The sequence below is a fragment of the Xenia sp. Carnegie-2017 genome, unplaced genomic scaffold (assembly GCF_021976095.1).
Source record: "Xenia sp. Carnegie-2017 unplaced genomic scaffold, XeniaSp_v1 HiC_scaffold_24, whole genome shotgun sequence".
Classification (NCBI taxonomy): Eukaryota; Metazoa; Cnidaria; class Anthozoa; order Malacalcyonacea; family Xeniidae; genus Xenia; species Xenia sp. Carnegie-2017.
Genome location: NW_025813487.1, coordinates 1,484,884 through 1,556,972, shown reverse-complemented (window position 1 = coordinate 1,556,972; position 72,089 = coordinate 1,484,884). Strand labels below are relative to the sequence as shown.

The following is a 72,089-nucleotide window of genomic DNA, read 5'->3' as shown; positions in this document are numbered from 1 at the left end:
AAATAAACCAATTGTTTTACCTATTAGCTACAACCATAAAACATGGCAGACAGGTTATACTTTGTAAAACTCCTTCGCAACTTTGTTTTGGGTTGTATTGCTGACCTCGAAAGAAGTCCAGATCGGGATTTTTGCGTTTTTCGTATTGACTTCCTTTACCATACTACGTTGCGATTTGCTGAAGTGTTTGAGCTTGAAGAGGCTGTTCTGCAGTTAATCTCAAGGGCAAAAGAACTTTTTAATGTCGATGTTAATCATGATATTAATCCATCTTCTTCATTGAACTGCCCTCAAGTTTTCAATGGCACACCAGGGCAACCAATGTATGAAGTAAACGAAGATATTCTGCGTTATTTTTTGGATAAGCGTTTTACAGTGAAAGATACGACAAATCTTCTGGGAGTCAGCAAAAGAACCATTGAAAGGATGAACGAGTTTGGTTTATCAGTTTCTAATTGTTATTCTGACGTTAACGATTTAGATCTCGAGTTGGTCATAAGAAACCTAACGAACGAGTTTCCCAATCTTGGCTAAAACGTATGTCAGGATTATTGTTAGCAATAGGTTTGCGAATTTAGCAGGACAGGATTCGTGAAATGATGCGAAGAGTTCATCCACAGTGTACATTGTTTCGTGCTTTGTCTCTTAGAGCAGTGCACAGACGTAAATATCATGTTACTAGCCCCTTGTCACTTTGGTATGTTGATGGCAATCACAAATTGATTAGGTGGGGTACTAAAAAATACCTATTTTAGGGCGTTAATAAATCTTAGTTTTGCATACAAATGTGCTAGTAGTTTCATATTTTTAGATGGAGATTTGTGACTCATGCAGGAATAGATGGCTATTCACGTTTGCTGGTATTTATTCGCTGTAGCACAAACAATCGAGCTGATACTGTTCTAAATCTATTTCTATCTGCTGTATCTCAATATGGACTGCCATCCAGAGTAAGAACTGATAAAGGAGGTGAAAATGTTGGTATTGCTCAATTTATGTTAAACCACCATTTGCGAGGACCCGGTCGTGGCAGTCATATTACCGGAAGAAGTGTGCACAACCACCGGATTGAGCGCTTTTGGCGAGATCTTTTTGTTGGTTGTACAAATATTTTTTATCATTTATTCTATCATATGGAAAGTAATGGAATATTGGATCCATCAAATGAAAAGCATGTGTTTGCATTCATTATGTGTTTTGTCCAATTATTAACAGAAATTTGGAAATTTTCCAGGAAGATTACAATAGATCTCTCATTAGAACAGAAAGAAATCTATCACCTGAACAGCTATGGATTCTCAAATGACCATATACAGAAGGTATTTTTATGCAATAACTCATGGCTTTACTTTTAGACTACGCTTTACATTATAATCATCAGACTGGATCCAAAGCTTTATTGATGTATGTTAAAGTCAAAATCTAATTTAATGTTCCAGTTCACTAAGGTAAACCAAGAATTTCCACCACCTTTACACAAAATTACGCAAGTCATGAAACAGATCAGCAGCAAGTAAGTGATTGTTCCAGTAACCAACATTCCATTGAATGAAATAGATCTTGATGAGCTGCAAAGAACCATTAATCCTTTAAGGCCTTCTAATCATAATGGTGCTGACATATACATTGAGGTGCTTCAGTTTGTAAATACCAGACTGCACCAGGAAGACAAGTGACATTGTGAACTCACAAAACAAGAAAAGCTACTTGACCTATTGTTTGTTGGTGTCAATTCAGATAATACCAAAGAAGATACGTATGGCAAGGAAGGCTATAAATTTTATATTATGTTGATTATTCAAACATTTTAGCAGAAAACATTTTTTAGCACATAAATGCTGATGCACTGCCAGAACAAAATTTAATGAAGCTTTAACATATTCACTTTAAGTCTTTAACTATAAAAATGATATCCAAAACAGAGAATAAAAATATTTCAATTTTGTGCATCATCCATATTAGCTGCAACAAGCTATGTTATGGCTGAAAGAGATGCATAAACTGTTTCAAGATCAAATATTGGTAAATCCTCTTGAACCAAATTGCAAAGCTCTATCCAGTTTAGCTTTCAGTTCATCAAAGTTTTCATAACATAGAAGAACTAACAAATGAAAACAAGTTCTACTTTCTGGAGGCAGATTACGATCTTTTGTTCTGTCAACTTTGAGATGCAGGATCGCACTATTTGCAGGCAATAAATCACACCCAGTCCAAAAAGACAACAGATCTTTAAGACTTCCCCCTAGGAATGGACAGGTATTAAAGTATTAATATAACTAATACCTCAAACAGTCAAACATTTAAGTTTTATTGGGGGAAACAAAGGTCAAATTTAAAGCAAGAAAATATTACTGACATTGATATTGTTGAAACAGATAAAGTTGCTGCTGCTCCAACATATAATATATAATCAGTTGTGGTGCAAATCAGTGTGCGAATTAACGGTGTGCAATGTGCTTTGCACATCGCTTTAGCTAAAATGAAAACAATTGCACGTCACTTTTTCAAACGATGTGCAAAAATCAGCGGTTTTAACGAAAAGCACTGTCGTAAGTCATATGAATTTGTTCACGTTTAAAAATATTAAATTAGCAAATAGCACTATATAATAATTAACGTAATATCGATTAGCTTATGCCTCTAAATAAACACTTTTGTCAAAAAAATTGCACATCGTTTTTTCTGAACTAATTCGCACAATGTGCAAATATTAAAAAGCAAACCATATTCACACATAAACACATACATAGAATGACCACAACCACTTACAACCTTCCCTGTATCTTTCTACAAAAACACTTACCACTAGTTGTCCCATCAATTAGATCAATGTATTGTTTCAAAAACAACATCAGTTAATTACAACGAAGGCCTTCTTCTTCTTTAAATTCAATAATTCTTTTTAAGTCGTCTTCATTAATAAGAGAAGCAGTTGATTGTGGAAAAAGTTATGGTTGAACAACATCTTTGTGTTTCTTCAGGAAATCAACCAATCCAAACTCATTCATTCCATCAGCTAGATCTTGCAACTCTGATTTTCTATGGGTAATGACACCATGTAACATGATTTGCTGGGCAATAACATGACAATTTGCACCAGAGAATGATGTATCTAAAATCGAAGCTTCAGCTCTATACTGAGTTTAAACATCTTTGAATGCAGTTCCAGGAGCTTCGTCTTTGCCAAGGCTGTTCAACTATGTCATAAAACACATGATTAGCTAAAAAAAATACTGAAAAGGAATGCTCAGGTGCAATAAAACTTTTCAAACCTCATTCAATGCAATCCTCAGGTCAATGTCAGGTATATCCACAACTTCTATTAAAGGAATCTCATCTTTGTCACATGATGGAAGTCCGTCGCGAAGCGAGGATGACGTCAGTAGCGCCTCATATGGGGTGTGGCGTACTGATTCCTGAGCATGTAGTATGGAAGTCCTGCGCTGCCCAAACTCCAAGACTCCCCTCTCGGCCTAGACGATGTAGTCCAAAGGAACACATAGTGCTACAGTTTGGAATCGCTTTGGCTGCAGGAGCTGCCAGAAAGATGACAGGGTATGTCAGCAGACTTCCTTAGGGGCCCCACTTCGGATTTCTGTCAGGTTTACTCCTTAGCCTTTTCTTCTCCCGAAGATGCCCACAAGGCAGTGGGACCATTTATCCATGGGTGGAGCACACTTGGTCGTTGGGTCATTCCTTTGGACCCTCCTCCCTGGCCGTTGGCTGCCTGTCGCTGCTCGTCAGAACAGTGGTGCAGTGTAAACACCACCCCCTCACATGGTTTAGCCCGCCTGCTGAGACGTTGTACCGGGGCATGGCGCTTGGAGCCACATGTGAGAGATTTAGGGATGAGTGGGGACCAGTGATGCCCGTCCACCCAATCAGGTAGAGTGCAGCAGCCAGATACCAAAGGTACTAGCCCTCCTCAGAGCCAATATGCCCCAAATAATCAACAACTACTTTAGAAATTCCAAATAGTGGTGATCCAGCATGTAGGAAAGAATGTGCAATCATTCTTCTAATGCACTTATAGAAGCCTGTACTTCTCAAAAGTGAGTTGGCTACAGGAACATTATGGTCATTTTCTCATTCAAAAACAAGAGTTTTGGGCCTTTCTTCAGCATACAGTGGAAAACCATCAAGAATCATTTTCATTATTAGGACCACTGCCAACTGAAGTTTCGTTTTTAAGCTTTCACTGAACCGAGCACACAACTTACTACTGTGATTCTTGTAAATTCACAAAATGTCATTGGGAAAGTCACTTGCCATGAGGTTGACATAAACTCGAAATACTGGACTGTCACTGACAATTGTAGCATCTCGATACTCTTCAATGACTGTCTTCTTTTGTTCTTAAATAGAAAACCCGTGAAATGATTATTGTAGCAATACAACTCAGCAAGTATTTGCTAGACTAAGCTTACCAATATCACAACTTCTACACCTAAGTACAGCAAGCAAAAATTACAAAAAGCATGTTCAACTTTGTTCATATTGAGACCAAATTGTGCTGCAGGAGCATATTGCCAGTTAAAGCAACAAGCTAAAAGTCATGCATGAAGCAAAGCATCATTTTTAACCAATCAAGAAAACTATATCAAATCATTTATAACTCGATTCTTTTGAAAATAATTAAGATAAATGATGCAATTATGATGCATTTATGAGTGTTTAGCAGCATGTATGTACCTATTAATTTCTTCTTACCTTCTTGCAGAAGAACTGCTGTTGCATTTTGAAGATTTTCTGAATCTGAGTCTGCGCTATCAACAGCACCATAATTAGGCATCTCTCCTTTAAGTAATATTCCTTTGCCTTTAAAATTTGAAGTTACATGTATAAACACATTAATTCATTCATTATCTGGAGGTTTTTATTAAAAAAATGAAAAATAAAATATTTGTCTTTTCACACCACCATTCAGCCTCAATGGAGTCAATGCTACGACCAAAATATATTGATAATCCCATACATGGAACTTAATATAATGATATAAGTACTTACTGTGATCCAACAATGATGAAACTGCCACTTCAATGTCTCCCTCACAAAATCTTACAGCTTCTTCTATGGCTATATTATGAAGGTCAGGAAACATTTCATGCATTTCAGACATTAATGGAGTTCCAGAAAAACTTGCCTCATAAAAAATTATTCATGAATATTATCTGAGATACAAAACTTTCAATTTTCAAAATAAGTAGGTGAACAAAAAACAGTATGGTATTTTCACAGTAAATGTGTAATAGGAATTAAGGCAAGCTTATAGCATACATTGATCTTCAGCATCTCCTGCAGGAGCATGATCATCTGTTTCCAAGGATGAGGAATCTAGATCAGCTTGAACTAGTCTAATATATGCAATTGCCCGCCCTAGGCCAGAACTATCACGAAGAAAGTGGACAGAATATCCAATATTTTGTGGAGGGGTAATAAGATACAAATCTTTGGGTGATAAACCACTCCCTAATATCTCAAAACCACCGCCTGATACCAGCCGGGGATAGATCTCTTCTAATTTTGCCTTCACTTTGGCTACACTTGAATCTTTATGGAAAGAAATACGTCTACGTCCAAGACCAGCTTTTTGTAATTTAATTTTTTCAAATCCAGTAGGCACACAATCTTGCTCATGGTTTGTAACACCGACCTTGTTGTCCCCACGAATTAGATCGACCACGTTTTGCTGGTGGATGAGAAAACATTTTTCCATTGTTAGCTCGACTATAAGGTGCAAACAACCGCCTAAACTCCTGCTCTCTTATCGAACAAGATGATCTTGATGTGGAAGCTTGAGATGACGAAGCCTGATGTTGTTCTTGCAATGTGCTGTCTAGTGTTGACGATTGCTCGTACTTTACAAGAAGGGGGGAGTGCAACACGGCACATCATTTCCATCATTTAAACATATAAAAATCACTACTCACTCTTTCATCGTTCAAACGAAGAATTCTGGTAAACATAAACAATAGTAAACTCGTCCAAGCATCCCTGTGACCAACTGACTGTAATTCAAGAAACTGCCTCAAAGCTTCATCGCAGATCCTAAAAAGAAAGAAAAAGAAAAATCAAATCAAGCCCTCGAGGAAAAGTTTAAATGGTTTCTAAAAGTGGGGATGTACATGGTTTATTGATCTTGCTAATCCCAAGCAGTACCTCAACACCTTTTCCACGACGCCTTCCCATGATTCCTTTCTCGCAACATCATCGTACATGCGAAAGAGGATTCTCAACAGGCAGGCAAAACTGGACGTCTCGTTTCAATAAATTGGTCTTCGACTGTCCTTTGAAACCTTCAAATGATCAAAGAAATTATACTGAGAAGTGTATAATGAATGAAGCAAGGGAAAAGTTTACTTTTGTGTCCTCAATCTTTATTTATCAGAAAAAAACCATGCGTGCAGTATAACCATAAAAGCAAATGTTTTTTACTTTCACAAGACTTGGTCTAATGACCTTAGAATTTCCCACCTGTTTTATGTAGATTCAACATTCAGAAAAGGGGGGGAGGACAGTTTAAGCTCATAGGACCAAATCTGGTAAAGAAACTTGGTCACGCTGCATGTGGGTGTCTAGGTATACGGACATTCACAGCTTTTGAAGTGGGTGCCCTAATAGGAAGGACAGCCACAAATTTGCCTTTTTGCTTGAACGTTTTGAATGTGATGTTTTTACTCGTGTATTAATTTTCAATTCAAATAGAAACTGTACAAAAATGTGTCGCTCGTGTCAAATGCTACAATATATTAATGAAGCGTTTACCAGCTTTCCAAAGCGCCGTCCTCAGCTCGTTCTTACAATTGAAGCTTTTAGCAAACTTATACGAGTTCTCCAGCACTTCGCAAAACAAAAAGAGCTGGTTAGAGGTAAGATGTGGAAACATTCCGTCGTGTTTTCGTTTAGCGGTTCGTCGAGGAGTGTTGAGACCCTGAAATAATGAAAAACAAAGTCACCAATCATCATGAGACATGTACGATTATTGAAAGTAAACAACTCTGACTACAGTGTATCGTTGTTACTTATAACAATGTCAAGACATGAAATTGTATGAAAGTTGAGCTCTGGGTAAATAAACATCAAAAACCAAGATGCAAAACTCTCAAAGAGCGCATTTGATTCGATTATAGTTGACAATCACTTCCTGGAAAAATACGGTTGTAGCTACATATGGTATTCAAATGGCTATTTTTTAACTAAATAGTCCGACTTTCATTGTGTATATAATAGTGTAATCAACACGATAGCACTCCGGTGATCACATAGTTCAGTTTTATCATTTCTTTTGGTATTTCGTGAAGAAAAGTAAAATTCGTAAAATTTGCAATTTGGCTATTTTTACACCAAAGCCGGAGATTTTGTGAATCAGTTTGACCAATCAGGTGAAAGAGGATTTACTACACAATTGTAGGTGATTTAGAGAATCAGTTTGACCAATCAGGTGAAAGAGGATTTACTACACCATTGTAGGTGATTTACAGAATCAGTTTGACCAATCAGGTGAAAGAGGATCTTACAAGCCTGTATACAACACATAAGGAACTTTAAGGAATTCAACCCAAGGAAATCGTTTATTCTATAAAGTCTCTTGAAGATAGTTATTGAAATTTTTACGTTTCTAAAGAAGGAGGAACCAGTTGTGAACTCGATATATAGGGATGTTCACATATTCATGTTTTGCTGTATTAACTTCCAGTGAAATCAATTGTTCTCTACAGATTTAGAAATGCATATATGACTTTGTGACCAACCCATCCCTACAACCACAGAATAATAATTATACAGAAGAGCCACTCAAGTGTGCACTGCGTCCTCATGGCCGCTATTATTCCAGCAAGATATATTTAGGGTTTTTCATTTCTTTCCAACCACTACAATTACATGACGTCATTTCTTCGTAATGAAATTTAAAATATTTCAATATAAGAAATGACATCGGTTCATTTCAGTGTTTGGAAACAAGTGAAAAGCCCTAAATATCTTGTGGGATAATGGCAGTCGATATGCGCGGCACAATATGCTTGAGGATAAAAACATCAAAGGTTCCGACACAAGTGACCTTTCTGTATATTACATATTCTGTGCTTCAGCTAAGAACTTTGTTATGCCACCAAGGGCAACTTTAATATAACAACATCACAACCAAGCCATTTATCTCAGTATTGCCTACAACGACTGTAATTACAACTGACATGTAATTCAGCCATAGTATCTTCATCTTCTCGCTTGCTGGTGCTTGGGAAAAAGACGACATTGTCGATCATTTGGGTGAATGAGGAATGAAGGTGGATAGACATGAACACATGAAATGAATATTATTCAATGTGGAACTGGATAGTCGTGTATATAAGTTGACTTTTTGCGATATAATGTGTGTTTATGGCAATCATAGACAATAAGACCACAATAATGACATATTATAAACTACGTGTTTTGAACCGTGGTCGATTACGGGAGAATAATGGACCGGCAAAATTGTTTCTTAGCCAATCAAAGCGCGCCATTTAGCCGGAAGTGACGCTTGCCATATAATAAAAGCACAATAAAGACAGTTTTCTAACCTCCTGCCAATCTATCTGTCTGTCTGGTAGTTTCATGTTGTCGAAAATTCGAAACACAACTTGAAACACATCACGCCACCAATGTTGGAGAAACGTGTTCCCGTATGTTTTCATGATTTCAAACATCACGGTTAGGTCTCAAGTTGATGGATGGAAAATAGCTCACATTAAAATTATACAATACATACTAATCTATACAGTACATACAACTCAATATTTCCACCATACCTTGTTCTGACATCTAGTTTACAGCGGTTGATGATACACGAAAGCTCAAAAAGGACTGGAAACCAGCCTTTCACCCAGATTCTGTCCTGCTCTGATATCCCAGCATCCTCTACTCCGTAGTCTTTAAACATCTGTTTGTAAAAGAAAAGAAAACAGACGCCATTGGAAAATGCTACACGAAAAAGCGATTGAAATAGATGATTTGGATTTGATTTGATCCAAAGTGGTTAGCTTTGATGTGATTTTGCAAAATTTAAATCATTTCAAAGGTGAAAAGAAAGTAGATTTCAATCGACGTACCACAGGATTTTTGGAAACAAATTTGGCGCAATTTCGTATCAGTCTTATTTCTTCCATACTCGTGTCCGGGAAACTTGCGTTGCATGCGAATTCCGAGAGACATTTGACGGCATCTTGAAAAGAGTCGATGGTCGCGGAGAAATATTTCTCAAAAATCGTGGCTGAAAGAAAAAATGTGGGATGTGAAATTTATACACTGATAATCTTGTGGGATAAATGAATCGGTCAAAGCTTTGATTTACAAGTGCCGTTGAAACAGTAGAAAAATAGGGCTAGAAAAGTTCAAAAAACTCTGCCTTTTGACTCGTAATTTGAATCAACGAAAAAATGTTTCATACATTTATTTCATTTCTTCATTAACTCTCGTTTAATTTTCATTCATGCATCATGAGGCGAACAGCCATCGACTTTATGGTAAATAAAAGTTTACCTCGAAAACTTATACGAATATGGCTGAATTACCATGGAAAAGAACGAACACATAAAATTCTTGTTGCAAAATAAACGAAGTTCTCCGTCACATCCGAGAAACACATTTACTTAAATGATATTCAAATTCAATTTCAATTTAATTTAATAATATTTTACAGAGGTCTAAGTAGTCCAAGATTGGAAACGGATTCACCATCATTTCTTCAAACATATGCAACCATTTTTATTTTAAAATTTTAAAATTTGCACAGATACAAGAACCTTACCCAAGAGCACAACAGACAGGTCGGCGGTAAGATTAGAAGAAAAACCTCCTTCCTTAAACTACAAACCTGTTGTTTGAAAAGCGAGTTCCATGATTCTTTCATCATGATCGGACGCAGCCAAATGAAAAACGGAGAAAACATTTTTCCAACCAGATTTAATGTTTGCGGCTTGCAAATGCACCATTTGTGTGACACATCGTACGACCATATCACGAATTGTGGAAGAACTAAAATGTGAAAAGTCCAGTTGTTGATTCAAGCAAATCGTAGACTGAAAATTGCAGTCCTTGTTGCCAAGTTCATAAAGATATCGAAGAAAGAATTTTAATCAAATAATTGGAATTATAACAGACAAAACAGAGCGATTGATTGGAAGACTTACTTCGTAAAATTCTTCGTAAAATTTTCAACTTGGAAAAGAATCTGCAAAGTCTGCCACAAATTTTGTTTCTTTGAGAGAAGGATTTTCAAGCTGCAAGAAACTTTACATTTTCTGAGAGAATTCACTCCTGCATAAATTTACCTGTTTTTCTTCACTATGTATTCAAAGGGTCGGAGAAAATCCTTTTGAAATCGGAAATTTGGCAATTCCCCCTTTTCCAAGAAATTCATGGATAATTGTCGCTAAGAGTCGACACAGAAGAACGCAACTTCTTCATTAGGGTTACAACCACACTAAAATGGCACATAAATTATCTAAGATGGAGAAGTACTACAGTAGGTGGAACATTGGAGATGAAAGCATTGATTATCTTGTTTTTATACTTGAGCTATGAAAGAAACTAGAACTGTGTTTTGAAAAAACATCATAGTTCAAAGTCGATCTGGTAGTTTAGTTGGTAGAGCATTGGAGAGACAATGATTATCTTGTTACTATACCTGAGTACATCACAACAACGTGATGTTATTATCTATGATATTAAGATATGAAAGAAACTAGAACTGTGTTTAAAAATATCATCATAGTTCACAGTTGATCTGATAGTTTAGTTGGTAGAGCATTGAAGACAACGATCATCTTGTTACTATACCTGAGTACATCATAACAACGTGATGTTATTATCCATAATATCAAGATACAATCTTGGTCGTTAATAATTGCTAACCTTGTTAAAATGATCTCCCAACACAGTCCATATTCGTGACCATTGCAGCCGAATACGACCCATATTGTAATAAGCAATCTCTACGATCTTCTGCAGACTAAACATACGTATCATTGTAGGATTGGAAAGCTCAACTTCCGAGACTTGACGTAAACCTTCCACGAAATCGACTTAGGAGAAAAACGAAAACATTTTGAGATTTGGGTACAGGAGATAACGATACTTGGGATTTGAGAACTGGGGATTTAGACACTGGGGATTTGGGTACTAGAAATTTGGGTACTTGGGATAAAGGATGGTCAAGTTAGATGTATAAAAATCTTATGTAAGATGCAGTTTAATGCAAACCTACCGATAGCATCACCATCCAGTTTCACTGATCCCGTGAAAACTCTAAACGTAATAAAACACAATGAAGAAGTTGAGATGAAGATATTCTGCTGAGAGAACATAACGTATGGACAGTGCACGAGTTCTTCAAAATTATATTTTCATGTTTATGTTCAAGGTTCTCTCGTTCACTTAAGCCTGAAGATGACTTCCACTAAGGATGTCAAAACGTCAGTCAACAATAACAATAACAGTCATTCTCAGGACTCTGCTAACATGGACAATGAACATGTCTACATAGAGAATCATCCATCGTCATTTCTTGCTGTTACAAGCCCCACTACAGCTTAAAGACAATTTTAAAGAATCCTGGGACGGGGGCAGGGGGGTTGTGAAGCCAGAACGCTAAATGGGAGGGGTGAATATTCATATATTTAGTTTTGCTTGACTGATTTGGTTTAAAAGATATTTTCATTTGAAAAGAAATTAGTTGGTCACAGCGGAATATATGACCATATATATGAATAAACACCTCTCCCCCTGCATTAACGTTCTAGCATCGCCCCTGGGGTGGGAGATAGGTCACAAAACACAATCCACATAGCTATCATTAAAGTAAACGTTCCCTGTCAACTGCAACGACAACACTTCGTGCAGCGGTCTCCCCAAAGGCTTCCTGTAAGCCAGCCGCTTTTTTCGAGTCAGCGGCAACAGATATCCGACCTTCATAGAAATACAAACAAAGAAAAGCACCCAACGTTAGTATTTGACATTTTTCTATGAGCTTCATAACAATGTTATAAGCAACCTGAGGTTATATCATAAAATGTCTTGTTGTTTGTGGTGAATGCTGTGGGTGAATTAGTAACACCGCTGGACGCCGTGTGAAGGTATCGCGTTTTCACACCAGTAACGATAAGTTGAGCCAATTCAAGTTGGGAAATGCATTTCAGTATCTAGAATGAAAACAATGACTTTAGGAAAACGTAAAAAGACGCGCCGAGGGGAACGAGCATTTGAGCAACGAAAACGAGTCTCCAACAAGACGAACATAAACATTAAATACATACGTAGAAAATATCTTCAAATAAAAAATATCTTGAGAAAAAACTTTATTTTCTTATGCATATATATTACAGATGTACATTTGTGATACGATTCTCTTATGAAGGGTATGGAATACGGTCAACAAAGCACTTGGAAAAATGAAAGTTAAAGACTGTAGCAATATCGTGAAGTTTCCACTACAGACAAGACCTAGACTTTTTCCTTTGATGAAAAAAAACAATCGATCATATTTTCAGTCGTAGACACCAATCATAATATATAGCAAGATGATTCTCTCTACCTCGAGCCAAGACTTCCCGATGTAATTACCATCCGTTTGAGCGATGGTAAGAAGTGTCTTCATCGTCTCGATGTTCTTTGTTTTCATTTCATGAATATGCGTGCCACTGGTCGCAGTAAGTAAAGTGAACCTGGATAGCGCTTGTACGAAAGCATCTCTTTCCAACTACAATGTGAAAAGAGTTATTAGGAATATCGAAAAATGAACTTAATGGTAAAGAATCTCCATTCATATTCCCTAACATCATTATAACTAACTGTAATAATTGAAAAACTTTTAAGAAAAGATTATTTCACATTCACATGCATCCTGATATATCCATATATGTACACAAACAGACAATTAATTCAAAGGTAAACAAACATCTGTTTTTATTGTATACATATGAGTATCATCTAAACCTTGAACATATAACACGCAAAGAACACGACGTGTATGTAACTACGTAAATATATTTATAAATTTCAACAATTCAACATTTAACATATTTTTGAATATATATTTATGTCCGGGAAAGGATCACCAGGGGATGAAAAGTATTCTAAGAGACATTAATGTCGTTATTTCGTACCCAAATATAGAAAAATGAACAGAATGTTGTGTGTTTATCAACTTACAGGCATGCTGAATATGCAAGATATTCGTATTGCACAGCGGATTCCATCAAGACAAAATGAAGCAACAGAAGGATCGTCGTTGTCTTGTAGATTGACGCTGAACGCGGCAAGAAACGGACTCCATGCAACCTTAAACACACAAAACAAAATGGTCAACAATGGAGACTGGAGCCGGTTGTAAGAAGCAGATTTAGCTTAAGTAGTGGATTATTTAAATAGAAAATCCAGTCAAACCATTCATTGGTCAGTTAAAATATTAGATTATCAAACAGATTTACTCTTCGCCATCGCAAACATTCATTACATAAAATCTAAGTCTTTTCTTTGACAAGATTAAGATGAATGTCATCATGTTTTGAAATCTACGCCCCCCGTATTTGGCACTGTCCGTATAAGTTGACACCACAATTAACGCTTCGTTAATCAATCCTTACATACACCATAAACATTAACCTCCAGACTCCACTCCCCGTACCTTGAACATTGTCTTCACGTGACCAATCTGTGTCGCCGTGACAAAATCCGTCTGAATATGACTCACGTCTTCCATTTGTGTTTTGGCGTTTTCCGCCATCTGCTCCATTTCCATAGAATACAACATACGACGATGTTTCTCACTTTGTAAATCTGTAAAGTGGAAGCACAATAAAAAATCTCTTTACTTTCATGAAAATGCATTGGAGCTCTCTTAAGACCAACACCGAACATCACAATATCCAATATAAGCCCCTTTCCTACACCCATCTCAAGACCAACACCTCCATCTCAAGACCTTCACCTTCATCTCAGACTAGGACTCTACACTTCGCAGTCAAGACCTTTACCTAGCATCTGTACAATTTTTTCAGTTAAGCCTTGATTCTCGTATTAATGTTCCAATACATACATGTAGCATCGTATCTACTGTTCACTTTTGGTGTATGTTTCATCTTGATTTCATTCTGTGCAATATCATCATAAATTGCTTCAAGATATTCAGATGGAAGATCTTTACTGTCATTTATACCACGATTCATTTGAATGTACTGTTCTTTCGTTATCTTCCGTTTAACCTGAAAAAAAATTTCACGTGATTACGATGTCGCATCTAAAGGCTAATTTTTCACGTGATTCCAATGAAGGCTCCATATCAACGCCATGAAAATCTCGCGTGACCACAATGGAGTCACGTGATCTTGGACATAAAGTTGCTTTTATAGAAAACCATTGCAAATGAAGTAAGTCTGTGTAACCTGTGAACTATGTAGATCAGTAGTCAACATGATGATAGAATAAGCCAGAACGTAGGCAGCGTCTGCACTAGCAAACAAATCGTCACTAAAATATAAATGATAAATATAAAATGAAAGTTTATCATAGACAGTCTAACCTAGCTATATCTAGACATGTTTGTACATGAATAAGGTTGTAGAAACGTCAGTCAACATCAACAACAACAGTCCTTCTCAGGACAGTACAAACCTGGATGATCTACATCTACAAACATGTAACAATACTCCCAGTTCAAACAACTCACTTTACATCTATCTAACGGCAAATTGCAGTCCTCGAAACTCGAAAAATTAAAATTCGATGACAAAATACATAAAAAAAAACAAAAATCGTCAAAAACTAGTCCTAAATTATTGTTGATGTTAAATGAAAAAAAAATTAACACATGGTTCATAGACAAAAGTCATTTCGTAAGTTTCATTAACCAGCCTGCAATGCGAGATGTAAACAACAGATAACAAGACACAAATCATGTCCTTACTTTGGGTTCGTTTCACAGAACCTACTCGCAAACTTCTCCATGAGTCGATCGATCTTTTGCGCTTCACCGGGAAGCCGGAAGTTATGTAAGAACAATCGCAGAGCTTGCACAAGATTGGTCCCAGTGAAATCCAACTGATCTATATAGGCGTTCATAATCTCCCGTTCATATCTAAGAAGTATAGGAAAACACGAGGAACAGTTGAGGATATGAAGAACAGTTGAGGACATGACGAATAATAGATCTAAGTCTACTATTGTTTGCTTATTTTGAACAGTAGCAAATCTTACTGAATTCTGTTAATATTATTCACTGGATAGAGAAATTTTTAGCATTTAAAAATTGTTTTGTTTTTTATGGACAAAATAACCAAGACATTTGAAGATAATGCATAGTTTCAAAGAGCTTTTGTCATTTTACATGGAGTTTAATGCAACCTTAAACATATTTTAAACATTCTTGATTTTACGATTAAATTTTCTGATTTACTATTTCATGTATCATGAGCAAACCATCCATGGACTTCATAACAAATTAACATAATCAACTTTTCTTGACTCAATTAATGTTGAAATAAATACTTAAGATGAGAATCAAACGTCTTAACGTGATTTTCACGTGAAAAACATACTTACTGTCCTGGATTACCAATCAGCTCACCAATCATAGTCTAAAACCATAAAACGCCACACTGGGTCAAAATTCAAAGCAACATTTAATGTTTCTACAAATTCCTCAAAGATAGCGTGCAAATGTGACAAAATGAAAACTTTAGTGAAAGAAGACAACATCATGTGAAATGAAACATAAGGATTGCAAGGGATATAGACGGACAAAAATGATCATCATTTTGTCAAGTGTATCATAAACTAAACGATTACAAGGGATATCAATGGAGTAAAATGATCATCACCTTGTCTAGTGTATCATCAGTGTGTAAGAACTGAGTGACTTCGGTTTCTGTCGCATCAAGGAGACCTTCAGATTGAAGGAATTCTATACCTTTTGATGGATTCTTGTTAAATCTTAAAGTAAATGGTAAAATTGAATAAAAGTACAGAAGAGAAGCAAAATTGTTGACCAAACTTACAATTGAATTCCCTTTTCTTTCGTCTCCTTCTTCTGTTTAAGACTCTCAAATTCTTCAGCATTATCGATGGCTTTTGTACTATTAAGAGACGACTGACTACCCCCCGTTTTTTGAGATTGTAAATCACCGGGTTCCCCCGTTTTCATTCTCCTTGGTGCTTCCTTTTCGAGAAATTGTTGGTGCACCATCAACCAGATCTGTCAGGAAATTTATATGGAAGAGATTAAACAGAAACATTGAGGAATAACTATGATGATTTGGAGGTCAATAAGGGATCGCATGGATCAATAAGAGGTTAGCATAGATCATTAACAGATAGCCTAGATCGTCGGGAAGATAGTATAGATTATTGAGAGATAGACTAGAACATTGAGGGTAGCATGGGTCAACAATGAGTAACTATAAACATTAAGATATTGCCTTGATCCACCGCGAGACCAGCAAGGGTAAAAAAGATAACTAAGGGATAACTTAGATGCTGAGAGGTTAACTACAATTGTCGAACAACTAGTTTTGATTAAGAACATTAACGTGTGTATAAGAAAATAATGGAGTACCTTCGATAAATAGGGGATAAAGAGTATAGAAAGATGGAATCTTGATGGAGACAAAAATCGTCAAAGTAGCCGATATCAAAAGAGGGGTACAATGGATCATAAAGCGGTAACTTATCGAAATGTATAACAATATTAAGTTTATATTCGCTACATGCGAGTTTCTTTAGTTTCATAAAAATGTTAAAACTCACCAAAATTATCATCCACCTGAGAATCAGGTTTAAAGTAAAGATCTCTGCTCCATTCTACCATACATTTAAGAATAAAGACATTCCAGACCTTTGATACGAATACTGCGTTCTTAAACCTGGAAAAATCATACAAAAATAAGACGACATTGATACTATTCATATAAAAACGTGATAAAAAGATGTATTATAATCAACATTGTCAGCACAAAATATTAGAGACATGTTCTAGTCCTTTTCATGTTGATTGACTATGCTCCAGTTTTTTCATGTTGATAGACTATGTCCCAGTCCTTTTCATAATAATAGACTACGTTTCAGTCCTTTTCGAGTAGCATAGATATAAACAAGAGAATGTAGAGAAGTAAACATTATGAAACATATTCATCAACTTACTGGTGTCGCTCCTAATTCAATAGCTTGACGTCCTTGGGCATCTTTAGACAAATCATTGATCAATCTTTGAAAGATATTCGACAAAGCCAATTCACAGTCGTAATTTAAATATATATCAACGACCGTCTGTGCGTCTGCAATAAAGGACACGAATGGACATTAATGGCTAATATGAATGGATATTAATGGATGACAGGTAGATAAAATCAAAATTTAATTGTTTGTATATTGATAATTAGTAAGGGAAAGGTCACACCTCACCTCTTGTACACCCACGAAGAGGATTCGAACGAGATGATGGTGATGACTGAATATAGGATGGGATTTGGAAATAAAAAATACTTAATTGTTGTACAGGGTTAAGCAAACAGAGGAGACATTTGGTAGAACTGGAGACAATGTCAGTGCAAGCTTTACACCAAAAGTTGACGGTTTGCACCAGCTAGAGAGTTCTCACAAAAGTCTCAAGGTTTGCATAAGCCAGTACAAACACAAAAAACATCTTTTAGTTCTTTTGTAAATAATAGTAATGCGAAACAGACAACTTCAAGAAAAAAGTTTAAAATTTTTCTCTAACATGTATTCATGATTCATTTGCAAATTATCTTTGATTGATATAATTGATGTAGCTCAGATACGCACGTTTGTACAGGCTAATGCAAACACAGTTTAAGTTTTTATTAAGTAAATAGTGATGTCGGATGAATAGCTTTAGAACATTGAGTTTTGATGTCGTTAAACATTCACGGTGTACATTAAAAAAACACAATTGATTTTATTAAACTTTCTGATGATCAGTGAAAGACTCTCAATGAAAACAAAAGGTTTTCAAAGAAATAAATGATCATAAAGATCCAGTATTTGAAATTGACAAACATAATCTTAAGTGTAGTGACAAGTAAAATTCGTTCAACATTTTGAAGGCAACGGTTTTGTATCTTTTTATGAAACATTGGAGCAAAACGACTATTCATTTGAAGGAATATCTCGGGACCTAATGACGTTAAAATCTTTTGAGTTTTTTTACAAAAGCATTTTAATAACTTCACATTTTTCATGGCACAAACGTTATTCGTAAAGCGGTAGAGACCATAGAGAAATGTAAAGTAAATGGCACGCAATCAATGAGTAAATGAAAATAGCGCTCAAACATTTTCTTCTAACAGTCTTAGATTATGGACATTTATAATCTTAGGAAAGAATGCATTCAAAAAATGAATATTCTTTAAAGCCAAATATTTAAGGAATGTAGCTATGCGATGAGTGTACGTATAATCTTTTGATTTCGGTTCGGAAAGAACTTCGTTGACCTGGAGTTTTGGATGTAGTCGCTATTGATATAAAGGCCATAGACATTTAATAGCAAGAACGATATAAGACCACGTGTTTAGTAAATGGTTAGAACTTTTGCGATTCACTTGCCTGTAGATATGTTTCAAATATGAGATTGGTTTCTGAAACAATTTCATTGACTTCACGTCGACAAAAATGAATGGGATGGTGTGATTTTACTTGTCACTACACTTAAGATTATGTTTGTCAATTTCAAATACTGGAGAAAGAAATTTTTGCGAGTTATTTCGATTCACTCGCAAACAGCGACTCACTTATTCACTCGCAAACTTCTCACACTCGAGAGTGACTCGCTATTCGATACTTGCGAGTCAAGTCATGTTATTCGAGGTCGGTACTGTAGGGTTTAAATACATAGGTGAGAAAGGATTGCACAGGGTTTAGATAGGTGAAAAAGCGTTGCACACCATCACCATGACTCTTTTCTTTCTTCCTCACCCTAAACAAATCCCTCATCTTAAGTATTATAAAAACCCTATTTATCCTAACCCCACCCCACAAAGTCCAACACTGAAAGAAATTACGCCAAATTATGAAATCTCAATTGACATTACGAGCAGAATGTAAAACGTTATTTCTAGTACGAAATTTATTCAAAATCCACTCAAAATAAAAGAAAAGAGAAAATACATTCACTCAATGGTTTTTAATGATTAAAATAAACACAGTAAGATAATAACCACCTGACGTTATGAAATGTTCTGTTTTCATAATGATAACGTGGAGGAGGATTACCATGTTTGAAAGAACTTTGTAAAGAATTGTAATCATGTCGACAGTTTATCACCAATTTCTCAAACCTTAAACAAAAGTAGAAATAAGTACAAAATATCTCAAACGTTTCAACAAATATGGAAAACCTGACTTTTACCCCTCACTTTATTCTGGAGATGACTACCACTAAGAATTACAAAACATCAATTAACATCAACAACAACAATCTTTCTCATGACTGCACAAATCTGAACAATCTACATCTACAAACATGTAACGATACTCCCAGGTTTAAATCATTCACTTTATTACAACCAAACTATTATATATTAGTACAGACCTGTGGCTACTGATATGAATACCATCTTTAAAATTTAAAATTTTACATGACAAATTAAAACAGATAAATAAACTATATATTTAGAGTTTGAATATCTAAGAATGCAGACAAGAAAATGTTTTCAAATGCACTTCATTATCAAATAATGCATTGATAATATGTACAGTAAAATACAGATTTGTGTTTGTATTCATGTCTTTTAGTATTTTCCAGTGATTTATCACTTATGACATAATTTTAAAACTATGTCTACATCAATGGAATGGAATTCGAAACCATATCCATATCAAATTACTCTACTATTTGCATTGTATTAACGGGAAAAGAAATGTTATGCTACAAAGAATTTTATACAAAAAATATTTTACTAGCAAGTATACTTACACTTCATCAATCAGCTTGCATTATTTTGATCAGAAAATAATACAAAATAGTCATCATGAAATTTTATATTTCTTGATTCTGGTACATTACAAAAATATGACAATATCAACTTCTTAAATACAGCTAAATATCCTACGGCCATTTAATACTTCCATTGTTACTACAAGACTATACATATGTGGAGGAAAGAAAATTATTAAAGAATGTTTTGGATCTTTTAAAATGTTACAACTGTCTGTTTAATAGTCTGTTCACACTTTATATGTTCTTTTGAGTTTATTATCTAAGGTGAACTATTTGTTTTTGTATTTATATGAATGGGGCAGTGAAGGTGTTCATATGCATAAAACAATTGGTTTTTAGCAAAATTTTGAATCTCACATGAAAAATTTACAACAAAAATTCAACAAGGTAATTAAAGTAATATCAACTCAGTTCTACTTTCAAAACTAGCGATAAACTATGGCTATGCAAAGAATGAATTAAAAGCTACACTCTCGAAGAGTTCACAAAAAATTTACACAAACTGTACGACCAAAATAAGGAAAATGAAAGATTTTGCTACAAGTTATCAATGACAATGAATGAATGTCGATGATGCCACGTTTGCATTATTTTGTCGAGCTATGAACTCTAACAATATTCTCTGTTTAAGTTTTTATTAAGTAAATAGTGATGTCGGATGAATAGCTTTAGAACATTGAGTTTTGATGTCGTTAAACATTCACGGTGTACATTAAAAAAACACAATTGATTTTATTAAGCTTTCTGATGATCAGTGAAAGACTCTCAATGAAAACAAAAGGTTTCCAAAGAAATAAATGATCATAAAGTTCCGAAATTTTCATAGCGTGACTAAACTTGAGAACTGACTACGCTACTTAACACAATCGCTTTTATAGAAAATTGATCGATGGTATTTCAAATATTAGTTGTTTATATAAATACCTTGGTAGAAGCGTTCAAACTTTGGATGTACTTGTCGTCTTTGGCATAAGAGAAAACTTCAAGCAAAGTACAAATGATTAAATATGGTTTATTACATTGAAACAAGAAGGAAAAGTTTCTCCCTCAAATAAAAATGCAAATAACAAATTAGAAACAGGAAACATATAGATGTCGTACTTCATGTAAGAAAAGATATAATGTCTTTTAACAAAGGCTCCTTTGATGAGGTATAGGCTTCTCTGCACTAGGTTAAATTAATTTCTTATTTGGCATTTTCCGTTTTTTGTTAAGTACTTTCAGTAAGATATGTTAGTTAAGTTGTAAAGGTAACAAACGTTGGTATCTATGTTTAAAATGGTTGAACGAGCATACAGATTTTGTTTGAGTGGTCTGCTTTGATTTTGGTAAAACCTTTGATTCAGTTTCAAATAACGTCGTAGTTTAAAATTTTTCTTTTACAATCTGACTCCGGTTACTTTGTGTCTCTTGTTTTTTTGTTGATCGCATAAGTTTTTATGCTTCGTGCAATTACTTAGCGACATTTTTTTCTCTTAGAAATTCAATGAACGCTTTTTAAAATAGACTATCGTGTAGTAATTTTTCTATAGAAACTGAAATATTTTAGTATGCATTTCAAAAAAATAACAAGTGAAAACAACTATTTACTTGCAGCACTTGACCTCTTACATTGACAACAAAAAATTGAGAGTTAATCACAAAATACTAGTTTAAAGATGATTTTTTATTTATCTTCAAAGTGTAAAAATAGAACACCGTGATCCTTCATAATAACAACATACTCATGCAAACAAAATTTAAAACTTGTCAACTCTAATTACGAACTTTAAAATCTGGATCATGTTTCTACATTTTCCTCTTTTGCATTTGCATCTTTTCCATATTTGTAGAATGTAGTCAGTCTTCATAGTTCAATGTAAATGTTCATACATACGTATGACGTTATACATTGTTCTTTTAATAACTTTTTATAATTGCATTTATGGTGCAATGAAATGAAAAGTGAAATTTATCATTCTTCAATATTTTAATCAGAAAAATTCTACTGAAAAATTCAATTCCTCAGTTCAAATGAACTTATGTCAAAATCGTAAAAGTTTTCATCACAGTTATTGACATAACGTCATCATGATGTTTTTACATACGGATTTGTTAACAGTATAAAACATTTTGTTTCTTTAAGGTCATTAGTACATAATAAACGTACAGAAATGATCTCTCACATTTTTCAATAAATGACCATAAAACCCAATGACATGACATGACATCATGATGGTGTTTTATAAATGTGAATTTTTAACACCATACAAAATGTGTTTCTACAATATTAACATGCGTAAGGTAAATTTTATTCGCACTTTTTGAAAGAATGTTCAAAGAAAGTCACTCTATAATTAAACAGAATAATCTTCATCTGCAACAACACCATATTGTCAAACTCACAATGAATGAGTTGTCGACATTCTTTCATTTCTATGTAGTGAACGTTTAATATATAATAAAAATAACGAATTTATCTGACCATACATTTATAATAAAAAGTAAACCATCAACATGAAGTTCGTTCAGAGATCAAAAGTTTCTCACTTTTGGTAATTTTCACATGTAAAACAAGCTACCATCCTTACGACAATCAACATCTTCGTGTGATATTCTCAATTTCATCACAACTTTCACAATGTTACAGTGTTGAATTCTCCAAATATAAATTTGAAAGTTGACGGGAATCATAGGATAAAAAAGATCTTTACTTGTCATTACAAAAGACTAATCTCTCTCTCTGGCCGTGATATTTTTACATAATTAGAAACTGACAGTTTTTCCACGGTTAAAACAAAGAATATGGACAAATTTATCTGCAATATTTTTGAGTTCGTTGTTGATACCATAAATAACTGTCCTTTTGTGATATAAAGAACATTTTATGTTCGTTTTAAGTGATATGTAATGTTGGTAAATACAATAGGTTAATATAACTAAAAAAGGTTGAGTTAGTGGATTCATTCAGGAATATTGAGTTTTATAAATTTAATTCCGCATCCACCATTTGTTATTAAAGCTAAAGTTCCTGTGTTGTAATGCATAGTTAGATTAAAGATAGAATCAAATCTGTCAAATTTAGCACATATTTCACCACTCTTTAAATCTACAACAACCAATGTGCCAAAAGATTCACCAATAAAATATGATTTATGTACGAATGTGCTTGACCATAAAAATCCATGGATGCACTGCCAAATCGTACTCACGTAATTGTAATTAATATTAATTACATAAATGCCAGTTTTCTTGTGGAAATTGTTGTCTTCAAAAGGAAATGCAATGACCGCTTGGTTACTATCATTTATAGAGCAACGGACTTTTAGGTAAGTTTTAGTTCTCTGTTGCAAAAAAAAATTTTCAATAAAAAACGTTTTGGGTAATTTTGCAGTATGCCAAGGTTTCAAGTAAAGTTGATTGTTGTTATTTCCCCATTTCCATAATGTGTATTCTGTTTTGTTTACTGTTAAAATAACACAATCATCAGGGGATACAGCTGCTGCTTTAAATTTTGAACTATCGACAGGAAGTCTTTTGTTGTATTGTATCTCACCGTTGGTAATTCTAACAACTTGAACAAACTTTTCTTCGTCAATACAAACTAAGACATCACCAAATGTTAAGGTTTCCTTAAGTTTAAATCCAATGTTTAATTGCTTTGCTTGAGTAGAATCTACAAAATTTTCAAACGAAGTGGTTATTTTCATAAGATGATCAGAACCATCCCATATCCACAGTAAACCATCTGACCACCAACATCCTAATGCATTTATAAAGCCCAAGGATAAGTTGAATTCACAAGAAAACTCCATGTCTGTATATTTTGTGATAGTTTGTGTTTTTGTTTCTTTTGTGACTTCCACTTATCCCATTTTATACCATCTTATCCCAATTTTATTTTCATCTTTTTCATCCCACCATATAATTTAATATTATGTAAATAGCTATTATATATATAAATACCTTTATATTTGTAATTCAATACTGTCTGATGATGTCTTGAGAACTAAGACGAAACGTTACGCTACTAAATAAATATTCTTTTTATACGTCACTTTTGTATTGAATGGCTCTTTAAAAGCACTTTGCTGAACTTTAATATTTATAATAAGTAAAATGTTTATTGTTATGTTTACAATTGTCACAAGTTGAAACTGTACATTTAACTTTGCATCAACCCCAACATCATGATAATAAATTTTATTTTAACCATTGAAGACAGAAAGTGAGAATTAATAATCTTCAATATTTTAAATTGAGTCATTTGACTGTGACGATGACTACCGCTAAGGTTGTCGAAACGTCAGTCAACAACAACAAAAACAGTCCTTCTCAGGTTTATACCAGCCTGGACGATCGACATTTACAAACATACAAGAAAATATTATTCAAAATAATATAATTCCTCAATTCAAAACAACTTATGTCAAAATCGTAAAAGTTATTGACATAACATCTGTAATATTGTGAGATTTCTTTCTTTTAATGCCTAGTCATATTACTTTTATACAGATCTTTACTTAATTATAATATACGTACTATGACGTACGAAATACTAATAATTTACATAATAACTATACTACACCTCTCCCCAAACTAATTAAATATTTTTTTTGTATTTTGTATCTATGAGTTCGTTTATGAAAATATTAATTGTTTCTTTTATAGCTATCTCTAAATTAACTTTCAACTTGTCCGTATCGAATAGGGGCTTTTCTTGTACGCAAAGGATACCGCCGTTCTTTTTCCTTTATACTTTCTCAATGGGTTCTCCTAGACTTTTTCCATTTTCTATCTTCTTGAAAAATGACGAATTACGAGTAAACAACATTCTATCTTTCTTCGCTGTTACCATTGAACCTTTCCTTTCCACGACTTCACATGGCTTACCATCATAGGGTGTTTGTTGTTTATTAGTGGTCGTATCTTTCTTTACTAACACCATATCACCTACTTTAATATCACTTGTCTTTACGTTCCTGTTATTGTCTGCATGTAATTTCATCTTCAATTTTGCTCTTTCATCCTGTACTCGAATTCTTTCCCCTGTATCTACATGAGATGGTTCTTCAGGTAAACGTACTTTCATTGGTCGACCAAATAAAGCCATAGATGGAGAGATTTTGGTCGAACTATTTGGTGTGGTACGATAATTTCGCAGGAAACTGTGGATTTCTTGCTTCCAAATTTTTCCTTCCATTATCGCAGCCTTCATTATGGCGTTTTGATAGTACGCATAAATCTTTCCACTTCCCCGTTGGCTCGTGGCCAATAAGGAGTAACTTTTCTGTGTTTAAATCCCAAATACTTTGAAAATTCGTAAAATTCCTTGCTATTGAATGGCGGTTCATTGTCTGAACGTATCGTATCTAGTATCCCGAACTACGAAAGAATCTTATCCAAACAGGGTATAACAGTCTTTGCGGACGTTGATTGGATTACTTCTACAATGGGATATCTGGAAAAATCATCATACAAAACAAACAAATATTCACCTGTGCCTGTAGGATCTACACCAAAGTCCATACTTAGTTCTTTCAATGGTGATCTTGGCCACTCCGACATTTTCAATAGTTCCATTTCACTGACTGGAGTTGTAATCTGACAGGCTAAGCACGATTTAACTTTTTCATTAACTAACTCATCTATACGTGGAAACCATACCTTTTCACGTAATAACGCTTTCGTTTTTCACATTCCCATATGACCTTCATGAGCAATGTTCACTACTTTCTCTCGTAAACTTTCTGGTATGATTATTTGATGTTTTCGTAAAATTATTCCCGAAGTTATGCAAAGTTCATCTTTAAGTTTCTCATATGAACTAAATTCTGCTTGATTTACTCCTACCATCTTTGAACTCTCAAACCATCTACCTGTTTCAATGGCTTGAATTACTGCTCGAAGAGTAATGTCTTCTCTTGTAGCTTCTTCCAGATCTTTCCTGCTGATTGTTCTTGGAACCGAGTTCTGTATACCGTAATTAACAAATTCTTCTGCTACTTTCTCTTGCCGGTTGTTTAGTTTCTCATCAAAGAAGGGATGACGTGAGAGAAAATCTGCAGGATTTTCAGTTCCAGGTTGAAAACAGATTGCAAAATCATATGGTTGCAATCGCAAAGCCCACCGTTCTATTCTCGCAGATGGCTTTGATGATGGATTTGTGTATATTTTCACCAGCGGCTTGTGATCAGTGACGATGGTGAATTTTCCTCCAAACAAATATAAATGAAAATGTTCGCAGGCCCATACTATAGCTAAAGCTTCTCTTTCCAAGTGAGAATAATTTTTCTCTGTGGTAGTTAGTGATTTACTAGCGTAAGCAATTATTTTCCTTTTTTCTTCTTCCTTTTCCTCTGCACCAAGACTGCTGCATTACCATATGGACTAGCATCTGTGAAAACCTCCGTATCACTATTCGCATCGAAGTATGCACTTTCTGGCCCATCTGTTAATGCTTTCCGTAGGGCTTTCATTGTGTGTTCTTGTTCTCTTGTCCACACGAATGGGGCATCTTTCTTGATAAGTCGACGTAACGGCTCCGTAATTGTGGCATAATGTGGAATAAATCGACAGCAAAAATTGGTCATGATTAACAAACTTCGTACTTCTCCTACATCTTTAGGATTTGTGCATTCCTTAATAGCTCTCACTTTATTGGGATCCGGCCCAATACCATTCTCTGAGAACACATACCCTTGGAATATTAAACTTCTTTTCTTAAACAGACATTTCTCCTTCTTAAGAGTTAGTCCTCGATCTTTAATTCGTTGTAATACCGCGTTCAAATTTGCATCGTGATCTTTCTTGTCTACGCCAAACACCATAATGTCATCACTGATATTAATCACTCCTCTCAGTCCACTCAACGTTTCTCTAATGGCATTTTGGAATACCTCTGCAAGACAGTTTATTCCAAAATTCAAACGTCGAAATCTCCGTAGACCAATGTGTGTTGAGAACGTTGTCAAATATTTTGATTCTGCATCGAGCTCTAACTGGTTATAGCCTTGATTTAAGTCCAATTTGCTAAACTATACAGCACCATTTAGATCACTTATAATTTCACCAATTTTCGGAGTCAAGTGTCGTTCTCTCTTTATTGCTTTGTTTACTTGTGGCATATCTATACAAACTCGGACCTCCCCTTTTGTTTTCCCTGGTCGATGTTCACGAGCACAAAATTTTTAGTTTTGGTACGACCACGACTGGTGAAACCCAAGGTGTTGGTCCATCTGTTTTCTATGACTCCACGTTCTTCGTCTCGTTTTAACTGTTTCTCCAAGTCTTTTCTCACATGAAACGGCACCCGACGATGAGGTTGTGCGACAGGTTGTACGTCCTTATCTACGTGTAGATGAACTTGAAACCCTTTCAATTTTCCCAGTCCTTGAAAGACTTCTTGATATTTGTTAATTAGCTCTTCCACTTTGGTATCTTCTCTCACTTTTTCTTGCCTTTTCTTTAACGGGTTCCTGTTTAGACTTTGTAGTGCCTTCTATGGATGCAACTATTTGTACCAGGCCCAATTTTTGAGAACTTTTCCAGCTTATCAAGCAACCCGTATTCCCATTAACAACAAAAAATGTCTCTAATCCATATAGTTTATCGGTTTCGACCACACACTGACATTTTCCTTTAATTGATAGTTGTTTTTTCGACCCATACGGAAAGATTTTCTCATTTGCTTCCTGCAATATTGGCTTTTTCTTCAATTTGTTAAAATTCACTTCATCCAAGAGATTTACGCTGGAACCGGTATCTGCCATGACTGACACAGGAGTACCATTTATCTTAACTTTAAACTTCGGCAGCTTTTGTTGCGCCGTCAACGTTGAAAATACATATTCATCTTCCATACTTGATTCGGACGTTATTTCTTGCACCGTATTCACTTGACGAGGTCTTACTTGATTACGTTTTATCTGTCCGTTTCGCTTTGTTGATTCAGCGAGAATTTTGATAATTGTCTTGCAACAGCTCTTTGCCTCTTCGATTCTCATAGCAACAAACTTGAAAATGGTTCCACTTTAAACACTGTCGATATTTCTTTCCATATGCCGGGCAATTTGTTTTCCCTGGTCGATGTTCACAAGCACAAAATTTGCATTTGATCTTCGATGAATATTTGGAAGCATTTGAGGTTTTTTCCGTGGGCGTCTTGAACTGCTTTCTTTTATGCCAAATTCGATTCGTGCTTTCGATGCCTTTTGCTTGTGTTTTTGACATCTCCATTGTTTTTCCCATTTGTATTAATTTCTCCATCGTTATTTCGGGGTCTGCTAACGCTTTTCTCCGCAAATTTGAAAATGAACCATTTTGTATGATCTGGTTTTATCTCTGCTTTCTTCATGAAATTCGCAGGATTTGGCCAATTGTTTCAATCTCGTATTGTACGCGGATATGTTTTCTCCTGGGAGTTGTTTCGCTTGACGAAACTTATAAACTTCGAATTCTATATTCTTCTGTGGAGTGAAGTAATTTCGTAACGCTTTCTCCGCTTTTTTAAATACATCTTCTTCTCTATCTGGCTCGTCAATTTCTAAAGTTTCAAATATCTCATTAACTTCTTCACCGACATAGTGCAGGAGCATCGCCTTCTTTCTTGCGGCGTTTGTGATGTTCATTGCCAACAACAAATTCTCCAATCTTGATACGTATTTTTCCCCAAGCTTTTCTAATGTCTGGTTCTTCTAGGTTGAACGTCGGGAAACTAGGCAAAGCTGTCATGTTCGAAATGTAGTATTTTTCTCAGGATCAAATCATATTTCTTCGTCCCTTAATAATCTTTGTCGCCAGATGTAATATTGTGAGATTTCTTTCTTTTATTGCTTTGTCATATTACTTTTATACAGTTCTTTACTTAATTATAATATACGTAATATGACGTACGAAATACTAATAATTTATATAATAACTATACTACACCATCATGATGTTTTTACATACGGGAATTGTTGACAGTATATAACATTTTGTTTCTTTAAGGTCATATGTACATAATGAACGTACAGAAATGATCTTTCAAATTTTTAAACTAATGACCATAAAACCCAAATGGTGTTTTTATACATGTGAATTTTTAACATCATACAAAACCGATTTCCACGATATTAAATTGTATTTACAGTTCTTGAAAGCATGTCTAAAGAAAGTCACTCTATAATTTCATCAAAATTATCTTCATCTACAACAACACCATATTATCAAATGACTCACAATGAGTGAGTTGTCGACATTCTTTCATTTCTATGTAGTGAACGTCTTATTTATAATACTATATAATAGCCGAAAGAATTTAAGCAATTTCATTAGTCGAGAGCTATGATCTATAAGACGACAGACGCACGGAATTGAGGTCACAGAAAATTCCTTGTTTTTAAATGACAAACGAACGGAGAATTTATTTGAATATTTATCTGAATATATCCCTGAATGAGCAAATAAAGAATTTAAGAATGCCCAGTTGAAGCATTGGACGCATTTGAGGAAAAAGAAAAGAAAAAACTCGGTTTTCAAACATTGATTTGCCCGGCGGCTCGTGGCCACTCAGTTTTTATCACAATGACGTCATACCCGTGTATCTATAACTGTATAGACAACTTTTAAATGTTATCTATTTGTTAAATAAAAATAACCAAATTATCTAACCATACATTTTTATTAAAAAGTAAATCATCAACATGAAATTTGTTCAGAGGTACAATACATAATAAGTTTGACAGATCATCTTACAGCAGTAGTCTAATCTAGAGGATGCCCTGTTTAAATGACAATTCATTTATGGAGATTACAAGTAGAATCTTAGAAAAGAATGAACAAATATTCATGATCAATTATTATAGAAGCGCTCTTTTTAAATACAAGTCATTTGTGTTATAAAAAGCAATTATACATCATTTTAGATTATTGCAAAACATAGATCATATTTTACATTCTTTAATAGCAGGAAGTAAGATATTGCAATAAATAGTACAGATAAACATAAAAGATCTTTTGCAAAATTGGTCCAAATTTATTTTTGGTAAATATAGATGATTTCTTAAAGATTGCCTGATAGAATAAGTATACTTCTTCTGTAGAAAACTATATTAAGTGGAAACAAGCAATCATTCTTACAACCATCAACATCTATGTGCAATTTTCTCAACAGCTTTTTGAATTTACTATTAAAGTTTGACTTGATGTATTTATTCAGGAACATTAAGTTTTAAAAATTGAATTCCGCAATATAAACTGTCAACTAAAGCTAAACTTCCTGTATTGGAATGCATAATTATATTAGGCATAAAACATAATTCATCTTTAAATTCAGCGCGTTTTACCACTCTTTAAATCTACAGCAACCAATGACAAAGCATACACTCCAATGCCATAAGATTTGTGTACGACTAGGTCGGATTCCAAAAATCACCACTGACATCATGCAAAAAGCATTCACATCACCATTCTCGTGAACATTAATTACATAAATGCTCATAATTGTGGTGCCTTTGCAAAATGTTATGACTGCTTGTTTACTATCACTTATATAACAGTTGAACTTTAGATCATTTACAGTTATCTGTTTCCAAAATTTTCAATGACAGCTGTTATGGGTATTTCTGCAGTATGCCAAGGTTCCAGGTAAAGTTCATTGTTGTTATTTCCCATTTCCATAATGTGTATTCTGTTTTGTTTACAGTTAAAATAACAGAATTATCAGGTGATACAGCTGCTGCTTTAAATTCAAAACTATCGACAGGAAGTCTTTTGTTGTATTGTATCTTACCCTTCGTAATTCTAACAACTTGAACAAAATCTAGTTCGTCAATACAAACTAAGACATCAGCAAATGTTAAGATTTTCTTAGGTTTAAATCCAATGTTAACATACTTTGCTTGAGTAGAATCTACAAAATTTTCAGACGAAGTGGATACCTTCATAAGATGATCAGAACCATCCCCTATCCACAATAAACCATCTGACCACCAACATCCTAATGCATCCTTCAGTTGCATTGGTACAGTTTGAATAATAGTGCAGCGTTCAATGCTCCAAATATGAATGTTGACGTGGTCACCAACAGCAAAAGCAGCCAAAAAAGATCCATCGGGTGAAAAACAACAACATTTAATTTTAAATTTCTCAAAGATAAATGAAGGTCTCCAAAGATGATCAGTTTTAAAAATTTTAAGCTTGGAAAGAAAGGGCGCAACGTAAAATTCCTTAAACGAGATGGGATGGACTTTGTTAAGAGTCCTATCAACACATGGACACTTAACATATGGTAAATAAAACTCGATTTCTCCTTGATCGTTGTATTTTGTCAACTGAGTGATGTCAGAAAGCTTTCCATTCTGGCTTGTATGATAACAAATACAATCACGATAATGGTGTAATGTTTCCCCAACCTTTACATTTATCATTAAATGTAAAGGTTGGGGAAAAAACTCGATTGCCTTTGGGAATTGAAAAACATACGAAGCCTCGACGGATTCTGCAGCAAGGAGCTCTGAATATTTATCGGTGCATTGTAGTTTTTGGTAATCAACAACGTAGCGTCGATCGATTCTTTGCAAAGTTATTGCATTCCATACAGTGAACACATCTTTAGGATGTTCATTGTCATGTTTTACATAGTCTGCTGTAATAAACAAACCAGAATCTAAGAAAGAGCAACGATTAACGACATCATCTGACTGTAAACATAATAACAAACGAACATTGTTAACGTCCCACAACTTTACTTCAGTAGATCCATCACTAGTTACCAGTCTATTTCCGGTAGGTGAAAAGGAGCAACAACAGATATTTCCGCGTTTAAAACCAAGTTTGTCGAAAATATACGGTATGTTGTCTGAATAGTCATATAAGTAATACAAGGATTCAAATTTGTTATCCCTGTCCCATTCTTTCAGCCTAGAATCATCAAGTACAGTGCCAAGAATGCATCTTTCTGTAAATTCAGGAAGCTCAAAAATAGATATTTGACCATTTTCATATCCTACAGCAAGAAGTTCTTCATTGGACGACACACAAAGAGATGTAACGTTAGCACGCAAGGAGACAGTCAAATGATGATGGTTTGTTAAATATGTCGAGTCTAAATCCTCAAACCAAACAAGCTTTCCTTGTTTCAATAAATCTCTTGCCAATAATCTTTTTTCGTTACTGCCATGAATTCTGTTTGCAAAACTTTGCAAAAAATTTAAGCTATCACCATTCTTATACCTCATTAACTGATACCTCATTATAACTAACAAATGAAATAGTTCTTCATCAAGTACATCTTTTCTCAAGAAAGTTCGTAGTTCCGTAATGATTTCAGACAATTCAAAGTTATTGGTATTCACTTTAATGTCTACTACATACAATAACCTTGCACAAAGCACTTTGATATCTACTGCCCAGCTAAAGTCAACATTTTCGCCACATTTTGACAAATAATAGATTCCATTCTTCATAGCATATTTAATCATAGCAGTGTTCATCTGATCTTCAAAAATGTTCATCGACTTAATTTGTTCAAACACTTTCTCACAAGCATGCCATAAGAACTTATGACCATTTTTTGGATCAACTGTAAACACATGCTGTTCGTAACCATCTGATTTTAACCAATCAATTAGAGATTTGTGATACACGGTTAAACAATCATCGTAAACAGGCAAAATTTGAGATAACAGTTCAATGATTTTACTGCGGACTTCAAACTTGATGTCACCAGAAAAACCTAAATAGCTAAACAGTAAAGTTAATGGTAAAAACTCCCGAGAGGCAGCCAACAATTCAAGAAATTGCATGAAAGTAGTTTCTGAGATAACAGAATTTCTGCGACTTTTCTTCGTTAACATTTCTTTTACTCTTTTCAATTGCTTTGTGTAAACACCGCTTAACCCACTAGGGACCAATTGTCGAATGTTTTCGTAAGTAAGCTCAATATTTTCTTTATTCAAGCTCTGTTGTGCGTAATACGCATAAAGAAATGATCCCTCACATTTTTCAACTAATGACGATAGAACGTGGGGATCTTCCTGCACCCGATCATTCAACTCATGTCTCAAATACTTGTGCAGGTCTTCTTCGTTGTTTTCATCACGAGGATGAGTTGTAATTTCCACAGGATGCATGTCTTTCAATTCCTTTTGAACAGGAAGTTCTGGACGACTGGTGATGAAGATTTTAATCCATTGAGGCAGTCGGTCAAACTCTTCTGCAATCAATTCCAACAATTCACTTTTGCCATCAACTTGGCTTTCATCTAAGGCATCAATAACCAAAAGCATTGGTTCATGATCTTCCAATGAATGCAATGGATTATTTAATAAAACAAGGAATTTATCGGTGATCGATTCTTTGGAATGGTTTCTCTGTAATTCTTCATTCAGTTTACTTTTAAAATTTGATATTGTATCACACATGCTACTGGCCAATGATTCTATCAATATTCGAGGATTTCTATAATCTGATCTATTATATCTGCAGAAATGAGAAGCAACAAGTTTCTTCTTTTCAGAATATCGTCGACACACCTCAGCAGCAAACACACTTTTACCAACACCTGGACCGGCAATCAAAATCATGACATTAGAAGCATCTTCACTTTTATCGTTAAACCAAGTGTCGAGTTTTTCAAATAACCATTGTCTAGTGCCTTCAAGGTATTTCTTGTTAAGATCTTTTATAATACCATTAAACTTACACTTTCCAAGCTTCTTGAGATCTGAGCATGTTTTGTCCTGTATCATTTCTTTCACTCTGGTTACATCAGCTTTTGTCGCCATGTCTTGTTTAATTTCAACTACATCAACTTTTGTTGGCATACTTTCTTTAATTTCTTCTACTTTATTTTTCATAGCTTCAAACTCTTTTTTTAATTCTTTTACATTTTCGTTGGTTTTCTCAGCAACATTGATTAATTGTTGATCTTTTTCATACCAGTTTTTCAATATTTCAATATGGTTTGCCTCATCAGGACTGAGGGGAGCTTTCTTTACTTCATCTATTTCAGTTTGTTGAATACCCAGACCAACCAATGCTTTTGAAATTTCCTGCCACAAGTACTCAAACTCCCTATCATCTACACTAGTTTTAGCTATGTGACCGTACACTTTGTTTCGATAAAACTTTATTCTTGCAATATTTGCTGAGATTGAAGTATCTGAAGAGGAAGGAAGACTATCCCATCCTCCAGAAGGCGCTGTTAGACCACAAATATTTCTCAATAAGACAGTCAATATTGAGATGTCAAAGTTGTCAATGTCAGGTGATGAGCCATTTGACGGGTAAAGAAGCTCCCATTGCTCTTTACTGATGACCCTTCTCTTTTTAAGCAAAGTCAATTTGTTCATTGTTAAAAGATCTTTAAGTTCATTGATCAAACTTGATGATCGAAAGTTAAAACTAAATTGCAATGTTGCTTTCAAAGCTTGGGTTCCTTTATTTATCAAAAGTTTACTTAAACGAGATCCATTCGCCTCAATCTTCAGTTTATTAGGTGGTGAAGCCATTTTCAAACAAGAAATTTATTTAGAATATATTGTTAAGAATACTCTGACTTACTTTTAATGGAGAATGTTTGGTTTTAATCATGAAGCCTTTGTTTGAGCTTCAAACTAAAAACGAAGAAAAATAATGGTAACAAAATAAGTTACAAAACTTTAAAATTAAACAAATCAACGGCCAACTGAAAAACTTACATCAAAGCTCAAATATAAAACGTTAGTAAAATCTGTGATACAATATAACGAGTAGCTAAACAATAATGTTTTAAAATCAATGTTTTATAGAATTTTACTCACCAAATATGACCGAAAACGACTATTTCTACATTTCAACATTCATTTCTTCGTTACACAACGTAAATTCACAGTTTTGTAATGAAATATTTCTTCATTTTTGTCTTTAATTGTATTGTAGTGGAGACTGTGTATTCAAATGTAAAGGATGAGCTCTTCACAAGATCATTCTTATTCACTTCCTTGTAACTGAATACAGCTGAAAAGTAGTTAACGATCATGTTCATTGTCCACATATGGTTCTCACCAGATTTATGTTTTTTACCAATTTGATTCCGAAAAGTTATTAGAATAGTAAATAGGCCAAAATGTATCCAAATATCGATCCAAACTTTTTAGTCAAAGTTTGAGTTTCCAAACCAAAGATCAGCAACTATAGACAGACAATAGTTGGTACTACTAGAGTCAGTCATTTTCAAACAAATTAAAGGATCATGAAAAAACTACATAAATTATGTCGGATTCTTTGTGGCTTTAACAATTTTGTGCTCATAAAATTTGGGAAAACAGAATCGTGATTTAGCATCCCGCACAACAGAACGTTAGGTTGTGCGACAATGGCACTATAAATCTATAATTACCTATCAATGTGGTAATGTATAATTGTGCAAATCGTTCGTGGTTGATTTAAATAATAAAATATAGTCGTTTTGATAGGTAAACAAATCATTTGTGTTTATATTTTGAAACGCAATTTGATATACTAAGCATAAATATATATTATCGTATTGTCCAATAGGTGTAGCGCTATTTATCTTATAGTTTTGTTTCACGTTGATTTTTCTTTTCTCAGAAGTTAGAATCGTCTTATATACGGCATAATATCATCTGTGTATCTACTGAAAATGTAGATGCACAGTCAATGAATGCAAGAGAACGAGTATTCTGCCATTTAGTCAAACCTTTCATACAAAACGAGTAGCTAAACAATACGGCTTTAAAATCAATGTTTTACACAATTTTACTCACCAAATATGACAAAAGCGACTATTTCTTCATTTCCGCACTTATTATTTCGTTCCACAACGTAGAGTCACAGTTTTATATTGAAATATTTCTTCAATTTTGCCTTTAATCGTATTGTAGTGTACACATCATTCAAATAAAAGGATGGGCTCATCACGAGATCATTCTGATTCACAGCTTGTAACTAGATACAGCTGAAAAGTAGACAATAATCATGTTCATTGTCCATATATGGTTCTCACCAGATTTATATTTTTGCAGAGACTTTACCAATAAAGTACCGGAGAAGAGATCAGTTACACGAAGGCTGAATAACGCTATCCATTAAACTGAGTAGCAACGATTTTGAGCGCTTCAAAAATATCTTAAAAAGGAAAAATCAACGATTCGAACTGGACAATAAATGAAATACAATATTGGTTCTAGAATTACAAAGTTTCATCATCATAAACAAAATATAGCCATGCACATTCACAAATTTAAAAAACTACTATCCAATGGATAACGATATCCACGCTTCGTGCAACAGACTACAGTATAAATTTAAAAAACTACTATCCAATGGATAACGCTATCCACGCTTCATGCAACAGACTACAGTATAAATTTAAAAAACTACTATCCAATGGATAACACTATCCACGCTTCATGCAACAGGCCCCAGTATAAATTTAAAAAACTACTATCCAATGGATAACGCTATCCACGCTTCGTGCAACAGACTACAGTATAAATTTAAAAAACTACTATCCAATGGATAACGCTATCCACGCTTCGTGCACAGACTCCAGTATAAATTTAAAAACTACTATCCAATGGATAACGCTATCCACGCTTCATGCAACAGGCCCCAGTATAAATTTAAAAACTACTATCCAATGGATAACGCTATCCACGCTTCATGCAACAGGCTCCAGTATAAATTTAAAAAACTACTATCCAATGGATAACGCTATCCACGCTTCGTGCAACAGACTACAGTATAAATTTAAAAACTACTATCCAATGGATAACGCTATCCACGCTTCGTGCAACAGGCTCCAGTATAAATTTAAAAAACTACTATCCAATGGATAACGCTATCCACGCTTCATGCAACAGGCTCCAGTATAAATTTAAAAAACTACTATCCAATGGATAACGCTATCCACGCTTCATGCAACAGACTACAGTATAAATTTAAAAAACTACTATCCAATGGATAACGCTATCCACGCTTCGTGCAACAGACTCCAGTATAAATTTAAAAAACTACTATCCAATGGATAACGCTATCCACGCTTCGTGCAACAGGCCCCAGTATAAATTTAAAAAACTACTATCCAATGGATAACGCTATCCACGCTTCATGCAACAGGCTCCAGTATAAATTTAAAAAACTACTATCCAATGGATAACGCTATCCACGCTTCGTGCAACAGAATCCAGTATAAAATTTAAAAAAAATTTGACGAGAATAAAAACCAAAATTTGTCCAAATGGAAACCGCCAAACTGTTTTTCCGAAATTCCAGGGTCAAAGATCAAGAGATTTATTGATGTAATAGGTACTAAGCACCGATCGGCATAACAGACCTTCAATTTCTTATTGTCGTATTGTAAAGAATCTGCCAAAATTTGACAAAACTTTTAGATTCAATAAATGATTAACTTCATTAAACTCCTTGAAAAATATGGGTATGTACCTCATACGGTTTTGATACATGGTTGGATACTCTTTTCTGTGATGATTTTTGCAAGTAATTTATAATAACTTCATAAAATAGAAAGTTTGATAAAAGCTTTGAAAATTAAATTAATGTCCTGTTTTTATAAAAGATCAAATTGTCTTCCTAGCATATTTTTTCTTATATTTATATAACAAATAGCTGTTTCCCTTGAAAGAGACATCGTTCCTGCAAGTTCAATATAGTACGAGAATATTTTTTGTGAACTTTATGTTCTATCTGGTGTAGGTGACGTAATTTTAAAAATAGTAAAAAATAAGACAAAAAATGTAAAAAACATAGGGATACATATGTCAGTACCCTCTTTAAGTTCCTCAAGGATATATCATTTCCCTCATTAAATACTATAACATGTTGACATTACTTTTATAAATATCTTTATAATTTGTATTTGAACGTTTACATCAGTATTTATACCGGTAAAGCAAATACAAATAGTCTCGATAATTCTGTCAATTAAACGCCTCTCTAGTTCAATGGAGTCTGGCGTATCACCAACAATATGACCATAAGCAATGAGTTTCTAAGAACAAAGAATATGAAATTTAGAACTTTATATAAGATGAATACATCACCTACATAGACATATGGAGGGATAAAGGATTTTGGTTAAAAGACACATGGGAACTTGGAGGATTGGATATGAGTAAGTACTGTGGATAGATAAGGATAGCAATAATGACAAATTTTTTGAAGTATGGATCCTCTAGCTTATTATGGGAGGAATTTAGGAGGAAACTGACAAAAAATGCTCTGTAGCAATTTTATTTTGTGCTATCCAATTGTAATGGCTTAGAGACAACGCAATGACAATGTTTCTGAGATTAAATCTATTTTTTACAACTAAAGACTCCAAGTGTCCTAACACATCAAACAAAAACAACTTACTTGTATACAGTCAAGTACAATGGTAATAATCCTGGCACATTTTGTTAGACAAACTTTTTCATTGATTAAATTTATTCCTAACAACTAAAGATGCCAAGTGTCCTTTCTGTATATTACATACTAGGGAGCTTTAGCAAGAGTACGACGACAACGAGTACGAAGTTTGACCGTGTAAGGGTATGGCACGAGGAAGTTTGTTGTCGTTGTCGCTTTGTCAAAATTTTGTTTTAATAATAAACAACAGAACGAGCCTTTTTATTGTGTAAAACACCGAAGTTTGCGAAGCAGCTACGGCTCTATTTGTCAATAATGATATCAACGAATTGGTAATATTGAGTTTGCGAGATTATAGGACTCTTTAGACTGAAAAATCTTCACTATTTTAAGTTTTATGTACCATATATTTATGCTATTTTATTGTTTGTTTACCGTTCACTTTGCCTACGAAATACATAAAAGTTTTCAAGGTCATATTTTCCTTTTAAATGTACATCTGCGCTCAAAAAATGTTCTAAATTAAATCCTCGATGCTCGAAAATAGTACTGTAAACTAATTTCTTACAGAATGAAGAAATATACCAACTTTCTTTGCTTAAAAAGACATTGTAGTCGCGACTACGAATTTTTTAAAAAACATCGTACTCAGATTGATGACGGCTACGTGTTTTTGTTGTCGCTACAATGTTTTCGCTCCAAAATGACGTAAATGGAACTCGTAGTCTTTGCTAAAGCTCCTTATTCTGTATTTCAGCAAAGAACTTTGTTATGCCACCAAGGGAAACTCTGGTATAACAACATTACGACAAAGCAATTTATCTCAGTATTACCTACAATGACCGTAATTACAACTGGCCTATAATTCAGCCATAGTATCTTCATCTTCTCGCTTGCTGGTGCTTGGGAAAAAGACGACATTGTCGATCATTTGGATAAGTTCCAATTGAACGAAACACTTAATGATCAATGAATTGAGCAACATTCTCTCAGTCTGCACAACTAAAATAATGAGATGATTTTACCACGTTAAAGTACATAAATGAAAAAATTAAAAAATGTCACTCGGGTGTTGGTTGAACATTTCCGTATTCACGCTCAGACGATTTTTTCAATACAACTTTTGAATATGCCACCCAAAGGGCTAATTTATCTTATTAGAGGTCTGACAAGAGTGACGTCGGGTGTGGGTAGACTCATTACTTGTTGGTCAGCGGGTCTCCAATTCAATAGTTCGTGAGGTACGGTTGATTCAAATATCGTCTTTACACATTGACATGTCTTTTCCCAGACGTCTTCGAAGAACGTGTTGCCATTGGATATGACGAGATTTTCCAAACAATTGGTACCAGACCTCGCTAACTGCTCGTTATCTAAAGACATTTATTAAATGAACGAGCAAACAGGACATGGTGTTACTAAGCATTTACAGTCGAATCTCTAAGAAACTCTGATACTTCTTGTATACTAATGTACCTAAAACCAAACTAATCACAAACTCTCATACTTCAAACCAATCACCAACTCTGATATTTCAAACTAATAACAAACTCTCATAGTTCAAACCAATCATTAACTCGATGATAGCATTATAGAGCATGATTACAAGTTGTTGTCATCCATTCTGATTTCTATAAAGAAACATCACAAATTTCAAAACATCCTCAGCTGATGTCTCATTTTATGACGAGGAAATACAACACCTTATACACAGACATTATTCTATGTAAAGGAAACGACCTTCCCGCAGTTTAACATTACTCCCTCCTGATTTAAAGGCAAAAGCATTCTCTACAGGTGGGTAACTTTCACAAACGAGTATTTCAAACCTTCCATACTGGTACAAATCGTTTACACAAAATGAAATCGGTGTGTGAATAGGGAATGCAAGAGGATAAGAATGGATAGAGAATAAAGTGAATACGAGTAGATATAAACGATGAAGAGACTCTATAATGAAAGTGGATAGAAGTGAATAAGAAATAGAGGATGATATGAGGGGATCATTGAACCAAAATACATGGAACGTTACATGAAGCATATAATTGAAGCCAAATCTTACACCCAGACACGCGTGTTTAGTGTTTCGAGATTGTCTCGCGGGTGTAAAATTTGGCTTCAAAAAATTACTACGGTTTTCTATTACAGGTAGCGTTCCATGTACTTTAGTTCAATGGAGTGGATACACAATTGAAATGGATGAGTGAATGAGGAATGAAGTTCGATAGACGTGAACACATGAACTGAATATTATTCCATGTGGAACTGGATAGTCGTGTATGTAAGTTGACTTTTTGCGATATAATGTGTGTTTATGGCAATCATAGACAATAAGACCACAATAACGACATATTATAAACTACGTGTTTTTAACCGTGGTCGATTACGGGAGAATAATGGACCGGCAAAAATGTTTCTGAGCTAATCAAAGCGCGACATTTAGCCGGAAGTGACGCTTGCCATATATTAAAAGCACAATAATGACAGTTTTCTAACCTCCTGCCAATCTATCTGTCTGTCTGGTAGTTTCATGTTGTCGAAAATTCAAAACACGACTTTAAACACAACACGCCACCAATGTTGGAGAAACGTGTTCCCGTATGTTTTCATGATTTCAAACATCACGGTTAGGCCTCTAGTTGATGGATGGAAAATAGCTCACATTCAAATTATACAATACATACTAATCTATACAGTACATACAACTCAATATTTCCACCATACCTTGTTCTGACATCTAGTTTACATCGGTTGATGATACACGAAAGCTCAAAAAAGGCCTTGAAACCAGCATTTCACACAGATTCTGTCCTGCTCTGATGTCCCAGCATCCTCTGCTCCGTAATCTTTAAACATCTGTTTATAAAAGAAAAGAAAACAGACGCCATTGGAAAATGCTACACGAAAAAGCGATTGAAATAGACGATTTGGGTTTGATTTGATCCAAAGTGGTTAGCTTTGATGTGATTTAGCAAAATTTTAAATCATTTCAAAGGTGAAAAGAAAGTAGATTTGCAATTGTCGTACCACAGGATTTTCGGAAACCAATTTGGCGCAATTTCGTATCAGTCTTATTGCTTCCATACTCGTGTCCGGGAAACTTGCGTTGCATGCGAATTCCGAGAGACACTTGACGGCATCTTGGAAAGAGTCGATGGTCGCGGAGAAATATTTCTCAAAAATCGTGGCTCAAAGAGAAAATGGGGGATGTGAAATTTATACACTGATAATCTTGTGGGATAAATGAATCTGTGAAAGCTTTGATTTACAAGTGACGTTGAAACAGAAGAGAAACAGGGCTAGAAAAGTTTAAAAAAATCTGCTTTTTGACTCGTAATTTGCATCAACGAAAAAATGTTTCATACATTTATTTCATTTCTCCATTAACTCTCGTTTAATTTTCATTCATGCATCATAAGGCGAACATCCATCGACTTCATGGTGAATAAAAGTTTACCTCGAAAACTTATACGAATAAGGCTGAATTACCATGGAAAAGAACGAACACATAAAATTTGAATTTAATTTAATAATATCTTACAGAAGTCTAAATAGTCCAAGCTTGGAAACGGATTCACCATCATTTCTTCAAACATATGCAGCCATTTTTATTTTAAAATTTTAAAATTTGCACCGATACAAGAACCTTACCCAAGAGCACAACAGACAGGTCAGCAGAAAGATTAGAAGAAAAACCTCCTTCCTTAAACTACAAACCTGTTGTTTGAAAAGCGAGTTCCACAATTCCTTCATCATGATCGGACGAAGCCAAATGAAAAATGGAGAAAAAATTTTTCCAACCAGATTTGAAACTAGAACTGTGTTTTAAAATATCACCATAAATCACAGTTGCTCTGATAGTTTAGTTGGTAGAGCAGTGAAGACAACGAGTATCTTGTTACTATACCTGAGTACATCATAACAACGTGATGTTATTATCCATAATATCAAGATACAATCTTAGTCGTTAATAATCGCCAACTTTGTTAAAATGATCTCCCAATACAGACCATATTCGTGACCATTGCAGCCAAATACGACCCATATTGTAATAAGCAATCTCTACGATCTTCTGCAGACTAAACATACGTATCATTGTAGGATTGGAAAGCTCAACTTCCGAGACTTAGGAGAAAAACGAAACCATTTTGAGATTTGGATACAGAAGACAACTATACTTGGGATTTAGTATTTGGGAACAGGAGAATTGGGTACTTGGGATTTCGGGTATTGGAGAGTTGGGTACTTGGGATAAAGAATTGTCAGTGAATTATGGTCAAGTTAGATGTATAAAAATCTTATGTAAGGTGCAGTTTAATGTATACATGCAAACCTACCGCATCACCATCACAGTTTCATCACCAAAACTACATGCATCACCATCCAGTTTCACTGATCCCGTGAAAACTCTAAACGTAATAAAACACAATGAAGAAGTTGAGATGAAGATATTCTGCTAAGAGAACATAACGTATGGACAGTGCACGAGTTCTTCAAAATGATAGTTTCATGTTTATGTTCAGAGTTCTCGGTTCACTTGAGCCTGAAGATGACTACCACTAAGGATGTCAAAACGTCAGTCAACAATAACAATAACAGTCCTTCTCAGGACTCTGCTAACATGGACAATGAACATGTCTACATAGAGAATCATCCATCGACATTTCTTGCTGTGAGAAGCCCAACTCTAGCTTAAAAACAATTTAAAGAATCCTTAGAGGGGGGACAGGGTGAAGCAAGAACGCTGAATGGAAGGGGTGAATATTCATGTATTTAGTTTTGCCTGACTGATTTGGTTTAAAAGCTATTTTAATTTGAAAAGAAATTAGTTGGTCACAGCGGAATATATGACCATATATATAAATATTCACTTCTCCCCCTGTATTAACGTTGTAGCTTCGCCCCTGGTGTGGGAGATAAGTCAGAAAACACAATCCACATAGCTATCATTAAAGTAAACGTTACCTTTCAACTGCAACGACAACACTTTGTGCAGCGGTCTCCCCAATGGCTTCCTGTGAGCCAGGGGCTTTTTTGGAGTCAGCGGCAACAGGCATCCGACCTTCATAGAAATACAAGCAAAGAAAAGCACCCAACGTTAGTATTTGACATTTTTCTATGAGCGTCACAACAATGTTATAAGCAACCTGAGGTTATATCATAAGATGTCTTGTTGTTTGTGGTGAATGCTGTTGGTGAATTAGTAACACCGCTGGACGCCGTGTGAAGGTATCGCGTTTTCACACCAGTACCGATAAGTTGAGCCAATTCAAGTTGGGAAATGCATTTCAGTATCTAGAATGAAAACAATGACTTTAGGGAAACGTAAAAAGATGCGCCGAGCGGAACAAGCATTTGAGCAACGAAAACGAGTGTCCAACAAGACGAACATAAACGTTAAATACATACGTAGAAAATATCTTCAAATAAAAAATTATCTTGAGAAAAAAACTTCATTTTCTTATGCATATTTATTACAGATGTACATTTGTGATACGATTCTCTGATGAAGGGTATAGAATACGGTCAACAAAGCACTTGGAAAAATGAAAGGCAAAGACTGTAGCAATATCGTGAAGTTACCACTACAGACAAGACCTAGACTTTTTCCTTTGATAAAAAAAACAATCGATCATATTTTCAGTCGTAGACACTAACCATAATATATAGCAAGATGATTCTCTCTACCTCGAGCCAAGACTTCCCGATGTAATTACCATCCGTTTGAGCGATGGTAAGAAGTGTCTTGATCGTCTCGATGTTCTTCGTTTTCATCTACAATGTGAAAAGAGTTATTAGGAGTATCGAAAAATGAACTTAATGGTAAAGAATCTCCATTCATATTCCCTAACAACATTATAACTAACTGTAATCATTGAAAAATTTTAAGAAAAGATTATTTCACATTCACATGCATCCTGATATATCCATATATGTACACAAACAGACAATTAATTCAAAGGTAAACAAACATCTGTTTTTATTGTATACATATGAGTATCATTTTAACCTTGAACATATAACACGCAAAGAACACGACGTGTATGTAACTACGTAAATATATTTATAAATTTCAACAAGTCAACATTCAACATATTTTTGAATATATATTTATGTTTGGGAAAGGGTTACCAGGGGACGAAACGGTATGCAGAGACATTAATGTCGTTATTTCATACCCATATATATAAAAATAAACAGAATGTTGTGTGTTTATCAACTTACAGGCATGCTGATTATGCAAGATATTCGTATTGCACAGCGGATTCTATCAAGACAAAATGAAGCAACAGAAGGATCGTCGTTGTCTTGTAGATTGACGCTGAACGCGGCAAGAAACGGACTCCATGCAACCTTAAACACACAAAACAAAATGGTCAACAATGGTGACTGGGGCCGGTTGTAAGAAGCAGATTTAGCTTAAGTAGTGGATTATCTCAATAGAAAATCTAGTCAAATCATTCATTGGTCAGCTAAAATATTAGATTATCAAACAGATTTACTCTTCGTCATCGCAAGCATTCATTGCATAAAATCTAAGTCTTTTCTTTAACAAGATTAAGGTGAATGTCATCATGTTTTGAAATCTACGCCCCCAGTACTTGGCACTGTCGGTATAAGTTGACATCACAATTAACGCTTCGTTAATCAATCCTTACATTCCTTACTTGCACCATAAACATTTTCCTCCAGACTCCACCCCCCCGTACCTTGAACATTGTCTTTACGTGACCAATCTATGTCGTCGTGACAAAATCCGTTTGAATATGACTTACGTCTTCCATTTGTGTTTTGGCCATTTCCGCCATCTGCTCCATTTCCATAGAATACAACATATAACGAATTTCTCACTTTGTAAATCTGTAAAGTGGAAGCACAATAAAAAATCTCTTTACTTTCATGAAAATGCATTGGAGCTCTCTTAAGACCAACACCGAACATCACAATATCCATTATAAGGCCCTTCCTACACCAATCTCAAGACCAACACCTCCATCTCAAGACCTTCACCTTCATCTCAGAACTAGGACTCTACACTTCGCAGTCAAGACCTTTACCTAGAATCTGTACAATTTTTTCAGTTAAGCCTTGATTCTCGTATTAATGTTCCAATACATACATGTAGCATCGTATCTACTGTTCACTTTTGGTGTATGTTTCATGTTGATTTCATTCTGTGCAATATCATCATAAATTGCTTCAAGATATTCAGATGGAAGATCTTTACTGTCATTTATACCAGGATTCGCTTGAATGTACTGCTCTTTCATTATCTTCCGTTTAACCTGAAAGAAAATTTCACGTGATTACGATGTCGCATCTAAAGGCTAATTTTTCACGTGATTCCAATGAAGGCTCCATATCAACGCCATGAAAATCTCGCGTGACCACAATGGAGTCACGTGATCTTAGACATAAAGTCACTTTTATAGAAAACCATTGCAAATGAAGTAAGTCTGTGTAACCTGTGAACTATGTAGATCAGTAGTCAACATGATGATAGAATAAGCCAGAACGTAGGCAGCGTCTGCACAAGCAAACACATCGTCACTAAAATATAAATGATAAATATAAAATAAAAGTTTATCATAGACAGTCTAACCTAGCTATATCTAGACATGTTTGTACATGAGAAAGGTTGTAGAAACGTCAGTCAACATAAACAACAACAGTCCTTCTCAGGACTCTACAAACCTGGATGATCCACATCTACAAACATGTAACAATACTCCCAGTTCAAACAACTCACTTTACATCTATGTAACAGCAGATTGCCGTCCTCAAAACTCCAATAATAAAAGTTCGATGAGAAAATACTTAAAAAAACCAAAAATCGTCAAAAACTAGTCCTAAATTATTGTTGATGTTAAATGACAAAAAATTAACACATGGTTCATAGACAAAAGTCATTTCGTAAGTTTCACGAACCAGCATGCAATGCGAGATGTAAAACAACAGATAACAAGACACAAATCATGTCCTTACTTTGGGTTCGTTTCACAGAACCTACTCGCAAACTTCTCCATGAGTCGATCGATCTTTTGCGCTTCACCGGGAAGCCGGAAGTTATGTAAGAACAATCGCAGAGCTTGCACAAGATTGGCACCAGTGAAATCCAACTGATCTATATAGGAGTACATTATCTCCCGTTCATATCTAAGAAGTATAGGAAGACACGAGGAACAGTTGAGGATATGAAGAACAGTTGAGGACATGACGAATAATAGATCCAAGTCTACTATTGTTTGCTTATTTTGAACAGTAGCAAATCTTACTGAATTCCGTTAATATTATTCACTGGATAGAGAAATTTTGAGCATTTAAAAATTGTTTTTTATTAACAAAAATAACCAAGAGATTTGAAGATAATGCTTAGTTTCAAACAGCTTTTGTCCTTTTACACGGAGTTTAATGCAACCTTAAACATATTTTAAACATTCTTGGTTTTTACGATTAAATTTTCTGATTTACTATTTCATGTATCATGAGCAAACCATCCATGGGCTTCATGGCAAATTAACATAATCAACTTTTCTTGACTCAATTTATGTTGAAATAAATACTTAAGATGAGAATCAAACGTCTTAACGTGATTTTCACGTGTTTGTCACGCGAGGGAGATGTGAAAAAACATACTTACTGTCCTGGATCACCAATCAGCTCACCAATCATAGTCTAAAACAATAAAACGCAACACTGGGTCAAAATCCAAAGCAACATTTAATGTTTCTACAAATTCCTCAAAGATAGCGTGCAAATGTGACAAAATGAAAACTTTAGTGAAAGAAGACGACATCATGTGAAATGAAACATAAGGATTGCAAAGGATATAGATGGAGTAAAATGACCATCACCTTGTCTAGTGTATCATAAACAAAAGGACTGCAAGGGATATAGATGGACTAAAATGATCATCACCTTGTCAAGTGTATCATCAGTGTGTAAGAATTGAGCAACTTCAGTTGCTGTCTCACCAAGGAGACCTTCAGATTGAAGGAATTTCATACCTGTTGATGGATTCTTGTTAAATCTTAAAGAAAATCGTAAAATATAATAAAAGCACAGAAGATAAGCAAAATTGTTGACCAAACTTACAATTGAATTCCCTTTTCTTTCATCTCCTTCTTCTGTTTAAGACTCTCAAATTCTGCAGCATTATCGATGGCTTTTGTACTGTTAAGAGACGACTGACTACCCCCCGTTTTTTGAGATTGTAAATCACCGGGTTCCCCCCGTTTTCATTTTCCTCGGTGCTTCCTTTTCGAGGAATAGTTGGTGCACCATCAACCAGATCTGTCAGGAAATTTATATGGAAGAGATTAAACAGAAGTATTGAGGAATAACTATGATGATTTGGAGATCAATAAGGGATCGCGTGGATCATTAAGAGGTTAGCATAGATCATTAACAGATAGCCTAGATCATCGGGAAGATAGTATAGATTATTGAGAGATAGACTAGAACATTGAGGGTAGCATGGGTCAATAATGAGTGACAATAAACATTAAGATATTGCCTTGATCCACCGCGAGACCAGCAAGGGTAAAAAAGATAACTAAGGGATAACTTAGATCCTGAGAGGTTAACTACAATTGTCGAACAACTAGTTACGATTAAGAACATTAACGTGTGTATAAGAAAATAATGGAGTACCTTCGATAAATAGGGGGATACAGAGTATAGAAAGATGGAATCTTGATGGAGACAAAAATCGTCAGTGTAGCCGATATCAAAAGAGGGGTACAATGGATCATAAAACGATAAGTTATCGAAATGTATAACAATATTAAGTTTAGATTCGCTACATGCGAGTTTCTTCAGTTTCATAAAGATGTTAAAACTCACCAAAATTATCGTCCACCTGAGAATCAGGTTTAAAGTAAAGATCCCTGCTCCATTCTACCATACATTTAAGTATAGAAACGAGACATTCCAGACCTTTGATACGAATACTGCGTTCTTGAACCTGGAAAAATCATATAAAAATAAGACGACATTGATACTATTCATATAAAAACGTGATAAAAAGATGTATTATAATCAACATTGTCAGCACAAAATATTAGAGACATGTTCTAGTCCTTTTCATGTTGATAGACTATGCTCCAGTTTTTTCATGTTGATAGACTAGGTTCCAGTCTTTTTCATAATAATAGACTACGTTCCAGTCCTTTTCGAGTGGCATAGACATGAACAAGACAATGTACAGAAGTAAACATTATGAAACATATTCATCAACTTACTGGTGTCGCTCTTAATTCAATAGCTTGACGTCCTTGGGCAACTTACTTCAGACAAATCATTGATCAATCTTTGAAAGATATTCGAAAAAGACAATTCACAGTCGTAATTTAAATATATATCAACGACCGTCTGTGCGTCTGCAATAAAGGACACGAATGGATATCAATGGCTAATATCAATGGATATCAATGGATAACAGGAAGATAAAATTAAAAAATTAATTGTTGGTATATTGATAATTAGTAAGGGAAAGGTCACACCTCACCTCTTGTACACCCACGAAGAAAATTCGAACGAGAGAATTGTGAAGACTGGATATAGGATGGGATTTGGAAATAAAAGATGCTTAATTTTTGTACAGAGTTAAGCAAACGGAGGAGACATTTGGTAGAACTGGAGACAATGTCAGTGCAAGCTTTACACCAAAAGTTGACGGTTTGCACCAGCTAGAGAGTTCTCACAAAAGTCTCAAGGTTTGCATAAGCCAGTACAAGCCCAAAAAACATCTTTTAGTTTTTTTGTAAATAATAGTAATGCGAAACAGACAACTTCAAGAAAAAAGTTTAAAATTTTTCTCTAACATGTATTCATGATTCATTTGCAAATTATCTTTGATTGATATAATTGATGAAGCTCAGATACGCACGTTTGTACAGGCTAATGCAAACACAGCTACAGAGCAATCATTTCACGCGTTATATTATTGTTAGTAAATGGATAAATGTGCAGATGAACGAGATTGGATAGACGAAATGTACGCGTGTACACGTACGTTGGATTGAGGTACAAACGCAAGGCATTTAATGGATGATTGTAACGAATGGATTGAAAGATTGGTGAGTAAATGGATAAGAAGGAATACATGAAAAAATTGACGATGAACTGAAATTTTGATGAAACTGAAGTGATGTACACACACTTACATGACAATGATGAAATTACCTGAACATATTCTAGTTAACGTCCCCATCACCATCTATTTATGTTGAAAAGAACTTGTCGACGTTTCCAAAATGTTTAAGAAAATACCTTTGAAGAACACCTGGTCAAAATTATACAATATAACATAAAGTACTAACCTAAGTCGTCTGGTTACGACACGGAAATTATAGCAAAAAAGTGAAAAGTTTTGAAATGTTAAAAATATCAACGCTTATTGCAGCAGCAAACGAAATTATCAAACAAACAAAACAATTAACATTTCACGGAAAGTTTACATTATAATATCGGATTCATGATTGATCTAAATCATAGTTTCGACAGAATCTAAAATGTCACGTGAAAGTTTAATTCCTAAAACTCACCTCAATCTGCATTTTCAAATGTGTCTTAAAATATGACAAAAGTGTTAGAAAGATTGCCAACGATAGTCAAATACAACAGGACCAGATGAGATGCCATTTTTTGATAATGCGACGCATAAATATTGTTTTATAGCGTTGATAAACATTGGATGAGTACGGAAAACAGGTCCGGCACTTTGTAGACAAGTTAACAGCAACTCCAGTGAGAGAATTTTAGATCTGAGTTCATGCGATCTGAAAATAATGAAAGGTTTTTTTTCGGGAGTAAATCTTAAAGACTTTTGCTAAAATCATATTTTAAAATAGTACTGATAGAGCTATCTTGTATATGTCAGGTCAATTTAGTTGAGTTCAATTTGTTCATATGGTACATAAAGTTATATCAATAAGAGATGACCTTTACTGCATGATCTTTAAGAACAGTTAAGATCTTAGTTAAATAGATATCTATAGTATAAATAAAGTTTGTTTGATTTAGGTTTCCTTCTGTAGTAAAACTGGATCAAGAAGATATAAACGAACAGTTTGATAAATGTATCTTAATATTAAAAATAAGTCGAAGTTTCTGTAGTAAAGATATTCATGATGACATGAACTGATAGTACAATACAAATTAGTTCAAACCACTCATTTTGAAGTGACATATGATCAATGAGAGTTTTACACATTATCAACATACATAAAAAAAAACTGTAGCTAACTTACTTGGGATCCAACGGTCCTTCTGCAAGCGGTTTCATCGATATTTAAACAATGACCTAAACACTAAGAATGCATCCTTCTGTGTGATATGAGAAAATCTTTGTTGAGGTGGCTTGCCTTCACTTGACGTCTCGCTGGGCATATCAGACTGAAACTCCGAGACGGAACTTCGAGCAGTTTAATTCCCATCCTCCTCCTTGGGCTCTGAAACTTCGCTAGTTGCCGAGTCATTTGTTTTTGCTTCTGAATCAACATCAACGCTATTTGGTGCGATTACTTTGGATTCAGATGGATCACTAACATCTTGTACCTGGCCCACACTTGGGGAATCGCCATTAACGGACTCGTCGTTAACATTTGAACTTCCAACGAGATGTTTATCTTTGGCAATCTTCGCTGATTCTTCACTTTCTTCACTTATATTGTCTTTTGTATTGCCACTTGCAGAAGTCTTAGAAGGTAAGTCATCTACAGCAAAATTGTTCAACGCGTCTGAGTCATTTAAATGCTGTTCTTTATCAACAGACTCCGAGACATTAGTGTCAACTGTTGTTTCGACTAAATCTTGTTTTGTGTCATCGTTCACAGCATCACTGACACCATCAACAACATCTTTTACACTCTTCTCTTCAACCATTGATTCTTCATTCATGATAACTGTATCAATAACATCTTTATCTTTAATCTCCGTGGAAGGAACGGAGACTTCGCTATCTGTAAATAAAAGCCATCAAAGAATATTGAAAAATAAGGATTGGTCAGCAATATCGTCTGTAAAGCGAGTTTTTGAAAACAGAACAAGTACGTAAACAGTTTTTTGCACAGGGGTTGACTATCTTGTCTTAAAATTTCAGGGGGGAGGGTCAAACTTCCAAAAACAAGTAGAAATGCTTCCTTACCGTTCACATCTTCAATTTTATCGTCGCCATGATGGATTTTACCATTTGGTAAAGGATTGATGTCAGTTTTCTCCTCCTTTTTGCTGATTTCTTCTGATTTAAAATTATCACTATCATCCTTTTCTTCATTTCCATTTTCAGTCTATTGATATACAAAATGATGCAATATTATCAACATTGACATCTCTATTGATATACAAAATGATGCAATATTATCAACATTGACATGTCTATTGATGTACAATATGATACAATATTATCAACATTGATCTGTCTATATGATGTACAATATGATACAATATTATCAACATTGACATGTCTATATGATATACAAAATGATGCAATATTATCAACATTGACATGTCTATTGATGTACAATATGATACAATATTATCAACATTGACATGTCTATATGATGTACAATATGATACAATATTATCAACATTGACATGTCTATATGATGTACAATATGATACAATATTATCAACATTGACATGTCTATTGATGTACAATATGATACAATATTATCAACATTGACATGTCTATATGATGTACAATATGATACAATATTATCAACATTGACATGTCTATTGATGTACAATATGATACAATATTATCAACATTGACATGTCTATTGATGTACAATATGATACAATATTATCAACATTGACATGTCTATTGATGTACAATATGATACAATATTATCAACATTGACATGTCTATATGATGTACAATATGATACAATATTATCAACATTGACATGTCTATTGATGTACAATATGATACAATATTATCAACATTGACATGTCTATATGATGTACAATATGATACAATGTTATCAACATTGACATGTCTATATGATGTACAATATGATACAATATTATCAACATTGACATGTCTACTGATGTACAATATGATACAATATTATCAACATTGACATGTCTATATGATGTACAATATGATACAATATTATCAACATTGACATGTCTACTGATGTACAATATGATACAATATTATCAACATTGACATCTCTATTGATGTACAATATGATACAATAATATCAACATTGACATGGCTATTGATGTAAAATATGATATAATATTATCAACATTGACATGTCTATTGATGTACAATATGATACAATATTATCAACATTGACATGTCTATTGATGTACAATATGATACAATATTATCAACATTGATCTGTCTATATGATGTACAATATGATACAATATTATCAACATTGATCTGTCTATATGATGTACAATATGATACAACATTATCAACATTGATCTGTCTTTATGATGTACAATATGATACAATATTATCAACATTGATCTGCCTACATGATGTACAATATGATACAATATTATCAACATCGATCTGCCTATATGATGTACAATATGATACAATATTATCAACATTGATCTGTCTATATGATGTACAATATGATACAATATTATCAACATTGATCTGTCTATGATGTACAATATGATACAATATTATCAACATTGATCTGTCTATATGATGTACAATATGATACAATATTATCAACATTGGCATGTCTATTGAAGTACAATATGATACAATATTATCAACATTGACATGTCTATTGATGTACAATATGATACAATATTATCAACATTGACATGTCTATTGATGTACAATATGATACAATATTATCAACATTGACATGTCTATTGATGTACAATATGATACAATATTATCAACATTGACATGTCTATTGATGTACAATATGATACAATATTATCAACATTGACATGTCTATTGATGTACAATATGATACAATATTATCAACATTGACATCTCTATTGATGTACAATATGATACAATAATATCAACATTGACATGGCTATTGATGTAAAATATGATATAATATTATCAACATTGACATGTCTATTGATGTACAATATGATACAATATTATCAACATTGACATGTCTATTGATGTACAATATGATACAATATTATCAACATTGATCTGTCTATATGATGTACAATATGATACAATATTATCAACATTGATCTGTCTATATGATGTACAATATGATACAACATTATCAACATTGATCTGTCTTTATGATGTACAATATGATATAATATTATCAACATTGATCTGCCTACATGATGTACAATATGATACAATATTATCAACATCGATCTGCCTATATGATGTACAATATGATACAATATTATCAACATTGATCTGTCTATATGATGTACAATATGATACAATATTATCAACATTGATCTGTCTATATGATGTACAATATGATACAATATTATCAACATTGATCTGTCTATATGATGTACAATATGATACAATATTATCAACATTGGCATGTCTATTGAAGTACAATATGATACAATATTATCAACATTGACATGTCTATTGACGTACAATATGATACAATATTATCAACATTGACATGTCTATTGATGTACAATATGATACAATATTATCAACATTGACATGTCTATTGATGTACAATATGATACAATATTATCAACATTGACATCTCTATTGATGTACAATATGATACAATATTATCAACATTGACATCTCTATTGATGTACAATATGATACAATATTATCAACATTGACATGTCTATTGATGTACAATATGGTACAATATTATCAACATTGACATGTCTATTGATATACAATATGGTACAATATTATCAACATTGACATGTCTATTGATGTACAATATGATACAAAAATATTTTGTTCATCAGAACAAAACTTACAGCTTGACTTTCCATTCTCTGAAACACAAGACTTATCATTTGCGTCAGTGTTGCCTTTGCTGTTGTTTGACAAATAAGACTTTTACTGGCAAGGTAAATGTTGTAAACTGTTCTAACTGCTTGAAGTAAAGTTCCTTCATGAACTTCATAAGTACTTGATGTAACAGCTGTTAGAAGAGCCTGTAAATATAGATAATAAAATATATATATTATAAAAATAAGATCATTTTCAACTGTCTACAGTTAACACATAGCCTTTTTTAATCTTGTTGGAATACAATTATTCAATGTGATAATTAAAAAACTCTTGGCACAAAAAATGTAACAAACATAGGGATACATAACCCAGTTTAAATTCCTCAAGGATATATCATTTCCCTAATTAAATACTTTAACAGTTTGATATTACTTTTTATAAATACCTTTATAAGTTGTATTTGAACGTTTACATTAGTAATTATACTGGTAAAGCAAGTACAAATAGTCTCGATAATTCTGTCAATTAAACGCCTCTCTGGTTCAACGGAGTCTGGTGTATCGCAAACAATATGACCATAAGCAATGAGTTTCTAAGAAAAAAGAATGTTTGAAATACTCCAGTTTTTAGAAGCAAAACACATGACCTAGATTTGTGAAGGAATACAAAATGGTGGTGAAAAGACACATGTGAAGTTGTGAGGCTTGGGGATGAGTACTGTTGATACATAAGGATAGCAATATCGACAATTTCTTGGAGAAATTTAGGAGGTAACTAACAAAAGAAAATACCACTGAGTTATTTTCTGCTATCAAATTGCAATAACTTAGTAACAATGCAATGAAAGAGTTAACAATATTAAATCTATTTCTTACAACTAAAGACTCCAAGTGTCCTAACACATCAAACAAAAACAACTTACTTGTATACAGTCAAGTGCAATGGTGACAATCCTGGCACATTTTGTTTGACAAGCCAACTCAAAAGGAAGAAAATATTGATCTGCTGTAATGAATGTTTGCTGACCAGGTAGTGGAGGTAGAGTTGCAGAAGATTTTATTATAAATAAATCAAAGCAGGGGCGGATCTAGGATTTTCCAAACGTCAGTCCTAAACTGGCGAACGCCGGAGGTGTTTGCCCGTAAGGGGTCCGAGGGCAACTCCCCCTGAAAAATGTTGAAGCCTAGGGTCCCAGAAATGCGATTTCCAGCGTTTTGGAATAGCTTTACAACAAATTTTCAAAGTGAATGAAATCGCAGTTTTTCATTTTTTTCTTACAAAATATTGAGGACAAACACGCTAAGACCGTTTCGCCCAATGTCAGGGCTCTTCAGCATGCCTAGGAAACACATAGTGCAAAGCAACAATGTGATTCCGGACATGGACAGTCTTTGATTTAGCAGCAACGGCGCATTAAGCAGCCAGTTGCACTGTCTTACATTTCTGCAGCAACGGCGCATTAAGCAGCCAGTTACACTGTCTTACATTTCTGCAGCAACGGCGCATTAAGCAGCCAGTTACACTGTCTTACATTTCTGCAGCAACGGCGCATTAAGCAGCCAGTTACACTGTCTTACATTTTGCAGCAACGGCGCATTAAGCAGCCAGTTACACTGTCTTACATTTCTGCAGCAACGGCGCATTAAGCAGCCAGTTACACTGTCTTACATTTCTGCAGCAACGGCGCATTAAGCAGCCAGTTACACTGTCTTACATTTCTGCAGCAACGGCGCATTAAGCAGCCAGTTACACTGTCTTACATTTCTGCAGCAACGGCGCATTAAGCAGCCAGTTACACTGTCTTACATTTTTGCAGCAACGGCGCATTAAGCAGCCAGTTACACTGTCTTACATTTCTGCAGCAACGGCGCATTAAGCAGCCAGTTACACTGTCTTACATTTCTGCAGCAACGGCGCATTAAGCAGCCAGTTACACTGTCTTACATTTCTGCAGCAACGGCGCATTAAGCAGCCAGTTGCACTGTCTTACATTTCTGCAGCAACGGCGCATTAAGCAGCCAGTTACACTGTCTTACATTTCTGCAGCAACGGCGCATTAAGCAGCCAGTTACACTGTCTTACATTTCTGCAGCAACGGCGCATTAAGCAGCCAGTTGTGCTGTCTTACATTTCTGCAGCAACGGCGCATTAAGCAGCCACTTGTGCTGTAAGACATTTCTGCAGCAACGGCGCATTAAGCAGCCACTTGTGCTGTAAGACATTTCTGCAGCAACGGCGCATTAAGCAGCCAGTTGCACTGTCTTACATTTTTTCAACAACGGCGCATTAAGCAGCCAGTTGCAAAGTCAGTAATATTTCTACAGTAACGTAGCCATAACACATTAAGCAAATTTCAAACGTGTATTACCTTTAGCAAACTTATTGATCAATCTTTCTATGTCAGGAATAATTTCTGGGTGAATTCGCATTAAAGCCAGGCCATTTTAACGTTCCTCTACCATAGTGCTCCTTTGGTAGGTTTTTAGATTCCTCAATGCTGAAATTGATCTCTCACATTCACATGAGGTGATTGGTAATGTACCTAAAATGCAAAGAATAACTTTAATATTTTCAAATCCTGGAAATGTTACATGCTTCAGTGTTTAACGATGTTTTCTGGCAAAGGCCCATTGTGCGTTTCACAGTATAAACGCCATTGCCTTAATTCAGCATCTAAACCAAGAGGGTTGGGCAAGTCATCATGATAGAATTTTCCAACACTTTTAAACTGTTCTTTCCAATCAATTCCTTTGTCCGACAGAGTCATCATTTTGACGGGAACGATAGATAATCCTCGGTACACATTAACACTATCCAAGTTAAACCTAGTGCTCAAAGATGTTTGAAGATGGTCTAATAAAGGAATAGTGATGGTTAGTTTATAATGTTCTTTGAATGATTGACTGGGGGGATTAGATCGCATAGTTTGTCTTCCAGCAATTCGCTTTTTTGTTTCTTGAACGTTGACCTCTTCAGCAAGTTTTAAAGCCTCTTCACACCAAGTGTTATGATAAAAATTAATGCTTTTCCTCATGTTGGCTACATCATTCTTCAAAGTGGTTATCAAATGAAAACCATCCATAACATCAATAGTTTTTTCCCTGCAACAATTGCGTGACTGGAAGAGTAGCATCAAGAATATTTCTTGTAATAACTAGCGCAACAATAAAATGAAATTGAGTAACTAATGAAAGTAACTGGGAAGCATCAGCAGCAAGGGAAGGCTTCACCTCGCCGCTTACATTGTTTATCATGTCCTGAAGAGTGTCGATTAAAGGGATAAACAACTGTTGAAACGTGTCAAGACTGTCAACTCGCTCAACCCATCTGGTTTTACAAAGACTTAACAGTTTTGCCTTCTTGGTCTGAACATCTGACTTTTTAACGTGCTCAGCAAAGGGTATGTTGCGTGTCTGTGATATGTTGATAAAATTGGCAGCTTGAGAAACAACAGATAACATGTTATTAATTTCAACGTTAGAAAGAGTGTCACAGACAGACAAATCTAGTCGATGACTGTAACAGTGAGTGTAAAGAGCTTTAGGATGAGTTCTTAAAATGTGGGCTGCTAAACCATTTATATGCCCAGAAACAGCCTCTGCACCATTATAACCTTGTCCTCTGCAATCCATAATGGGTAAGGCAAATTTCTCTAGAGTTTCTAAAATAAGCTTTGAAAGTGGTTGACCACTCAACCCCATTTGCAATGCAGGAAACACATTAACTCTTCTTTAACATTCATTGAAGAGTCAAGAAACCGTGGAACAAGGGACAATTGCTCTTGGTGAGAAGAATCAGCAGCTTCATCTGCAATGATAGAATAATATCTATTTTTTTTATCTTGTTTATAATATCTTCGGATATTACCTGACCAATACAGTTGATGATTTTGTTTTGGCTGGTCTTGGAAATATAACTTATTCTTGCCACATTTGAGCAAATGATTTTCCAAAGTTTGATCACCAGCTCTAACTCTAAAATTTAAAGATTCAACAAAATTACCAACATTGCCATTGACTGAATAGCAACCGACCTCTGGGTGAAATTGAGCATCATCATGATGACCTCGTAATCCAATGCCAAACCTTCCACAAAAAAGAACTGTATCAACAATTTGTTTAAGAATTTTCCTATTTTGCTCAATTTCAAGTTTTATGTTAGTATCTATAATATTTTCAATGGGTTGAGCTACACCTGACATTTGAGAGCATATATTATTTAAAATTGGAGAAGTAGATGCATGTAGTCCCATTTTTTCCCCCTTACAATTTCCAGCATGTCGCCTAAATGTACCTACAGCATCATTCCAATGACGAAAAGGTGAACGAAATAGATTGTTTATTCTCGAGCATTTACTGGGGAATTGATGTCCAAAAAGAACACATGATAAGCAATAAGCACCATCTTCTTTTAGTGAATAACACAACCAGGTAAAATCTTTGAGCCATTCATATTTAAAAGACCTTTTATTGTTCTCACTCATAACCAGGACAAGCAGACAATTTCAACATTCATCTTTGACAAAATATAAACATTATTTTGTTTCAAACTCTTGTAATATTGAATATCAAGAAAACTCAATTTGTTTTATTTTATTGTTCTCACTCAAAGGAGGAAAAGTGTAATTTTCATCAGGTTTAAAAACATTTTAATAAGCAAACAAATATCAGACATTTTCAAACCTTTAGCTCTTTTGTAGTAGGTAGCTACATCAAAATTGTGAATAAAGTTAGGCTTTACCTGTAAATCTTCAATGGTTTGTTCAGTAACCCTAGTACAAGAAACCTCACTTGTAATGATTTCTGGTTTTTCCATTTTTGAAAAAAACTTACTGATATTCCCAGACTTTTTTTCAGCTTTTGCTTTTTTTGAAGGCACTGGGCATGTTGGACCAGAAATTGTCCTTTTAGTTTTGCTAGGAAAAAAAACTAGAGGAACAAAATGATTAGGTTGGAAACATTGATCTGGTTTAACTATCCCTTTATAACAAAACAAAAGATGAATTGCATTGGCTGATTCTTTAACTATTCTTCTTGGACAAACAAGAGAGTTGAATATTGATTTAGGCCTTCGCTCTCCACAATCTGGGTAGTAAGTAAAAATTTTTGTCTCCAACACAGAAGAAAGAGCTAAAATGCATAGAAACGATGACCACTTTTGGTCATGACAATTCAAAAAGGCCTCCTTTTTGACAAGATCAACACCTACAAAACCAGAATCTAGACAGTCTTGAGATACTGTCAAAGGTAAAATATTCTTTGAGGTGTTGTTGAATTCTTTATGCTGTTCAACAATTGAGGAAAATAAAGGATGTTGGCAGTAAAAAGTAGCATTCAAAAACAGCTCAAGTGATGTTAACTGCCTCAAAATATGCAATAAACTGATATCACCTGCCAAAAGCAATGACACTGAACTGTAGAGACAGTTGCCAGATACTTGTGATCTAAATTGAATAAAAAAGTCGTGTTTCTATAAGTCCTCCAACAAAAATTTAACTAACTGGCCAGGAAATATCTAACATAGCAACGTAGTTACATGTAGAAGATAATTCAAAGTTCAAATATAAATTCACTATTCGCTGAATTTATGCCAATATTTATAATAAAATTAAAAGCCCAAGCCGTAGATCTTTAGTATACACTGCACAAAATGAAATCTGCTTCATTAAAATTTATACAACAGTCAATAGACATAAACCACATCTCATAGTCGCATAAATTGATATTAATGGTTTGGATACCTTAAAGCCATGCATACATTTCCTTTGTCCTCGTGTTGCTTACGTACGATTTTGGGGATGTAAATTTCTGCTGAGAACTCTCTGCTCAATGATGTTTCGTCTTTCAAAAGCAATGATAAGAATTCCTCTCTCGACATTTTAGTCGCCCCACAATATTCCTCATTCAAACGCAATTTCAATTCATTCAGAGATTTATCATTCTCTTGCGAAATTGCAGTCTGAACAGCAGCATACATATCAATATTTAACATTGTAGTTTGTAAACGATTTTCCAAATAAATGCAATGAAACAGATTTTACAAACCACGCTATAGTGAATCACAACGTGATGATCTATCTCGCATTCCAGACACCACGCTTGACAATGTTAGCTCAGAAGGCTATCAGTCGAAATCGGTCAAACCAATCACAATAAAACAAAAATTCAAATGAGCCAATTGTAAGATAGCAATTGGACTCCCTTATAGGTCCGGCCACCCCTATTATCGGTCGAGATTATTCCAGACTGTCCACTGATCTGGCCATTGACCAATAAAATAGCGTTTCTGGCGTTCATACACTCCTTTATAAATCGAACCAGTCAAGCCGCCCCGCTTATCAGTCGGTTATTCCAGGTCAATTACAATTCAACTGATCTGGTTACCAAGGAGATATTCATTGTTAGTCATTAGTTTTCAATAATAAATAAAGCTGGATTTTCATCACGAAGTAAATGCGATATTAAAGTAAGAATAATTAATGAATTTTTAATTAATATGAATAGGTAATGTTTGAATTTCAAACATCAGTCGCGCGACGGATTTGACATACTCTAGATCCGCCCCTGCTGTCGGTATAAGTTGACATCACAATTAACGCTTTGTTAATCAATCCTTACATACACCACAAACATTACCCTCCAGACTCCACCCCCCCGTACCTTGAACATTGTCTTTACGTGACCAATCTGTGTCGCCGTGACAAAATCCGTCTGAATATGACTCACGTCTTCCATTTGTGTTTTGGCGTTTTTTGCCATCTGCTCCATTTCCATAGAATACAACATGCGACGATGTTTCTCACTTTGCAAATCTGTAAAGTGGAAGCACAATAAAAATCTGGAAATCTCAATGAAAATCTCGCGAGACTCTATAGTCACGTGATCTTAGACATAGAGTCACTTTTATAGAAACAATTGCAAATGAAGTCTGTGTAACCTGTGAACTATGTATATCAGTAGTCAACATGATGATAAAATAAGCCAGGTTGTAGAAACATCAGTCAACATCAACAACAACATTCCTTCTCAGGACTCTACAAACCTGGACAATCTACATCTACAAACATGTAACAATACTCCCAGCTCAAACAACTCACTTTACATCTATCTAACAGCAGATTGCCGTCCTCAAATCTCGAATAATAAAAGTTCGATGAGAAAATACTTAAAAAAAAAATGGTCGAAAACCAGTCCTAAATTATTGTTGATGTTAAATGAAAAAAAATTAACACATGGTTCATAGACAAAAGTCATTTCGTAAGTTTCACTAACCAGCATGCAATGCGAGATGTAAAACAACAGATAAAAAGACACAAATCATGTCCATACTTTGGGTTCGTTTCACAGAACTTACTCGCAAACTTCTCCATGAGTCGATCGGAAGCCGGAAGTTATGTAAGAACAATCGCAGAGCTTGCACAAGATTGGTACCAGTAAAATCCAACTGGTCTATTTAGGCGTACATTATCTCCCGTTCATATCTAAGAAGTATAGGAAGACACGAGGAACAGTAGAGGACATGAGGCGCAGTTGAGGATATGAAGAACAGTTGAGGATATGAAGAACAGTTGAGGACATGACGAACAATATATCTAAGTGTACTAAACATTTTGTTTCCTTGTTTTCAACAGTAGCAAATCTTACTGAATTCCGTCAATATTATCCACTGGATAGAGAAATTTTGAGCATATAAAAACATTGTTTTGTTTTTTATGAACAAAAATTTCCAAGAGATTTGAAGATAATGCTTAGTTTCAAACAGCTTTTGTCCTTTTACATGGAGTTTAATGCAACCTTAAAAAATTAAATTTTCTGACTTACTATTTCATGTATCATGAGCAAACCATCCATGGGCTTCATGGCAAATTAACATAATCAACTTTTCTTGACTCAATTTACGTTGAAATAAATACTTAAGATGACAATCAAACGTCTTAACGTGATTTTCACGTGATTGTCACGCGAGGGAGATGTGAAAAAACATACTTACTGTCCTGGATCACCAATCAGCTCACCAATCATAGTCTAAAACAATAATACGCAACACTGGGACAAAATCCAAAGCAACATTTAATGTTTCTACAAATTACTCAGAGATAGCGTGCAAATGTGACAAAATGAAAACTTTAGTGAAAGAAGACAACATCATGTGAAATGAAACAAAAGGACTGCAAGGGATATAGATTGTCTAAAATGATCATCACCTTGTCTAGTGTATCATCAGTGTGTAAGAACTGAGCAACTTCCATTGCTGTCTCACCAAGGAGACCTTCAGATTGAAGAAATTTTATACCTTTTGATGGATTCTTGTTAAATCTTAAAGTAAATCGTAAAATTGAATAAAAGTACAGAAGATGAGCAAAATTGTTGACCAAACTTACAATTGAATTCCCTTTTCTTTCGTCACCTTCTTCTGTTTAAGACTCTCAAATACTTCAGCATTATCGATGGCTTTTGTACTATTAAGAGACGACTAACTACCCCCCGTTTTTGAGATTGTAAATCACCGGGTTCCCCCCGGTTTTCATTCTCCTCGGTGCTTCCTTTTCAAGAAATTGTTGGTGCATCATCAACCAGATCTGTAAGGAAATTTATATGGAAGACATTAAACAGAAGTATTGAGGAATAACTATGATGATTTTGAGATCAATAAGGGATCGCGTGGATCATTAAGAGGTTAGCATAGATCATTAACAGATAGCCTAGATGATCAGGAAGATAGTATAGATTATTGAGAGATAGACTAGAACATTGAGGGTAGCATGGTTCAATAATGAGTAACTGTAAACATTAAGATATAGCCTTCATCCACCGCGAGACCAGCAAGGGTAAAAAAGATAACTAAGGGATAACTTAGATCCTGAGAGGTTAACTACAATTGTCGAAAAACTAGTTACGATGAAGAACATTATAAGAAAATAATGGAGTACCTTCGATAAATAGGGGATACAGAGTATAGAAAGATGGAATCTTGATGGAGACAAAAATCGTCAGTGTAGCCAATATCAAAAGAGGGGTACAATGGATCATAAAGCGATAACTTATCGAAATGTATAACAATATTAAGTTTATATTCGCTACATGCGAGTTTCTTCAGTTTCATAAAGATGTTAAAACTCGCCAAAATTATCGTCCACTTGAGAATCAGGTTTAAAGTAAAGATCTCTGCTCCATTCTACCATACATTTAAGAATAGAAACGAGAAATTCCAGACGTTTGATACGAATACTGCATTCTTGAACCTGGAAAAATCATATAAAAATAAGACGACATTGATACTATTCATATAAAAACGTGATAAAAAGATGTATTATAGTCAACATTGTCGGCACAAAATATTAGAGACATGTTCTAGTCCTTTTCATGTTGATAGACTACGCTCCAGTTTTTTCATGTTTATAGACTATGTTCAAGTCTTTCTCATAATAATAGACTACGTTCCAGTCCTTTTCTGGGGCATACATATGAACAAGAGAATGTAGAGAAGTAAACATTATGAAACATATCCATCAACTTACTGGTGTCGCTCCTAATTCAATAGCTTGACGTCTTTAGAACATTGAGTTTTGATGTCTTTAAACATTCACGGTGTACATTAAAAAAACACAATTGATTTTATTAAACTTTCTGATGATCAGTGAAAGACCCTCAATGAAAACAAAAGGTTTCCAAAGAAATAAATGATCATAAAGTTCCGAAATTTTCATAACATGACTAAACTTGAGAACTGACTATGCTACTTAACACAATCGCTTTTATAGAAAATTGATCGATGGTATTTCAAATATTAGTTGTTTATATAAACACCTTGGTAGAAGCGTTCAAACTTTGGAGGTACTTGTCTTCTTTGGCATAAGAGAAAACTTCAAGCAAAGTACAAATGATTAAAAATGGTTTATTACATTGAAACAAGAAGGAAAATTTTCTCCCTCAAATAAAAATGCAAATAACAAACTGGAAACAGGAAACATTGAGTTGACGTACTTCATATAAGAATAGATATAATATCTTTTAACGAAGGCTCCTTTGATGAGGTTTAGGCTTCTCTGGGGATCGGTTTCCTAAGGATCAACCAACATTATGGGTATTACCTATTGTCGCAGCTCCTAAGAAAACGGAGGAGTTAGACTTTTTATAGATATGCGTCTTACAAACGAGGCCATTAAGCAAGTCCGCCATCCGATACCGACCGTTGATGACGTCAGTTTTTGAATTCTATTAGCATTTACCGCAGAGATCCCACGAGATACTACGCATGCGCACATTGGTCATTCTCTACCAAGCTCACCGCCATTACAGATGGCGTGTTTGGTCATATACGAATAATCCATTAAATAATCTTCCATCCTGCTGTGTAGAACGACAGAAACGTTCTAAAACACACTGCAGAACATACGTCTACATAACCACTGAGTTTGCGCGGCAAACTCTTCTTCTGTGGTTAAATAATCTATTCAACAACAAATGGCACTAGTCAGCGAAACAATTGAGCAAGCAGACGACTTGACGCTCTTGCATAACCATCCTAATCCGACGCTGTCGGGCTTATTAGGAGACGTAAATGTAGACGATGCACCACAACAGAAACGGTCTCGTCTACAAGGGCAAATGAGCAAATCCGGCGAGGCCAGTTATAAACACCCTGCTAATGCCAACAACAGCAATCTCCTAAAACGGAATGACGGGAGAACTACTTTGGACGACCTTAACAGGAAGGTCGATCAACTTACTGGCTTGATGAATACTTTTGCTCCAGTCGTAAAAGAGCTCAAGCAGGCTTATGATACCGCACGCCAAATGCACGATGGTGCTGTTATGTCTGAAGGTGAAACTGATGACGAACACTCAACCAACGGAGCTGCTGCTGTAGTTGCAGATACAGCTCCAGCTCTAGCAAACCAAAGCGAGGCTTTGGTAGATGAGCTGATTCTCGAAGTGAATGAGAATGAACCGACAGACCAACCATTGCCACCTAAAATTTCTAAAATCGGGACCAGCATTTTGTCCACTGGAATAAACGAACAAACATTATCAAAACGAAAGGAAGGGGTACAACGCCCCGAAAACTGTGACCTGTTAAGAGTTACAAAGGTGAGCGCAGAATTTTGGGGACATTGCTAAGAAATCCACACGTAGCATGGATGCACGTCTACAAACATTACAAGAAGCCTTACTAAAGGGCCCCATTCCGATATCCCGAATTGCGGGATCTATAAGTACCTCTCTAGGCAAACACCTGCACCGACACCAGAGGTCATCTGGGATGGGCTGTCCACATCTATTGTGCTTTTCGCTTCAGCAATCATGCTCTGAACATGTGCCGCAGGGCCTTGTTAAAAGTTGACCTTGATGAAAATTACAAGAAAATCTGTAGTAACAAAGAACCTGTTGCTGCATAACTGTTTGGTGATGATTTAAAGGAACGCCTGAAAACAGTAGAAGAAAGCAAAAAGGCTGCACAGCAACTGACAAACAACAAACAGAAACGCAACGATCAACGGTCGACCAGCTCACATAATTCCAATGAACCTTTTTTATTCCAACGTCGGGGCGGTCATTTGCAAAGCCGACCACAACGACGCAACTATTATAAAAACCAACCCTAGAGGAAAGTCGAGACAAGGGGAAAAACACTAAGAAAGCTGTGACTCCTACTCTCGATGATACCCAGTCCAGCTGAAACCACCCCACTCTATAAAAATGTCTCCCTCGGAAGTCCAAAATGTCGATCGTCAAGTTACCAAATTTCCAGAGAAAGGTATCATTGCTATAAGCATGCATGAACAGGGCGAGTTTATCTCCAATATCTTTTTAAGAGCAAAGAAAGATGGCTCTTTTAGAATGATATTAAAACCTAAAAGAGCTTACCACATTTGTAACATGTCACCACTTTAAAATGGAATCGATCCATACTTGTACTCAGGTCATGCGACCTGGGGGCTACATGGCATCCGTTGACCTTAGAGATGCATATTACTAAATACCAATACACATAGAGCATCAAAAATACTTAAAATTTATGTGGAAAGGTTATCTATACCAATTCACATGCCTTGCTCAAGGCTTATCTTCCGCTCCACACTTATTTACAACGATACTCAAGCCCGTATATTCTAAGCTGAGGGAGCTTGGGCACATTTCTAGCGGTTACATTGATGACCCTTTTTTAATGGGCTACTCCTATTCAGAATGCGAGCAAAACGTACATGATACTCTACAATTGTTTCCGAACTTAGGATTTCTACCCCATAAAGATAAATCTGTTACAGAACCCACACAGATTTTACAACATTTAGGTTTTGTGTTAAACTCAACAGATATATCTCTATATCCATAGAGATAACTCTCTATATCCATAGAGAAACACCACAAATTATGCGAGGTTGCCAGGGGGGTACTGCAACTGACTCTCCTAGCATACGGGAAGTGGCCAAGCTAATTGGCATGATGGTAGCTTTCTTCCTTGGCGTGGAATATGGCCCACTGTTTTATCGTGATCTTGATAGGGACAAAACAACAGCCCTTAACTCTAACAGGGTAACTTTGATTCGACATTAAAACTCTCCCCTTCGGCGCTGGAGGACGCATCTTGGTGGATTAATACTGCATATGAGTCCAAAAAACATCTGAATCATGACAATATCGACCATGTATTGTATACGGACGCCTCTACCAAGGGATGGGGTGCAAATATTAGCAAACAGTCCACGGGAGGCGAATGGTCAATCGCCGAAAAAGACTCGCACATTAATAGTCTGGAACTCAAAGCAATACTGTTTGGGCTACAATCTCTCTGTCGCGATCTAGCCCACACCCATATTAACGTAATGCCCGATAATACCACGGCCCTTGCATTTATTAACCACATAAGGGGCTTCCATTCTCACCATTGCAATAAGATTGCAAGGGAAATATGGGCGTGGGGCAGAATCAGGGACATATGTTTAACTGTCAGCTATATCCCTGGGAAAAGTAATGTGGTGGCTGACAAAGCTTCCAGAAAATTTGATGATTCCAAAGAATGGAAGCTTAATGCTGAATTATTTCTTGATATAACATCATACTTTGCATCTACAGAGCAGAGATTACACGCCGACCCATCATGTTACTGCCTCCCTGCATATCGTTCATATGCACATTTGGGCGGTTCATGTGGCCACTATCTTTAAAATATGACCAATGTGCGCATGCGTAGTATCTCGTGTAATCTCTGCTTTGTAGATGCTAATAGAATCCCAATCAAACTTCAACTTCAGGTAAGTCTCGTTCAATTTCCTAATTAAACGGTGCAAACATTGAGCTCTATAATAACTAACATTGAGTTATTATGGAACTCAATGGGTGCAAAGCACTTCTTCAAACTTGACATTTCGCAGGCATACCATCATCTAGAATTTGACGAATCAAGCGGATACATTACCACGTTCAGCACACACATTCGTCTTTTTCGATACAAAAGACTAAACTATGGAACAAATGCTGCTGCAGAAATCTTTCAATACAATTTGCAAACATAACAACGATGACTACGTGGGGTAAAGAACATTGCAGAGGACATTATTAATTTTGACAAAATACGAAAAGAACATTGCAGAGGACATCATTGTTTTTGGCAAAACACGAAAAGAACATTGCAGACGACATCATTCTTTTTGACAAAACACGAAAAGAACATTGCATAGGACATCATTGTTTTTGGCAAAACACGAAAAGAACATTGCAGAGGACATCATTCTTTTTGACAAAACACGAAAAGAACATTGCAGAGGACATCATTGTTTTTGGCAAAACACGAAAAGAACATTGCAGAGGACATCATTATTTTTGGCAAAACACGAAAAGAACATTGCAGAGGACATCATTGTTTTTGGCAAAACACGAAAAGAACATTGCAGAGGACATCATTATTTTGGCAAAACACGAAAAGAACATTGCAGAGGACATCATTGTTTTTGACAAAACACGAAAAGAACATTGCAGAGGATATCATTGTTTTTGACAAAACACGAAAAGAGCATTGCAGAGGACATCATTGTTTTTGGCAAAACACGAAAAGAACATTGCAGAGGACATCATTGTTTTGGCAAAACACGAAAAGAACATTGCAGAGGACATCATTGTTTTTGGCAAAACTCGAAAAGAACATTGCAGAAGACATCATTGTTTTTGGCAAAACACGAAAAGAACATTGCAGATGACATCATTGTTTTTGGCAAAACACGAAAATAACATTGCAGAGGTCATCATTGTTTTTGACAAAACACGAAAATAACATTGCAGAAGACATCATTGTTTTTGGCAAAACACGAAAAGAACATTGCAGAGGACATCATTGTTTTGGCAAAACACGAAAATAACATTGCAGAAGACATCATTGTTTTTGGCAAAACACGAAAAGAACATTGCAGAAGACATCATTGTTTTGGCAAAACACGAAAAGAACATTGCAGATGACATCATTGTTTTTGGCAAAACACGAAAAGAACATTACAGAGGACATCATTGTTACTGGAAAAACACGAAAAGAGCATTACAGATGACATCATTGTTTTGGAAAAACACGAAAAGAGCATTGCAGAGGACATCATTGTTTTTGACAAAACACGAAAAGAACATTGCAGAGGACATCATTGTTTTTGACAAAACACGAAAAGAACATTGCAGAGGATATCATTGTTTTTGACAAAACACGAAAAGAGCATTGCAGAGGACATCATTGTTTTTGACAAAACACGAAAAGAACATTGCAGAGGACATCATTGTTTTTGACAAAACAAGAAAAGAACATTACAGAGGACATTATTGTTAATGACAAAACACGAAAATAGCATTGCAGAAGATCTCATTGTTTTTGATAAAACACGAAAAGAACATGATTCGAATCTATATTAATGTTTGGCACGAATCTCTAACAAAGGCTTACGTATTAACCAATCGAAATTAACGTTTCTAAGCCCAACCCTATCATTCTTCCGACAAATATTTTCATCACAACATCTATATAATAATAAATTTTATTTTAAAAAATCAAAATAGAAAGTGAAGTTTATCAATCTTCAATATTTTAATCAAAAAATTTTCACTCAATAAAATTCAATTCTCCAGTTTAAATAAACTAGTGTCAAAATCGTAAAAGTTTTATTTAATTTCATTACAGTTATTGACATGCGTCATCATGATGTTTTTACAATTTGAAATAAAAAGTAAACCATCAACATAAAGTTCGTTCAGAGATCAAAGGTTAAGACAAAGGATATGGAAAATTTTTACTGCAATATTTTGAAGTTCGTTGTTGATACCATAAATAACTGTCATTTTGGATACAAAGAACTTTTTATGTTCGTTTTAAAGTGATATGTAATGTTAGTAAATACAATAGATTAATTTAACTACAAAGGTTGAGTTAGTGGATTCATTCAGAAATATTGAGTTTTAAAAACTTAAGTCCGCATCCACCATTTGTTACTAAAGCTAAAGTTCCTGTGTTGTTATGCATAGTTATATTAAAATGAGAAGCTAATCCGTAAAATTCAGCACATCTTTTACCACTCTTTAAATCCACAGCAACCAATGTTCCATGATATTCACCAATGAAATATGATTTATATACGAATGTCCTAGAGCAAAAAAATCCAACGATACTATGCCAAATCGTACTCACGACATTTTTTTTATGCACATTAATTACATAAATGCCAGTTATCTCGTCGAAATCGTCGCATTCAACAGAGAATGCAATGACCGCTTGGTTACTATCACTTATAAAGCAACGGACTTTACGACCTTCTTCAATTAACGGGTGTGGAACAAAATTTGCAATAAAAGACGCAATGGGTATTTCTGCAGTATACCAAGTTTCCAAGTAAATTTCATTGTTGTTATTTCCCCATTTCCATAACGTGTATTTCCATAATGGGTATTTCCATGATTCTCTTTGGTTTACAGTTAAAATAACAGAATTATCAGGTGATACTGCTGCTGCTTTAACTTTTGAACTATGGACAGGAAGTCTTTTGTTGTATTGTATCTCACCCTTGGTAATTCTAACAAATTGAACAAACTTTTCATTGTCAATACAAACTAAGACATCACCAAATGTTAAGATTTTCTTCGGTTCAAATCCAATGTTTAACTGTTTCGTCTGCGTGGAATCTACAAAAATTTCAGACGAAGTTGATATCTTCATAAGATGATCAGAACCATCCCATATCCACAGTAAACCATCTGACCACCAACATCCTTTTGCATCCTTCAGTTGTATTGGTACAGTTTGAATAATAGTGCAACGTTCAATGCTGCAAATATGAATGTTGACGTGGTCACCAACAGCGAAAGCAGCCAAAAAAGATCCATCCGGTGAAAAACAACAACATTTTAATTTAAATTTCTCACAGATAACTGAAGGTCTCCAAAGATGATCAGTTTTGAAAATTTTAAGCTTTGAAAAATACGGCACAACGTAAAATTCCTTAAACGAGATGGGATGGACTTCGGTAAGACCCCTATAAACACATGGACACCTAACATTTGGTAAACAAAACTCGATTTCTCCTTGATCGTTGTATTCTTTCAACTGAGTGATTTCAGAAAGCTTTCCATTCTGACTTGTACGATAAAAAATACAATCGCGATAATGGTGTGTTGTTATTACATGTAGTAGTGACCATTTCTTTTTACTTGAAAAAATATTGATTGCCTTTGGGAATTGAAAAACATGCGAACGGTGTCCAATGTTTTCAACAAAGAACTCTGAATATTTATCGGTGCATTGTAGTTTTTGGTAATCAACAACGCAGCGTCGATCGATTCTTTCCAAAGTTAATAAATTCCATGCAGTGAACACATCTTTAGAAGAAATTCCATCATGTCTTGCTGTAATAAACAAACCAGAATCTGAGAAAGAGCAATGATTAACGACATCATCTGACTGTAAACATAATAACAAACGTCCATTGTTAACGTCCCACAACTTTACTTCAGTAGATCCATCACTAGTTACCAGTCTATTTCCGGTAGGTGAAAAGGAGCAACAACAGATGTTTCCACTTACATAAGTAAATTTCATCAATGTTGGATAGTCACGGATGTTATACTGGGACATAATTGTCTCTATATGACCCCATTTATCCAACCTTGAATCTTCAAGTGCAGTGGCTAGAGTGCATCGTTGTTTAAATTCTGGAAGTTCAAAAATAGATATTTGACCATTTTCATATCCTACAGCAAGAAGTTCTTCATCGGACGACACACAAAGAGATGTAACGTTTGCATGCAAGGAGACAGTCAAATGACGATGGTTTGTTAAATATGTTGAGTCTAAATCCTCAAACCAAACGAACTTTCCTTGTTTCAATAAATCCCTTGCCAATAATCTTTTTTCGTTACTGGCATGAATTTTGTTTGCAATAGCTGATAAATAAAGTAAGCTTTCATCTGAATAAAAAAAATATTGATGTGATGGTATATAATAACGACAAAGTTCGAGCATGTACGAATGGAATAGTAGTTCCTCAAGTACATTTTTTTTTAAGAAAGTACATCGTTCCTCAATGATTTCAGATAATTCAGACCTAATGATATTCAATAATTCAGACCTAACGTTAATGTTTTCTACACACATTAACCTTGCATAAACCACTTTGACATCTACTGCCCAGCTTAAGTCAACATTTTCGCTACATTTTGACATATGATAGATTCCATTCTTCAAAGCATATTTAATCATAGCAGTGTTCATCTGATCTTCAAAAATGTTCATCTTCTTAATTTGCTCAAACACTTTCTCACAAGCATGCCATAAGAACTTATGACCATTTTTTGGATCAACTGTAAACTCATGCTGTTCATAACCATCTGATTTTAACCAATC

At 34.9% G+C, this 72,089-nt stretch overlaps 2 protein-coding genes and 3 pseudogenes across 2 annotated transcripts; 1 reads left to right on the top strand and 4 right to left on the bottom strand.

Annotated features, from left to right (window-relative positions):
- Positions 1-1,880: 1,880 nt before the first annotated feature.
- On the bottom strand, positions 1,881-21,049 carry LOC124451234 (annotated as a pseudogene).
- A 7,202-nt stretch (positions 21,050-28,251) lies between these two features.
- LOC124451232 lies at positions 28,252-34,477 on the bottom strand. Its single transcript, XM_047001856.1, has 3 exons — positions 33,777-34,477; positions 31,198-33,737; positions 28,252-28,662 (listed from the first exon to the last, which is right to left on the bottom strand). The coding sequence occupies exons 1-3, from the start codon at positions 34,459-34,461 to the stop codon at positions 28,252-28,254; spliced, it is 3,636 nt and encodes a 1,211-aa protein (XP_046857812.1). The 5' UTR covers positions 34,462-34,477.
- Positions 34,478-37,709: 3,232 nt separating this feature from the next.
- Positions 37,710-57,255, bottom strand: LOC124451231 (annotated as a pseudogene).
- A 4,418-nt stretch (positions 57,256-61,673) lies between these two features.
- Positions 61,674-64,514, bottom strand: LOC124451230 (brefeldin A-inhibited guanine nucleotide-exchange protein 2-like). The gene is made up of 7 exons (XM_047001855.1): positions 64,509-64,514; positions 63,400-63,462; positions 63,151-63,260; positions 62,602-62,679; positions 62,425-62,536; positions 62,211-62,245; positions 61,674-61,701 (listed from the first exon to the last, which is right to left on the bottom strand). The coding sequence occupies exons 1-7, from the start codon at positions 64,512-64,514 to the stop codon at positions 61,674-61,676; spliced, it is 432 nt and encodes a 143-aa protein (XP_046857811.1).
- A 232-nt stretch (positions 64,515-64,746) lies between these two features.
- Positions 64,747-65,826, top strand: LOC124451227 (annotated as a pseudogene).
- The last annotated feature ends 6,263 nt before the right edge of the window (positions 65,827-72,089 follow it).

Coding starts and splice junctions, on each gene's coding strand:
- LOC124451232 (XM_047001856.1), bottom strand. CDS start 34,461: ATGGCTTCACCACCTAATAAACTGAAGATTGAGGCGAATGGATCTCGT. Junction 33,738..33,776: donor AGTAGAAGAAATTAAAGAAA/GTATGCCAACAA, acceptor AAATTAAACAAG/ACATGGCGACAAAAGCTGAT. Junction 28,663..31,197: donor TTGATAGGACTCTTAACAAA/GTCCATCCCATC, acceptor CGTTCAACCTAG/AAGAACCAGACATTAGAAAA.
- LOC124451230 (XM_047001855.1), bottom strand. Junction 62,680..63,150: donor GTATCCCCTATTTATCGAAG/GTACTCCATTAT, acceptor GTCTCTTAATAG/TACAAAAGCCATCGATAATG. Junction 61,702..62,210: donor CTGATTGGTGATCCAGGACA/GTAAGTATGTTT, acceptor TATACTTCTTAG/ATATGAACGGGAGATAATGT.